At 46.8% G+C, this 71,590-nt stretch overlaps 1 protein-coding gene and 2 long non-coding RNA genes across 3 annotated transcripts; all 3 read left to right on the top strand.

Annotated features, from left to right (window-relative positions):
- Window positions 1–22,638: 22,638 nt before the first annotated feature.
- On the top strand, window positions 22,639–28,902 carry LOC128406324 (uncharacterized). Its single transcript, XR_008328464.1, has 2 exons — window positions 22,639–22,791; window positions 28,343–28,902. It is a non-coding gene; the product is annotated as an uncharacterized LOC128406324 (long non-coding RNA).
- Window positions 28,903–31,428: 2,526 nt separating this feature from the next.
- Window positions 31,429–34,878, top strand: LOC128406330 (uncharacterized). The gene is made up of 3 exons (XR_008328466.1): window positions 31,429–31,798; window positions 32,826–33,610; window positions 34,246–34,878. It is a non-coding gene; the product is annotated as an uncharacterized LOC128406330 (long non-coding RNA).
- Window positions 34,879–54,182: 19,304 nt separating this feature from the next.
- LOC128406229 (uncharacterized) lies at window positions 54,183–69,847 on the top strand. The gene is made up of 12 exons (XM_053373402.1): window positions 54,183–54,368; window positions 54,939–55,055; window positions 56,204–56,439; window positions 57,355–57,534; window positions 57,662–57,747; window positions 59,523–59,626; window positions 61,864–61,931; window positions 64,328–64,474; window positions 66,206–66,296; window positions 67,349–67,473; window positions 68,389–68,536; window positions 69,646–69,847. Exons 1-12 carry the CDS (start codon window positions 54,265–54,267, stop codon window positions 69,695–69,697), a joined length of 1,458 nt encoding a protein of 485 aa, XP_053229377.1. The 5' UTR covers window positions 54,183–54,264; the 3' UTR covers window positions 69,698–69,847.
- The last annotated feature ends 1,743 nt before the right edge of the window (window positions 69,848–71,590 follow it).

Here is a 71,590-nt window from a genome sequence, read left to right as displayed (position 1 = left end):
TCTCTACAAAAAATCAGTAGATAATCTTAGGGAGCACTGCCTTCTGTAAAAGCCAGGCCACTTATCAGGGTCCACGCAAAGCCTTGGCCACACATCCATCAGACTGAAGTGGAAGAACCAGTGTGTGACTTCAGATTACAGGTGAGGAATACCAATTCTGAATGCTCCCCCATGCAACAAAATCACTGAAAATACAATACTAACATAGCAGGGAGTTCAATCTCCTAACCAAGTCCTTTGCCTGTTACGCTGGTTTTTCTTTTTGCAGAGTTTCGTAATTGGCATAGGGAAGCCTCCAGAAATGGGATCTGACCTGCAGTCTGAAATGGCTCAGTCCAATCTACCACTTCATTCTTCTGTATCAGGCTTCCTCAAACTCGGCCCTCCAGATGTTTTTGGCCTACAACTCCCATGACCCCTAGTTAACAGGACCAGTGGTCAGGGATGATGGGAATTGTAGTCTCCAAATATCTGGAGGGCCGAGTTTGAAAAAAGCTGCTCTATATGAACAGACAAGGCAAAGGGCCGGCCCTAACATTAGACAGACCAAGGAAGCATTTGCTGGGCAAATGGAGGGGGGTGGCTGCACAAACATACACCCAGCTGTTCTTCACAAGCCCCTCAGCTGTACCAGTGCTGTGCGTGCCTCACAGCCCACCTTGAATCCCCTAAGGTAGCCTGCTGCCCTCAGGTGCAGCAGCAGAAGCCATCCCATCATACATTTAAAGCACATGACTTTCCCACAGAGAATCTAGGGAACTGCAGTTTACACACCTGCAGGAATACAACTCCCAGCACCCTTAACAAACTACAGTTCCTAGGATTCCTTGGCAGAGGAGACACGTGCGTTAAATGTATGGTGTGTACATGGCCAAAGAAAGATTTGGCTGCCACTCCCGTCAGCTCCTCTAAGTGGAATAGGGGTTGGGGATGGTGCCATTTGTCTGAAGCAAAGGACATCTCTTGGGCCAACCATAACCAAGCCCAAGTGAGGATCTGCTCTGTGTTCTGCCTCCTCAGGACTCTGAAAACCCAAACAATGGGTCGTTTCAAAGCAAGGATGGTGCTCCATCTCTAGATTTTCCTCTCTAGGGCAAACCTCATGAGGTTTTAATTAATTATTAAACTCCAGAAACTCCAGCGGGTGCAGAATGCCGCAGCAAGACTCCTTACGGGGTCCTCGCTGCGAGATCACATTCACCCAGTGCTATACCAGCTGCACTGGCTCCCGGTGGAGTACAGGATCAGGTTTAAGGTGCTGGTTTTAACCTTTAAAGCCCCATACGGGCTAGGACCCTCGTACCTACGGGACCGCCTCTCCTGGTATGTCCCACAGAGGATCTTACGATCTTCAAACAAAAACATCTTGGAGGTCCCAGGCCACAGAGAGGTTAGGCTGGCCTCAACCAGAGCCAGGGCTTTTTCAGCTGTGGCTCCGATCTGGTGGAACGCTCTGCCACAAGAGACTAGGGCCCTGCGGGACTTGACATCTTTCCGCAGGGCCTGCAAGACAGAGCTGTTCCGCCAGGCCTTTGGCCAGGGCACAGCCTGACTCCCTCCTTTGGCAATCTTCACAGAACTCTAGCCCAATGGTTGCCATCAATTTGATTTGAATTCATTTTATAATGATACGATTTTAGAATGTTGTTTTATTTTATTGTTGTTAGCTGCCCTGAGCCCGGTTTCAGCTGGGGAGGGCGGGATATGAATAAAATTTTATTATTATTATTATTATTTGATTGAAAAATGAATAAGCAAGCAAGCATCTCAAAAGCACTTTAGGATATTCAAAGCTCTACTCCTCCTACATTTGGAATACGTCCACAGAAGACCACCAAGCACCTAAGCCTTTTAAACCTCCTGAGCCTCTTAATGGCTTTTTGCATTTTCTAGCTTTTTGGCGTGCAGTTCTTGGGTTACTACTGGCCAGCTGTTGGGAACAGGATCTGATTTACAGTGTGGTCCGATGCTGGCTTATGCAGAGGTAAGGCAAATATGTCTATTTCAGTTTCTCATTTTCCAATCTTAAGTTCAGCTCTCCACATTTCCACATCAGTTTGTGATTTATTTAGAAAAACAAAAACACCTCATGAAATTCCAGCAGCATTTTTATCCAAATTTCTCTTACCACTCAAGTGCTTGTATGCAGTTTTGCATAATATGCATATTTTGGAAAGCTATTTCCCTATATATTTATGTTTTGCTTAACATAATGCATTATCGTATTTTATTGTCACTAATATATGTATTTTTATGCACGTTTTATTCTAGTACACATCACTCGGCTTCAACATTGCACTGCAAAATTCAGAAAAGAGCAAATTTTGAAGGATGCCAAAGTTTCAGTTTGCAGAGTGTTTTGGAAAGAGTGAATTATGTAGACTCACCTTTCAATGTGAACTGAATTTAACTTCTCTCCCCCCCCCCCAAACCACCAGTCCACCCAATGGGGCTTACTTCCAAGCAAGTATGCAAAAGATTACAACTTTACTATTGTAGAAAATCACAAGTTCCTCACAAAGGGGTCAACATGGGGCAACTAAGCATCACAATCGTGTGATAATATTTCTGTGCTTCAGCTGGATGCCTGAAGCTCTGCAAATGTGGAAACTAACAAAGGGTGAGGGGCAAAGAATAAACTTTCTAGTGAAGACATTCCAAAAGGAATTTACCCCAAGGGGCTGAGGCAGAGAGTGTGAACACCATACATTTAAAGCACACAGACACAACACAGATGCAGACAGAATCCTGGGAATTGTAGTTTAAGGGTGTTGGCGACTGTAGTTCTGTGAAGGGGTAAACTTACCGTTCCTGGGATTGGTCTTTTTCAGGGGGTGGGGGGCGTGCTTTAAATGTGCTATCTATGTTCCAAAAAACCTTTATGACTCACAACAGTTCTGTGTGTGCATGGGTGTACAGGCACACTACTTCACATACAAAAGTGATGTTTTAAAAAGCTGTGTGTGTGCATGGCAAGCACAAAATTTCACGCATGCAGATGAACACATGCTGATGAGCAAATATTTGTGGCAGACTTGTATTTAGCAACTTGTCTGATAGCGGGTGGCGCTGTGGGTTAAACCACAGAGCCTAGGATTTGCCGATCAGAAGGTCGGTGGTTCGAATCCCCATGACGGTGTGAGCTCCCGTTGCTCAGTCCCTGCTCCTGCCAACCTAGCAGTTCGAAAGCATGTCAAAGTGCAAGTAGATAAATAGGTACCGCTCCGGCGGGAAGGTAAACGGCATTTCCGTGCGCTGCTCTGGTTCGCCAGAAGTGGTTTAGTCATGCTGGCCACATGACCCGGAAGCTGTCTGCAGACAAATGCCGGCTCCCTCCGCCTATAGAGCGAGATGAGCGTGCAACCCCAGAGTTGGTCACGACTGGACCTAATGGTCAGGGGTCCCTTTACCTTTACCTGATAGCCATAGGCAACCTGGAATTTCATTCAGACAAGTGAGAAGATTGAACTTCCCTTCTTCCATGGTCACTGGTCAGCATGCAACCACAGGGTACTAACTTCATAGCAGGCTAGCTGTTTTTTCTTCTTCTTTTGGCAGGCTAGTAACTGATTTATATATACAAAAATAGATAACAGGCTATAAAATTGCTATTACCGGTGGACTTCCGGTGGAGCGCGAGCCCGACACAAGCGAGGGATTTCTCCAGGAGGGAAACCCTAGCTATTTCGGCCGAAAAAGGGGGTTTTTTGGGCAAAAAAACCCCCCGCTAAACCTCTGGTGGGTGTCCAGAGGTCCAGGTTCCCGGCGGTGCCTGAAAGCTGCCCGTCCGGCCATCAGGTAGCCCCCGAAAAGGAGGTGAAGAGTGCGGCGGAACGGGACAGCTGGCTATCGGGAAGCCATTGCTGCGGCTGAATAGTGAAGCCCCGAGCTTGTAGGAAACAGCGCTCCGCTCTCAAAACTAAGAATTTCGGACTTGCAACATATAATCTGGCTAGAAAATATAAGAGAAGTCCCGAATTAATAAAGAGAAGATTTCAAGTTCAGCGATCGTTTGGAATCAACAAAGACGCAGGACGGTATGCAGAGCCAGAAAGTGAAAGTGAGTTGCCGCTAGCGGCTATTGTTTCCGTTTCTCCCCAACTATAAGAAACTGTTTCAAACAAAGTTAAAGGATAAAAAGTAACTTTTTTATAAGAGGATAAGAAGGGAAACACTAAGGGGGAACAGAGGAGGACTGTGAGATAAAACAAAGGTCTTAGATGCAACTGAGGATATAGAGAGTTTGAGCTAATTTCCCGTTCATATTTCTGTGAATAAATTGTTACGCTAAAGAAGAGCCATCGACGCCATTTTAACCAGCTATACGGGGTATATTGGCAGAGAAAGAAGAATTAATTCAGTGTCTTTTTGGTGGACTTCGGCTATATTTCTCTTTTTTCCCCTTTCCCCCCCTTTGTTTTGGATTTAAAAAATTGGAAAAAGTTAAAGTGAGGATGATATGACTGTGAGACAATTTTTCCATAAAATTTAATATGAAGGTTTGATCCCCCCAGTGGATGGAATGTGACATTGCAATTTGTTTTTCGGAATTTTCTGTTGTTGATGGTATACTTTAGGACTTGAGGAATAACTGCTTCCTGTGAGACCTCCTTCCCCTGGATACGTTTTGAGTTGTCTTATTTCTAAGGGATGGCTTGTTGGAGTCTCCTATAAATAGTATGTCACTATAAATATTTTTTCTCAGGATTAACAATTATTTCCAGACAGTTTGGATTACAAAAATTGGATTACAATTTGGGATTTTAAATTGAGCCTCTGCATTACCCCTTGGATTACAACTGGGACTTTAAGCTGGATTACAATTTAATTACCTCTTTGGTTTGCTGAGGATTAGCCCGAGTGGGGGCAAGAAGATAAATAATTTATAGACAATTGGATTTCCTTAATTTTTTGCTGTGGAAGCGTCTCCGTTTATAAAGTTGGTCTTCACATCAAACTCCCCATACTGCCCTAAAAACTTTGGACTAATATTTGGAAATTGTATCTTGGTGTTTTTTCTGTATTTTGCTAATTGTTTTGTTTAGATAATATATGTTATTTTGATATTTAAGAAGATTTCACATTTGCCGAAAAAAGGGGCAGAGGGGGGACACCAACAGACAGGAGAGCCTCAAAGCAGGAAACAGAGTTTAGAACGGAAATATTGAAAATGTTCGCAGAAATAAAACAAAGTGAGAAAAATCTGGAGACAAAATTAGAACAGGTAGATAATAAAATTGGGAAAATGGACAAAAAAAATTGATGAGTTAATGAACTGAAAGGACAGATCAAAGAGGTATCAAAAAGAGTGGATGAGGGGCTAAAGAGGACAAAGCAGGAAATGAAGGAGATGAAGCGGGAGGAGGAGGAGATGAAGAGTGAGATGGTGGATCTAAACAAAGCGCAGGAAGAAATAAAAGATTCTATTGCTATGAATGAACTGAGACAGAGGGAAGTAAATCTGAGACTGAGACAAGTTCCGGAAGTACAAAATGAAAACATAAGAGAGAAACTAATAAAGGAAATCGCGCAGTGGTTGGAGCTATCAGAGGAAGAAGTTGCAAAAACAGTACAAAATGCATTTAGAATGAAAATAAGGACAAGTAAAACAAAGAAATTTCCGGGTGATTGTTTGATCACATTTAAAGACAGAGAGATGAGAAATTTGATTCTACAAAGAAATAGAGAGAAAAGGTTATACATAGATGGGAACTACATAATTATCTTTAAAGATATACCAATAAGACTGTTGAAACGAAGAGAAGCTTACAAATCACTGGTGCAAATTCTTAAGAAAAATAAGATTGACTTTAGATGTGAATTTCCGGAAGGAGTCTCGTTCTTTTACAAAGGTGTGAAAAGAAGACTGACAAGCCCCGAGGAAATAGGGAAATTTACGAGGAGATACAAAGAACTACAGGCGGGAGAGGAAGAGATCAAGGGAGCAGAGGGAGGAGCAAGATCAAAGGAGGAGTCTGAATTAGGAGAAGAAGAGGAACAGAATGGGAAAAAATTGGAAGAAGAAGAAGAGGAAGAGGAAGAAGAGGTAGATAGATTGTAAGGTAATAAATTAAATTTATTTAATTGGAAGAAGAATGGCGTTAAAATTGTGGAATTGGAACATTAATGGGATGAATGACAAGAAGAAACGAAATAAAATTGAACAATTTCTAAAAAAGAAAAATTTGGACATTATATGTTTACAAGAAACTCATGTGGCAAAAAGACACAGGAAAATTCTGATTAACAAAAGATTAGGGAATGAATTCATGTCTTCGGATAAAGAGAAAAAAAGGGGTGTTGTCTTATATATCAAAAATAAAATTGAATCTCACCAACTATTCAAAGATGAAGGGAGAATCATAGCTGTTCAAATCAATTGGCAAGGGGGAAAATTGATAGTTGTCGGGATCTACGCACCAAATGGAAATAAGACTGATTTCTATAGATCATTGGAGGAAAAATTATTCGAACACATGTATCAAAAAATTATAATAATGGGAGATATGAATGGTGTGGTATCATTGGAAATGGACAGATTAAGAGAAGTAAAGAACAAAGAAGGGAAATTGCCTAAGACATTTTTTACGATGACGAAGAACTGCAACCTGATTGATATCTGGAGACTTAGACACCCATTGGAGAAGCAATTCACACATTATTCAGAACCGAATCAGTCATGTCAAGAATAGATCAAATATGGGTATCGAATGAACTGACTCCAAGAATCCAACAAATTGAAATACAGGCCAAAGTGATTTCAGATCATAATCCTATAGAACTGGAGCTAAAAGGTTTTGAAGAAAGAACTTTTAGGTGGAGAATGAATAATAATCTGTGGGACGATCAGAAGATGGTTGAAAAATCACAAAAGAAACTATCTGAATATTTTACGGACAACATCAACAAAGGTACGAAAATGAGCATTGTTTGGGACTCAAGCAAAGCAGTAATGAGAGAATTCCTTATTCAGCAGAACTCATTGAAGAAAAATAACAAGGAAAAAAGGACAAAAGAGATTTTAAGTCAGATTATGGACAATGAGCAAAAATTGATCAAAAAACCTAATAACTTGAAAATAAAGCAGGAAATAAAGACTCTTCAAACTCAATTTGCAATGATAATAAATAAAGAAGTTGAGTGGGACATCAAAAGGTTAAGACAGAAAAACTTTGAGTTTGCAAATAAATCAGGAAAATGGCTTGCGTGGCAATTGAAAAAGAGAAAGGAGCAGAGCACAATTAACAAATTAAGATAAATGGAGAAGAGACAGTTGATCCGAAAGAAATAAGGAAAGGATTCTTGGATTTTTATAAGCAACTATAGAAAAATAAAGAAAGGAACAACAAGAAGAAAATAGAAAGATATCTAAGAGAGAAAATGGTGCGGAAGATCCCGACAGATCAAAAAGACCAGCTGAATGCCCCAATAGAAAAAGAAGAAGTAAAAGAAGTGATAAAGGAGTTGAAGAGAGGGAAAGCTCCGGGTCCTGACGGGTTTACATCTAGTTATTATAAAGAAATGAAAGATGTGTTGGTGACCCCGTTGACTGAAGTTATGAACAACATTTTAAAAGAAAGAGACATTCCAGAAACGTGGAAAGAAGCATACATTACATTAATCCCAAAACAAGATTCGGATCTAACCCAAGTTAAGAATTATAGGCCTATTTCATTACTGAACACAGACTACAAGATTTTTGCAGGAATTCTAGCGAAGAGACTGAAAAAGATATTAACAAAACTTATACATAAAGATCAAGCAGGCTTCCTACCAGGCAGACAAATGAGAGATAACATAAGAAATATAATTAATGTTATAGAATATCTGTCTGATAGGGGCGATAAACAAGCAACTTTAATGTTTGTGGATGCGGAAAAGGCCTTTGACAACGTAATTTGGGAATTTATGCTGAAAAACTTAGAACATATGGAGGTGGGACAAGAGTTTTTCAATGGCATAAAGGCAATCTATACAGAACAGAGAGCAAAACTGATAGTGAATAATGTTATTACTGAAGATATAAAAATATCTAAAGGAACAAGACAAGGTTGCCCACTATCGCCATTGTTATTTATAACGGTTCTGGAAGTCTTCTTAAATGCAATTAGACAAAATAAGCAAATAAAAGGGGTAACAGTAGGTCTAAATGAGTATAAAGTTAAAGCCTTTGCCGATGATTTGGTACTGACTATGGAAGAACCAATAGAAAGTGTAAAGGAGGTACTGGATGAGATGGAACAATTTGGAAGGGTGGCAGGATTCAGACTGAACAAGAGAAAGACTAAAATGATTGTAAAAAATATGGAACAAAATATGATCGAATTAATGCAGCAACGAACGGAGATAGAGGTGGTGAAAAAGCTTAAATATTTGGGAATTTGGTTATCACCTAAGAATATCGACTTGTATCAAAATAATTATATCCCGGTTTGGAAGGGAATAAAGAAAGATCTGGAGGTGTGGGCCAGAATGAAATTATCATTTTGGGGAAGAATATCTACGGTAAAGATGACGGTGCTACCAAAGATGTTATTCTTATTTCAGACCATACCCATATTAAAGGGTACAGGAATCTTCAAAGAATGGCAAAAAGTGATCTCAAGGTATATCTGGCAGGGGAAGAAGCCTAGAATAAAATTTAAGTTATTGACGGATGTAAAAGAAAGAGGAGGCTTCGCCCTGCCAGATATGAGACTGTATTATGAGGCAGCATGTCTATGCTGGTTAAAAGAATGGATAAAGTTAGAAAACAATGAATTATTAGACCTTGAAGGCTTTGATAACAGATTTGGGTGGCACGCGTACCTATGGTGTGATAAAAAGAGGGTTCACAAAGGATTTGGAAACCACATCTTCAGGGGTTCTTTAATAGAGGTTTGGGAAAGATATAAAAATATATTGGAACCAAAAGTCCCACATTGGTTGTCCCCGCTAGAGGTAATGAGTGTTAAGAAGACTCCCAGTACGTTTCCGAGCACAATTCAAAGTGTTGGTGCTGACCTTTAAAGCCCTAAACGGCTTCGGTCCAGTATACCTGAAGGAGCGTCTCTACCTCCATCATTCTGCCCAGACGCTGAGGTCCAGCGCCGAGGGCCTTCTGGCGGTTCCCTCATTGCGAGAAGCAAAGCTACAGGGAACCAGGCAGAGGGCCTTCTCGGTAGTGGCGCCCGCCCTGTGGAACGCCCTTCCAGCAGATGTCAAAGAGATAAACAACTACCTGACATTCAGAAGACATCTTAAGGCAGCCCTGTTCAGGGAAGTTTTTAACGTGTGATATTTTACTGTATTTTTGGTTTTTATGGAAGCCGCCCAGAGTGGCTGGGGAGGCCCAGCCAGATGGGCGGGGTATAAATAATAAATTATTATTATTATTATTATATGAGAGAAAAATGGGGTACATATGGTGAACTGGTAACCAATGAAGGAGGGAAATGGAAATTGAAGCCATATGAACAAGTTAAAGAGTATATATATGATTGGCTGCATTACTTCCAAGTAAATGAAATATTTAAAAAAGATTTGAAGGACAAAGGTTATGTAGAAAAAGAATCAATTTTCCAAAAAGACATAATAAATAACGAGTACAAAACTCTGTCAAAAATGTATAAGATATTGTTGGAATGGTATACAAAAGATGAAGAGGTTAAATCGGTAATGATACAGTGGGCAAAGGATTTTGGGTACAATATTCAATTTGAGGAATGGGAAAAATTGTGGAAAGAGAATATAAAATTTACGGCATGTACGTTACTGAAAGAGAATGTGATGAAAATGTTTTATAGATGGTACATGACACCTGTAAACAGTGGCGTAGCGTGGGGGGTGCCAGGGGTGCCGGCCGCACCGGGCGCAACATCTGGGGGGGGCGCGAGTCCAGAGGGAAGGGACAAGTTCCTTCCTCCGCCGGGCTCCCCGCCACCACCGCCAGCCTTGCGCCCTAGCGCGCGCGCCCCCCCCGCCGCCGCTGCGGCTGCGCTCCACTCACTGCTCGCAGGAGGAGCAGCCGCTGCAGCAGCGCCGACGCCGCCACCGACGCCGGGCCGGGCACGGGCAGCCTCCGCACCCCGACGCCTCCGCCATCCCCTCGGCCCAGCCACAGGCGGCGGCTGCTTCTGCCGACTGGGAGGGAGGAGAGCTCCGAGGGGCCTCGCCGCGCCCTGCGCTCCCCAAAACCCTCCGAGAGGAAGCCGGCGGACGAGGGTCTCCCGGCGGAAGGGGGCGCCGCTGCCTCCGGCTCTCTCAGCCGCGGGGGGGGGGGGAGGAGAGAGCGCAGCTGGAAGCCCCCGAACCCGGCCGGGAGGAGGAGAGGCGCTCGCCAAGCCCGGATCTGGAGCGCCTCGGAGCGCGGGCTCCGCCTGCAGCCCAAGGAGAGGAGGGGGCGGAGAGGCGCCCGAGGGGAGGGGGCTTCGGCTGCCTCGGCCCGCGGGGGCTCCGCAAATAATAAATTTAATAAATTCCTGCTGAGCCTTTGGGGGGGTCCTTGGCTCCTTCGCTCGCCCCCAGCCCCAGTGGTGTAGCGTGGGGGGATGCGGGGGGGGGGTCGGCCGCACCGGCGCAACATGGGGGGGGCGCACTCGCACTCGAGTGCTAAAATCCATGGGTTAGGGGGCGCAAATTACTTGCCTTGCCCCGGGTGCTGACAACCCACGCCACGCCACTGCCTGTAAAACTAGCAAAGATGTATAAGGTTGATAACAAATGTTGGAAATGCAAAGATAAAGAAGGGATGTTCTTTCATCAGTGGTGGGAATGTAAGAAAGTGAAAAGCTTTTGGGAAATGATATATAATGAGATGAAAAAAAAATGTTAAGATATACTTTTGTGAAAAAACCCGAAGCTTTTCTTTTAGGTATTGTAGGAAAGGACATAAGAAGAAAGGACTGTAAGCTTTTCCAATATGCTGTAACGGCAGCCAGAATCCTGTTGGCCCAGAAGTGGAAACAAGAGGAGATACCGACGATAGAAGAATGGAGATCAAAATTGATAGACTATGCGGAACTGGATAAATTAACTGGGAAAATTAGATATACTAAAGACCAAAAGTTCATCGAGGACTGGGGAAAATTTGTGGATTATCTGAAAAACATATGTGGTGTAAATACAACGCTAGTGGGATTTCAAGAGGCACTGTAAAAAATAAATAAGTATTGTTTATCAGAAATAATGGGAGTAAGGAGGAAAAATGGCAATACGAAAGAAGGGAATGTGTATTAAAGGTATAAATATGGATGATTGTCAGAGACGCTGAAGGAAGTCCAAAACAGTCATAATTTGTTGTATTCGGGATAAAATGTATAACTGGATGAAAACTAATAAAATTTATTATAAAAAAAAATTGCTATTACCCTCAGGAATAGCTATCTATATAGACAGGCAATGAAAACTCACACATTCTTGCAGAGATCATCTATCTGGTTAATATTTGGCCTCTGTTGGGATAACCAACATAAAATTGGCAGAGAGTTCCTGCGGCAAATTTGTTTCAGCTGCATTATCTATAATTTTGATCTCAGTTATAACAAGACAGCTGTTAGTGAACTCACCCTGTAATTACCAGGTAAGAGATGTTGACATAAGTAGGCTCTGTGCGTGGTTGGGTACACCCAAGATCTATTGTGCATATGCATTCAAGATGCTGATAGGGTAATAATGAACTTCTAAATGCAAGAGCCCTGATGGAGACTGAAGTGTCCTGGGCTGACCCTCACCTTATGGGAACGAAATATTTAAAAATTGGACTACCAAAATGTGAAAACAACATCATAAGCATTGTGCCAAAATCCCTTGAAAATGTCAGCCCTGATTGGCTACACACCTCACAACCATTGGCTTGTAAATAACTGTGCGAATTCACCACCACCCACACATCTAAGTTATTACTTATACTTAAGTAATATTATATTAAGTATATAATACTTAGTTATATACTTACAACTTATTCGCAGCGCCATAAACATCAGCAGGAATCAGCAGGCAAGACATTTCCTAGCATAAAGTCGTCCCCCGCCTCCCTTGCTAATTGCTACAGATCAGCTATTCAAGGTAAAACAACTACAGAGGCCACTTTTAAATTTGATAACCTATTAACATCTGAGTTTTTGCTGGAGTGTGGCACCAGGCACCAGATACATTTGTGTGCCATCAGCAGATTTTATTTGTAACACACTTTTCTACAAAAACACACACACACACATACAAAATCATGCTCAATGCAGCTTACAGCAAAGAAAACAGAGATGCATTTCAAACAAACACTACAAAAACAATTTCATAACAACATAGCAAAACGATGTAACATATTAACAATTTCATAACACAGCAAAACAGCTAAAAATAGAATAACGTATGAAAAGCCATACTTCGATACTATAAACATAACAATATCAGTATCACATGAACGACATGCAGCACACCAATAGCAAAATTAGCAAGGGAGCATCACTGTTTTACCTTAGTCCTAGAAACACCTGTCCCATGATGTTTCTCACAGTCATTTCTTGCAAGGCTTCAATAGGCCAAGGGGTGGGGTAGCTGGAAAACCCCCTCCCATAATGTTACATCCCCACAAGAGTTATGGGGCTGTGGACAGACTGAACACAGAGTGGCTGGGGACCAAGTGATCACACAAACTCAGGTTAAAATCCTTGCAGTGTATTATTATTGTTATTATCCCTTTCCATTGATACACACTCTGTTATTATGAGTGTACACAAATGGAAAGGGAATACAGTGGTACCTCAGGTTACATATGCTTCAGTTTACAAACTCTGCTAACCTAGAAATAGTACCTCGGCTTAAGAACTTTGTTTCAGGATGAGAACAGAAATCGCGCGGCGGCAGCGGGAGGCCCCATTAGCTAAAGTGGTGCTTCAGGTTAAGAACAGTTTCAGGTTAAGAAGAGACCTCTGGAATGAATTAAGTACGTAACCAGAGGTACCACTGTACAGTTCAGCGGCGGAGCATGTGCTTTACATTCAAAAAGTCCCAGGTTCATCCTGGATGTAGCGATGGCCACCAACTTTGGCAAAAACCAACTTTTCTGTCCGGATTTTCACTTTCTGCAATACGGCAACCTTAGACATGGACAAACGACCAGACTTGCTATAAGGCAGCTTCTTGTTTCCCTAACAAGTCAAAGCCCAATCTCTGCAGTGCCATTACATTCACAATGGGCTTTCTCCCTAGTAAACGTGCTCCAAGTTGGCTATTTTGCCAGTTTCTTCGGCACTGCCATGAATTTCTAGTTCAGCAGGATTTGCAAGAAACCCCTTATCTAATCACAATACTAATGTACTGAAATTTGGGGGGGGGATAGAAGCACATGCGCAAACACACACACCCACCCAAGCCAGGTGACCCTCCTAGCCCGGGCTTACAAAATATAGTAACTTCCTGTCCCAGTTAGTTCCTTTTCAGGCCAGGCGTATGCTGCCCCCTGCTGGACAGTCACGGGAACCACGGAGCACAGGGTCTCGCTTCCCACGTTTTTTGTACAGTGTTATAAAACCATGCCTCGATTATGCAAATGTCCGCCGTTGGTGGGGTTGGGTGTCGAGAATTCCCATCGCCTTTCGCATGCACTGCAACACGGAGAGCAGAATCACCCCCTGATTCGGATTGCAAAATTTCACATTGCTGAAATGCAGCCATTGGAAATTGAGGCGACTGGAGGAATTTCCCAGGGAAATGTTTGATTGCAAGCCTGAGTGAGCCCGGAAAGGAAACTTCACACAAGCAAAGAGGCCGTTGTCTCTCCCGTCCGGCCTCGCTCCCGACCCATAAACGGGCGTTTAGTGTCTCTCCATTATGGTTTATGGGACTGTAAAATTTAAGCAGCTCCCATTAGAGCCACTCTTGGCCCTACATCAAAGGGGCGGGCGGGGAAGCAGATCTCAGCAGTCAAAAGAGTGCGGCGACCCAGGCTGCTTTTGCACGATTACAATATTGAGATAGGGAGGCCTGGCGGGAGCAGCGCCAGGAGGCTTATCACCACCTGGGCCAGGGGTTGCTCCTATGATAAACTCCGCTTTTTGGAAGAGGATGGGGTTGCTGAAAAGTAGGCGCCTCGTTCCCCAAAATAATGATGATGCAATCCTACAAGTGCTTACCTGAGAGCAAGCAAGCCCCATTCTGAGCAGATCTCCTGTGAGACTGACAACCCAGTACCCATTTACTCGAGAGTGGGTGGCGCTGTGGGTTAAACCCCAGAGCCTAGGACTTGCCGATCAGAAGGTCGGCGGTTAGAATCCCCACGATGGGGTGAGCTCCCATTGCTCGGTCCCAGCTCCTGCCAACCTAGCAGTTCGAAAGCACGTCAAAGTGCAAGTAGATAAATAGGTACCACTCTGGCGGGAAGGTAAATGGCGTTTCCGTGCGCTGCTCTGGTTCGCCAGAAGTGGCTTAGTCATGCTGGCCACATGACCCGGAAGCTGTACGCCAGCTCCCTCGGCCAATAAAGCGAGATGAGCGCTGCAACCCCAGTCGTCCATGACTGGACCTAAGAGTCAGGGGTCCCTTTACCTTTACCTTTAAACATGCTCAGGATTGCACTTTTAACTTTACCATCACCCTTCGCACCTGATGAAGCTATTCAACAAGGTGTTCTGTCTGCTCTTCCTGCCTTGGACACAGTTTTTGCGTGTGTGTGTGTGTGTGTGGCTTGAGACTGGCTGGATTGTTGCATTAGCACAGTTTGTGTCTTTAGTTATTCACCCCAGTTGCAATTCCTCTGCTGGGTGTTTTGTAGAAAGGTAGGACATAAATCTGGGATCATAAATAAATGAACATTCAAATGAAAGATTAGTCAGGCTCAAGCAAGGATGTGTCGGATGTTGGCGGGGTTGTAATGGATTTCAAAACTCAAAGGCAACAGTTGCCTCCCCATTCACTTTTACCGCAGTCTAATTTTGCCTTCCGTAACAGAAGAGCCTGTACATTTGCAGCTGATGCCATCAGCTACTGCCGGTTAGTGCGCAAAGAGGCTCCAACATCAGGGAGCTGGCTCACACTTGTAGACGCGTGTCCTCCGCTAGCACAGGTTAGGAAGGGTGCAAAGCCTACCTGGGAAGATTGGGAAGGGCCTGGGATTTAAGTGCCCAGTCCTTTAGCAACTGGTGCTATAACTAAGAGAGGAGGAGATGATGTACAGATGGTTTATGACACCAGTGCAGTTAGGGAAAATGTATAAAACTAGTTCAAATATATGTTGGAAGTGTAAGGAAAGGGACGGGACCTTTTATCATATGTGGTGGGATTGTAATGTAATTAAACAATTTTGGGAAATGATATACAATGAATTGAAGAAAATGTTCCATCTAAAATTTGTTTTAAAACCTGAAGCATTTTTGTTAGGGATTGTAGGGAAAGACCTGCCAAAAAAGCTGAAAAACATCTTCATGTATGCGACAACGGCTGCGAGAGTCCTAAGAGCACAAGGATGGAAGACTGAAGAAATTCCAACTAAAGAATCATGGCAAGAAAAATTGATGGACTATGCAGAACTGGCAAAACTGACATACAAGCTACGGGACAAGGATAACTGTGACTTTCAAGATGAATGCGAACCCTTTACAAAGTATTTGAAGAGGCAACAAAGTGAATTGGACTCCTTGGCAGGTTTTGAACAAACTTTTTATTGACAATAATCAGTTAAATAATTTAAGGATTTATACAACTTTGTAACATGCAGACAATAGCATTCACAGGGAAACCAAAGACTGGAACTGAGGGAAGTCGGGGGTGGGGGGGTGGGGGTTATGTGGGAGGGTGGGGAAATGGGGGGGAAATTAAGGATGATATGTTTGTGGATAATATGTTTTGTTTAAATCTTCAATAAAAATTATTTTAATATATATATATAAATAAGAGAGGAGATTCCAACTTAACATCAGGAAGAACTTTCTGGACAGCGGAATGGTCTCCCTCCGGAGGTTGTTGACTCTCCGTTGCAGGCTTTTAAGCATAGGTTGGATGGCCTTCTGTCACTAAGATTCCTGCACTGCAGTGGGTGGACTAGAGAACCCTTGGGGTCCCTTGTTGTAATTCTACAGTTATGTGATTCTAGACTTGAACTTGTATGGACTAGGACAGGATGGGCTTCAAACTAGGCTGTCTTCCTGGGAAGACTTCGGTTCACTGCAAGCTTATCAGAGGTTCCTCAAAAGGAGATGAAGACAGCCTTTCCTGAATGACAGCTTTCTGCTTACCACTGAGGTGCAGCTGTGGTGTTGAGATCCCTGCATTGCAACGAGTTGGACTAGATCTCAGGGTCCCTTCCAAGTCTTTGTTGTTGTTTTTTGTTGTTTAGTCGTTCAGTCGTGTCCGACTCTTCGTGACCCCATGGACCAGAGCACCCCAGGCACTCCTGTCTTCCATTGCCTCCCGCAGTTTGGCCAAACTCATGCTGGTAGCTTCGAGAACACTGTCCAACCATCGTGTCCTCTGATGTCCCCTTCTCCTTGTGCCCTCAATCTTTCCCAGCATCAGGGTCTTTTCCAGGGAGTCTTCTCTTCTCACAAGGTGGCCAAAGTATTGGAGCCACAGCTTCAGGATCTGTCCTTCCAGTGAGCACACAGGGCTGATTTCCTTCAGAATGGATAGGTTTGCTGGCAGAATCCGAGACCAGGGAGAAGAGTTGGTGGAAGAAGATTGGAGGAAATTTAAAATTTATTTACAGAAGTATTGTAAAATGTATGAATGCTGATGACATTGAAATAAAATGAAGGGGTTCTAGTTATAAGAGATAAAAATTTGAAATTTGGGAGGTAAAATATATAAGGACAAAGTAGTAGGATATGAATTTGCTGAATTAATTGTTAAAAAGGGATATAAAAAAGGAAGGCGTGAGGAAGTCAGGAAAATAAGTCAATTGAAGATAAATAATTAGAAAAGAGTGATTTGTGTTTTTTCTTATTTTATTTTTTGTGTGTTGACTGTTTTTTTCTCTCCCATTAAATGTTTGTATTTTATGTATTGTGAAAATTTGTATTGTAGTGTTTGATATTGTTTTTCTGTGTTTTTTATTGTCTTATTTTTCTATTGTTAAACTTAATAAAATATTATTTTTTTAAAAAAACAGAATGGATAGGTTTGATCTTCTTGCAGTCCATGGGACTCTCAAGAGTCTCCTCCAGCACCATAATTCAAAAGCATCAATTCTTCGGCGATCAGCTTTCCAACTCTACAATGCTATTATTCTATGACTTCCAGGCAGGGCCGGCCTGCCCATGAGGTGAGCTGAGGAAGCTGCCTCAGGCTGTGGAATCCCACGGGGCAGCACTGGAGAACTGGTGGCCATGCAACCCCAGAGAGCGAGGCTTTGGTGGAGTGGGGAGCGCACCTTCCTGATTCACCTCTGGCGGTGGAACAGGATGAGCCGCCCCTGCTTGCAGGAAATGTTGGGTGTCTTCTAGACCCCAAATCCCCAGCGCTGTGACCAGAGCATGCTCTTGAGAAGATGCTCCAGAATCCTTTGCAGCACACAGGAGTCCCAAGGCTGACACGCAGAGGCTTCCTTAGCAAACAAGGGTCCCCTTGAGATACAATATTTGAAAAATCCTGGCTAGAGGAGCGATGCTGCCAAGGGAGAGGGTTGCCTGTGTCCTGCTGTGTGCCTCAGAGTTGTGCTATTTGAAGCTGTTTTGACTTGACATGTACCACACTCCCTCAAAAGACGGTCCACTGCTGCAAAATAATCACATTCACATCATAACAGAGTGGCTGTGCATCTCACTTTACAGAGGGCAATCTTCTGCTTGAAGGAATGTTGCAGGACAATCCTCTGTTTGACAAGCCTTCTTTTGAAGGGCAATCTAGAGACCAAGTCCTCTACTATTTGAAAGGCTACCTTATCCAAGTCCAACTTAAAGATAAATAAGTGCTTGCACTTCGTTAACAGCTGGAGAAAGCAGACTGAGCAATCACATAAGTTGCTTGGTCCCAGTCTTTCCCCACTGTGGTGAGATGTATTGTTTTTCTCTCTGAATTATAGTAATTACTTCTAATTTTGCACCTGTGTATATATATCAATTAGTATATGCAAATTTTATGCAAATCTGCATCCTGTGTAGTTTTGCAATTCGTAAGTGGTCACCCAAGAGCAGATCAGTGTAAAATGGTATCAACAGTGAATCTATAGATTTGAGAGAGCCATCAATACTGACCCTTTAACCAATGTTGCTTGATGGGGCCACTCACCCGTTCAATTTGGCACAATATGGAAGACAATGCAACACTGTTAGTGATAGTCACTGGAGTTTCCAACTTATCTGGGAGCAGAACAGCAAAATCCCTGTTTGTAGCATAGTCTTAACTACACTACAAGCCTAAATGGATTTAACTGTCATGGGCATGCCGTCTTAAAGCCCTGCCACAGTAAGCCAGGTCTCAAATATAATATTAAGCAGCTTCACAAAAGCACTGATTCCTGGTTGCTTACTGTTTTAACTAACAGTAGGTCAAACACTGCAAGATGAAAGCAGAGCAAAATGCACACTTCCTCCAGGCCATAATTAGAAAAAGTTTTGCAAGATGGAAGCAGAACTCCTCACAAAGCCCTTAACTCCTGTTCAAGCCAGATAAGGCCTTGCACATAATCAACTGTAAATTAAAGATTAAAATCTACAAACAAGACAGAGGAACCAAGATACAAACTGCTGTTCAGCCTTAAAACGTGGCAGAAATAAAGTGGGCATTCTTTTGCTTTAAGCATGCTCTTAGGAAATAACAATCTGAGCAAATACAACACGTTATATATTTTTGTTTCATTGACTTGCTTTCCAGTTGGGTCAAAGGATCATGGCAGAATAAAAATTCTAACAAAGCAATCCTGGGGAGATATTTTTTTGGGGGGAATGGTACTCAAATGCAGCCGTGGCATTTCAAGACAGAAAAAATAATTCCCGAATATTTTTTCCCATTCGAGTGAAAGACAACCGTTCACAAGCTCATCATTTCATAGAACACATGTGCCTATTTAGTGACACCATCAGAGCTTTGGGGGTGTTGCACAACAGTGTTGCCAACTGCAAACCACACACACCTCCAAAGACATGAATGGGAGCCAGTGACAACCAGGTGAACTCCTATCTGCATAGTCCCACTCCTGGTCAGGGCTGACCAAGACACTTATTTCAACAAACATTTGGAGGAGCTGGTTATACACTTATCACTGCTGATATGGCTCATGTGTTTTAGTCTGCGGCTTCTTTCAAATTGAGGCCTGTTGGTTGCATTCCATTTTTAAAAATATTTGACGTGAGTCACTTTGGAAATGTATTGGGTATGTGGAAAGGTGAGGCACGACTTTTAAAGATTAAATATTGCACTAGTGCCGAGGATTTCCAGATTGAATTCAAAGGGGATTATCGTGACTTCTCCCTTGTCCACATCTCATCTGCAGAGATGAACATCTGCCTGCTCGTCCTTCTGACTGACAGAGGGGCTCCACAGAGTGCCACATCTGTTTTGCAGGGAAGAGTCAACGCTTCCAGACCCAATGGCTGCCATCTATAGGGGGTTCCAGATGTCTGAGGACTTCTTTCTAGTTGCCAGGTGTTTTGTGGATGGGTTACCAGCTGTGTCATGGGACCCACAAAGTGTAGCCAGATGTTTTCTGGCACAGAATCTCCAGAGGTGTGTGTGTGTGTGTGTGTGTGTGTGTGTGTGTAGTCTAGCTAGAAACCTTAGTTTCAGGATTCACCTTCACAAGATAGGAGAGACTATAGGCTTTCACCAAATCCTCTAATCCGATCTACAAACTAAAGACTATTGAGTGGAACACATTATGTTGAGTATTGTGTACCATTGCCTATATATATATTTATGACAAAAAGGAAATATCTAAATCTGACAGTTGCTGGATATTATTATTATTATTATTATTATTATTATTATTATTATTACAAATCACCCAGTACGAAATAAAAAGGAAATTATATAAAGAGATATGTTTAAAGGCATATGGCTCATTTAAAGAATTGCCAGTAATTCCATCTCCTTTCTCAGCTGCTGTTCCAGAGCGGTTCCGGAGAATCCCAGCGAAATTGGAGCTGTTGCCAGAGTGACCAGATGCTAGGCATCTTTTTTTGCAAGTTGAAATGTGTAGGCTAGGCTGAAGGCAATTGAGGGACCTTTGTCTGACAGATATATGACCTGCAGGGAACCAACATCAAATTTTTACCAGCCTGGCAAAAAGACAGAAAGCGTCACATAATCCTGATCGCCCCCTACTGGCCTCTTTGGTGCACAGCACCTCAGTCAGAAGTATCTCACCTTTTCTACACAGACTCCACCTCTGTTTGATCACTGGCCCTTAGCCAAATCAAGACCTAAAATGCTGCAGTATCATATAACAACACTTCTCTATGGCAGCAGCTGATGCACTTATAGGGCACTGAGATGGGATGCTCCCTTCTTCTCAAGTGCATATGAAACCAGAAATTTCTGCAGACACACATTTATTTTGCCAATTAATTTTTATTCGTTTTTCAAACGTATAACACATCAACGCCAAATTAATACTGATTTAATATAATTCCACCCCCAAATAAAAACTGGCTTCCCAGTCTGCCTAGAAACCATGTGTCTTACCATTGCTCTGGCCCCTCTATTAAAAGCACATCATCTGTGATCTCCTTTGAATGTATCTTGTATGCATCTCATTATAAGAAGCAGACAGTGAGGAGCAGTGGTTAGAGGGTCTGCCTAGGACCTGGGAGACCAGGGTTCAGATCCCCATTCAGTCATGAAGCTCGCTGGGTGACCTGGGTGAACCAGTCACTGTCTCTCAGCCAAACCTACCTCACAGGATTGTTGTGATGATAAAATTGGCAGGGGGAGAACCACATACACATAGCTTCTTGGGGGAAAGCTGGGATACAAATGTAATAATAAATGGACAGAAATAGGCCAGATCTTGGTGGGCGTAAGACAAGGAGCAGGTGGTTGTGTAGACGTGTACAGTGGACACTCAGGTTGCAAACGTGATCCATGCGGGAAGCACGTCTGCAACCCGCAGCGCCGCATCTGCGCAGGCAAGGGTCACAATTTGGCGCTTCTGCGCAAGCGTAAAGCGCGATTTAGCACTTCTGTGCATGCGCAAGCGCCAAAACCCAGAAGTAACCCATCCCAGTACTTCTGGGTTCAGTGCAGTGTGCAACCTGAAATTACGCAACCCGAAGCGCCTGTAACCTGAGGTATGACTGTACACTTATCTTCCTTCACAGAGTTGAGTGTTCCCAGACAGATATGTCTTTTTTTTGCCATTTACCCAGCCATATGCTACATACAGCACCCAACTGGGAGTACCAGAAGCTGCAGTCTTTACCTGTGTCTGTATAATGACATGCCCCTTGGTCACAGAGCCCAAGAGCAAAACCTTTGTTCCACACTATGGGAAAACTGAGCCTGGCTACGTCCTGCTCAGCATAGGCACCCTGCACATACGGAATTAGCAAGGCAGTGTTGGTGGGACGCCGAGTTGCCAACGTTTTTTTCCTACGGCTCCTGTGCATTACCAGCCACGCATGAGCGAGACCAGTATGGCCAGTTCTTTGCACAGCTGACTTGCTGCAACACATGTAAGGGGGTGGCTGCCTGGAAGGAAACGTTCCCCAGGGATATTTCTTGCACTCTTGTTTGTGGGCTAATCGTCAACCAGACCGAGCACTAAGCCAGATATATCTGTGGCCTTATTTTTTTTATTTTTTTTAGGTTATGTATGATTGGCGCTGTGGGTTAAACCAGAGAGCCTAGGACTTGTCGATCAGAAGGTCAGCGGTTTGAATCCCCACGACGGGGTGAGCTCCCGTTGCTCGGTCCCTGCTCCTGCCAACCTAGCAGTTTGAAAGCACGTCAAAGTGCAAGTAGAAAAATAGGTACTGCTCGGGCAGGAAGGTAAACGGCGTTTCCGTGAGCTGCTCTGGTTCGCCAGAAGTGGCTTAGTCATGCTGGCCACATGACCCAGAAGCTGTACGCCGGCTCCCTCGGCCAATAAAGCGAGATGAGTGCCGCAACCCCAGAGTCGGTCACAACTGGACCTAATGGTCAGGGGTCCCTTTACCTTTATGATTGCAGGCCTAAGTCAGTTCCCTTGGCCCTGATAACACCTGAATCGGGTGGAGTGGCAATACTGTACAGTGGTACCTCGGGTTAAGTACTTAATTTCCGGAGGTCCGTTCTTAACCTGAAACTGTTCTTAACCTGAAGCACCACTTTAGCTAATGGGGCCTCCTGCTGCCGCCATGCCACCGGAGCACAATTTCTGTTCTCATCCTGAAGCAAATTTCTTAACCCAAGATACTATTTCTGGGTTAGCGGAGTCTGTAACCTGAAGCGTCTGTAACCTGAGGTGTGTGTAACCCGAAGTACCACTGTATTGTATTTTCTCCCCCAAGCTGGCGGGCCAGCCTTTCTCCCATGCGAGATGTGGCAAGGCCTCTTCCCTCCCTCGTTCCTGCCCATCCAACCTCCTCCCCAGAGTAGACCATAAACCCATCACGGTCTGCCTCGTAATTGCCTCATTTTCAAAGCTCCCCAGAGGCCCCCAAAGCCCAGTCACAGCAGATAAACATCTCCGGGCCTGCGCTTTGTTGTTGAAGAGCGAAGAGTAACAAAGTGTCTGGCCTCCCCCACGGCCTCCCCGACACCCAGCCACCCACCCAACGCCGGCTTCATCCATGCCTGGGCTGAGAGGCCCAGGAGATGGAGGGGAAATCCTGGTCGGCTGAGGCCTGCAGCGAGACGCAGCCTGCTCTGGAGTTGCATTCCGCCGCCAGGCCTCCTGCGAAGGTATTTATGGCTGCCTGCTGCCGGCCTTTTATTGCACTTGGTTGTGAGCCTGTTGTCTCGCTGAGCTCAGCCCCATCTGCAGCGGCGCTGTTCACACAGAATTGCCCCTCCTAGGCCTCACTGGAAGGGGACCCCACAGCCCCTTTGAACCAAGGCAATTATCCCATCTGCTTTCCCCACCCAGAGGGGTGCTCCTTTGTGACTTCCCCCCACCTTAGAATATCCTCCCGGGGAAGGATCCAGTTCTGACTTCCAGAAGTGACGGGTCTGATCCACCAAGGGGGTGAATGAGCACAATTTGTACAGCAAAAGAGGCATCTCCACCGTCAACCTGGTTTGCAAGCAGAGAGTAACGCAAACTGGGAACGACCCACAGATTTGCACACTGGCATGCTTTAAACAAAATGTACAATTCCGCCACGCAGGGGAAATTTTCACATGCACCCGTGTACTTGCACAACAGACGCCTTCCCAACTGCAGTCTGCCTCCTCATTGCGCTCCACAACCTGGTCTGAAAGATGGTGCCCTCTGGTGGGTTGAGCGAAGAGCTCGCCCAGCAAGGCCTTTTTTTTCGGCATCTGTGCCACGTTTAGGGCGAGTGGAAGTTGCTAACGTCCACAACATGTGAAAGCTGCAAGATGGAGGCAGGAGCATTTTAGTGCATTTGGCATTACAGTGGTACCTAGGGTTAAGTACTTAATTCGTTCCGGAGGTCCGTACTTAACCTGAAACTGTTCTTAACCTGAAGCACCACTTTAGCTAATGGAGCCTCCTGCTGCCGCCGCGTTGCCAAAGCACGATTTCTGTTCTCATCCTGAAGCAAAGTTCTTAACCTGAAGCACTATTTCTGGGTTAGCGGACTCTGTAACCTGAAGCGTATGTAACCTGAAGCGTATGTAACCTGAGGTACTACTGTATTTGATTCTGAACTGGCAAGTGACCCAAAGCTTAAGATTTGGTTGCTTATTTGAAATCATCATGGGATACTGGGGCCAGTGGGGGGCGGTTCGAAGAGACATTTCCTCACACATTTAAAGAGTGTGTGTGTGTGTGTGTGTGTGTGTGTGTGTGTAGGGCATCTTCATTCACTCACCAAATGCATGGTTAAAGGGGTTGGGTCTAGCCCACGTGGTCTCACAATTGCCTTACATTTCACGTGGGCGGGGGGGGGGGAGAGACTGCTAGCTTGCAGAATTCCAAAGATTTCTGATTGCTTTAGAGCAGGCATCCCCAAACTTGGCCCTCCAGATGTTTTGGGACTACAACTCCCATCATCCCTAGCTAACAGGACCAGTGGTCAGGGATGATGGGAGTTGTAGTCCCAAAACATCTGGAGGGCCAGGTTTGGGGATGCCTGCTTTAGAGTATCACTATTGGATATTTGTAACTGTGTCAGAGAAATAATGAGTGTATTGGGAGGTTAGTTGTGGAAATCTGTTCTAACCCCTAATAGACTTGTGTTATTGAAACATACTGAAACCTTAGGTATATGTTTTTAGGACCCACCCTATTATTATGACTGAAATTTGTTTTAACCGTTTTTAATATTGAATATTAAGTTATTGTAACCCACCCTGGGACCTGATGGTGAAGGGTGGGTAACACACTGAAATCATTGTTCTCATCAGTATATTTAATATAAGCCTGCTTCAAATTGTGCAGGGGCACAATTTATGTATCAGCTGCCCTTGTCTATAAAAAAAAATTACTTGAGGGAGGCTTTTCTATGCATCCTTGGGCCTACCCTGTGTGGATAGCATCCTATGGACATGTGGAGCCACATTTTGAAATGGGTGCTGCAACTGCAGTCCGAAGCACTCAGGAGTAAATTCTATTGAATGCAGCGAGATTTACTTCTAGGATTCACTTATGAATAAAGAACTCTATAAAGTCACATGGTAACCTCACCTCCCACCAAAGGTTACATCATGCAGCAAAGACAATTCTGTATTGGTGACCGTACCTTATACAAAAGGCAAAAAATATCTATCCAAGTTCAACACTGTATAAAATTTTGGGTGCCAGTAATCTACACCATAGGGACGCGGGTGGCGCTGTGGGTAAAAGCCTCAGCGCCTAGGGCTTGCCGATCGAAAGGTCGGCGGTTCGAATCCCCGCGGCGGGGTGCGCTCCCGTTGCTCGGTCCCAGCGCCTGCCAACCTAGCAGTTCGAAAGCACCCCCGGGTGCAAGTAGATAAATAGGGACCGCTTACCAGCGGGAAGGTAAACGGCGTTTCCGTGTGCGGCTCTGGCTTGCCAGATGCAGCTTTGTCACGCTGGCCACGTGACCCGGAAGTGTCTCCGGACAGCGCTGGCCAGCGGCCTCTTGAGTGAGATGGGCGCACAACCCTAGAGTCTGTCAAGACTGGCCCGTACGGGCAGGGGTACCTTTACCTTTACCTTTAATCTACACCATTGTTTCCTAAATTGTCCAGGGCAACCTCAGGCCCTTGGCATCCCTAGCCCTATCCCACGTGTTCCGATGGACACGCTGAGAGCTGAATTGTTTTCAGAAAAGATTGCAATCCTAATTTTGACCTAATTGGCACTGGTGAGGCTTCACTGAGAGTAATGGATACACATTTGGGTCCTGAAGCCTTTAAAAACTGGGCAGGGTTCAGAGGGCAGCAATGGAAGTGATAAAGAGTTCTGGGGGGCGGGAGAAGGATCTAGGAGAAAGGAAAGGGGAAGGGCCCAGGAGTGTTTACTCACAGTAAGAAAAGATTTATAATGGGCAGGATACATTAAAAGGGTGCTATTAAAAAAGAAGGCGGTCAACCGCTGAGGAGACTCCAAGTTTGGGAGTTTTGTAAACAGGCTAGATAAACATCTGTCAAGGGTGGTTTACGTTCCAGTAATCCTACCTCCGAATGAGAAGAGAGACGGTGCAAAAGATCATCTCAAGGTGACCCCCCAGATCAACATTTCTATCATTCCTAGATTCCGCCATTGAATGTGGTAATATGGCTACCATTGTGCGCAAGGAAGACCCATTCAGCTCAAGGGCATGTGTATTTTTGCCTGTGTATGCAACATAAGGTTAAAGGTAAAGGGACCCCTGACCATTAGGTCCAGTTGTGACTGACTCTGGGGTTGCGGCGCTCATCTCGCTTTATTGACTGAGGGAGCCGGCGTACAGCTTCCGGGTCATGTGGCCAGCATGACTAAGCCGCTTCTGGCGAACCAGAGCAGTGCATGGAAACGCCGTTTACCTTCCTGCCGGAGCGGTACCTATTTATCTACTTGCACTTTGACGTGCTTTCGAACTGCTAGGTTGGCAGGAGCAGGGACCGAGCAACGGGAGCTCACCCCATCGCGGGGATTCAAACCGCCGACCTTCTGATCGGCAAGTCCTAGGCTCTGTGGTTTAACCGACAGCGCCACCCACGTCCCTTGCAAAATAAATATGTGCATGCAAATTGAGCTTAGTTTTAATTTTTTATTGTGGCTGCAGAATTTTGAAGGAAGTCTGTTGCAGAGTATACATCCTTTCATGTTCAGTACAGTGGTACCTCGGGTTAAGTACTTAATTCGTTCTGGAGGTCCGTTCTTAACCTGAAACTGTTCTTAACCTGAAGCACCACTTTAGCTAATGGGGCCTCCTGCTGCTGCCACTGCGCCACTGCTGCACGATTTCTGTTCTCATCCTGAAGCAAAGTTCTTAACCCGAGGTACTATTTCTGGGTTAGCGGAGACTGTAACCTGAAGCATATGTAACCTGAAGCGTATGTAACCCGAGGTACCACTGTACTGTCATTTGTATGTGTGCATGAATGCATGTGCATGGGAGAAATCTTTCAGGCCTGTCTTTCTTTGCACATTTCTGTGCACTGAGGTACATTTAGCTGTCTACACAGGAAGACATTACAATCCTATACACACCTACCTAGAACTACATCCCACTGAGCTTATTGGGGTTACTGCCAGGTACCAGTAAGTGGATTTAGGTTGCAGCCTAATAGTGACATCAATTTCTTAAGCTGCATCAAAAACTAATGCCTATATATGTCTGCATAAGCACTATACATTTAAACCACACACACACAAACCAAGAACAGTTTTTTAAGGGTGCTGGGAATTGTAGATCTGTGATGGGTAAACTACAGTTCCCAGGATCCTTAGGGTGTGCTTTAAATGTATTGTGTGTATGCAACCCTTGCCTTATCGGATGTAATTACCATTGAGTTCTATGAGACTTGCTCCCCGCTAATCCTGTATAGGATGGCAGTCTTGATTTTTTGTATGCGTGACAAGAAGAGGGAGGAGAGAGGGAATATTTGACATTGGGGATCTAATTCTTTTTGCTGTCAGAGGTTTATCTGCTTTGTAAAAATAGCACTGCTATTTTTGGTTACTCATATAACCATTGTTAGGTAAAAAGGCCAGCAAACCATGAAATTTCTGCCTCATTATTTATAAATTAAAAAATGCCTTCTGTAACCACCATAACATGGTAACAGTGCTCAGAAAAATACCCTGGGGTGGAGGGATGTTGCTTGCGAATTAATATGTGTGTGTTGGGGGGTACTTTACGCTGAAAGCCCATCTTAGGCATAGAAAGTCCAATAGGAAAAACAGCTTTGGGAAGAGGCGGCTGGAGTTGTGAAAGGGGTGCTTCATCCTTTATATGCTTGCCATTTCTCCAGTCCAAAGCATTCCTTCCTCAAGCCATTGCAGACACACCACACCAAATGCATGTTTGGAACAGGTCTGGCTGGGACTGGGGGATGCTTCTGCAATTGCTCCTTGTTGGCTGCAGCAGAGGATGGTTCAAGGAACCCAAGTGCATCCTTACTCCTCCTCCAGAATGACAAAAATTGTTAATTACGGTCAGAAATAGGGGGAATCAATACTGCATCAGCCTTCCTGCCCTGAATGGGTGCTTCCTAGTTCAAGGCACAACTTAGCCCCACTCAGAAGTCAAGGCACATTAATGTGATGTGCTCTGATACACAGTATGGGAATCGCTATCTTAAGGTCTCAAGCTGTGGGCTAGGAAACACCCACACACACACACACACACATTTTTAAAAGCAATTAGGCCACAATTCTAAACCCACGTGCCTGGAGTACATCAATGAAATCAATAGGACTGACTTCTGGTTCCGAGTTGAAATGGATAGGATTGTGCTGCCAGTCAAATGTTTAGGAATCACACCTGTAGTCTCTTAAAAATATATATATATTGTGAGGTTCTGGTACCTAAATCCCTTTTTAGACATCGGTTTCCCCACCCACCCACCAAATCATGTATAAGTGTACTATTATATCTATAATGACTACTCCGGTCTGGTAAGAGACTGAAACTCATTGGCAAAGCACATACTTTGCAAGTAGAATATCTCATGTTCTTTCTATTTATTTTGCTTAGAATACTAATATCCCGCTTTAAAGCCCTGGGAGGCTCTTAAAATGACTTTCAAAGGACTCTCAGAATAAAATCACATATAAGTCTGGTTTCAGCAACAGGTTATCCCTTGGCTGGCAGGGTTATTCAGCGGGCATTTCCTGCCTTTATCCTGATATTTCTCTTTGGCCTCTACCCACTAGGCAGCAGAGCCCACTGATGACCTCAAGGGAAGAGAGTAAGGCCGAGTGCCTGAACCTCATGCAGCCCCTTGATAACAGCAAGACTTTCTTACATCGTCACTCAAAAGGACCTCGGGTATCGTGAGGTTGGAATGCTGGAGAGCTGTTGCCAGTCAGAGCAGACAGCACTGGGCTGCCTGGTTTCTTATTTTTATCTCTGAATGTAATTTTTGGATCATGTAATTGCTTGCTTGCTTTCTAGCTCACTCCATCCCCACAGGCTCCAGCAATATGTCAATCATAACCCCAGATTAGAATCCCTTATTATAGTCTCCTGCGGATATTTGGCCAAATAAAATGTGAAGATAACATCTTTTATGGCCTAATAATAGCTGCTGGGTGGGGCACTCACAGCGTACAGAGCAGCCCCAGTAGCAGGCAATCCCCATGTTATCATCAGCAGTCTGTATACAACTTGGTTATCACTTGACAGATAATCAGAAATGATGTGTGGGCGGTTATTCCGGTGATCACATTACCAACAGTGTTGTCTGCATCATTATCAAAGGGCTATAGCTACACACCTTCGTGGGCCCGTGACCTGGGGATAAATCCCATTGTACTTAGTGGGGCCAATTTCTAAGTTAACATTGCAGAAGATCACACTGCACAGAAGCAAGGCTAGTATTCACAAGGCTTTGCTTGCTCTCTGGTAGGTGTCTAGTGGTGGCTGGAGAGATACTGGAGCAGGCTGGCCCTGGGGGAATTGCCTGGTCCAGCCCAACAGGGGACCAAAGATGGCAGCAAAGGTTGTTTCTCTGGGAAAGGCAGCAGCACAATCATGCCTTTTGCACAGCAAGGGCAGCCATAAAACCGGGCTCTTGCAATGCCTCTTCCCCTCCCACCGTCTCGCTGGCGATTTATGGCTGACCCAAACACAGACAGACTGACTGATAGACATGGCGGTTGGTGCTTTCTCGCCTTCTGCCGGATGGCTGGCTGGGGGAGTCTGCCATCCCAATCTCTCGGGCCAGACACCTTCCCAGCAAAGCCTCCTGTGTAAACACCATCGCTGATCCCCTGCAGATGGCTCTCACCAGCCGGCCTCTGACCTCCTTGGATTCCAAATGCTCGTCCAGCATGAGTTAGTCTGGCAAGCTGGCTGGCTGCTGGTCGGCAGAACAGACAAGGCAGGACTAAGGCCTGATAGACGTTACAAATCCGTGCACATTTCTGGCCCTTCCAGAGCAGCTACCTGCGCGAGCGGCAAGACCAAGGTGGAAGCCAGACCTGCACTTGATTAAGAAGAAGGGTTTGATCTTGTGGACCAGAGGATTAGTGGAGCTCAGCCCCAAACTTCTTGCGAACGTCAGGGCTCGGAGCAGAAACCTGCGGCAATGATTAAGAACAACCTCTGACCCAGCTAGTGCCCTCTGGGTAGAAGGCAGAGAGGCCAATGTCAGGCAGGACCAAACTAATTCCAGTTTTGTCCCCATCCTCCTCCACGCTGGGTTCCACAAGGGCAAAACTGGAGGAGAGGAAGCTGACACAGTGCCGCCCCTTGGGCTGGTTGTAAGTAGGAAGGCAGGCAGGTAGGTAAGGGCTGGCAGAAGGCAAGCTGAGGTTGGTGGAGCAGGGCCCAGCTCACCCTGAAGGAACAGACTCCTCTGCTCTGATCATGCACAGGAAGCCTCTTTCTTGCAGCTCACCCAGCCAGTGCAGCACAGTATAGGGGTCAGGAAACCGGAATCAACACCTGAGGATAGGCAACAGGTCTTCCAGGCAAGCCTGAAATGCCACACCTCTCTGTAGGGATTAAGTGCTTTGTGGAAACAGGCTCAGCCTGGGCAGATCCACACCAAACATTTAAAGCACATCTAATGCACTTTTGGGACGCGGGTGGCACTGTGGGTTAAACCACAGAGCCTAGGACTTGCCAATCAGAAGGTCGGCGGTTCGAATCCCCACGAGCTCCGTCCCTGCTCCCTACCAACCTAGCAGTTCGAAAGCACATCAAAGTGCAAGTAGATAAATAGGTACCACTCCGGCGGGAAGGTAAACGGCGTTTCCGTGTGCTGCTCTGGTTCGCCAGAAGAGGCTTAGTCATGCTGGCCACATGACCCGGAAGCTGTACGCCGGCTCCCTCGGCCAGTAAAGCGAGATGAGCGCCGCAACCCCAGAGTCGGCCACGACTGGACCTAATGGTCAGGGGTCCCTTTACCTTTAATGCACTTTTAAAGCACATGTCCTGGTCACTCTAGTTGCTTGGAATTATCTCTGTGTGAGGGAAACTACAGTTCCCATAGTTCATTGGAGGAAGCCGTGTGTGCTTCAATTATGTGTCTGATGTGCTTTAAAAGTATGGTGTCGGCCTGCCTACGTTCTGTCTGCTGTCCCCAGCGAAGCTAAAAGTAGCTTTCAGGGAAGGGGATGAATTTAACTGTGTAAGAATTGAGGAGAAAGGATTAAAAATCCCCTCTCCATAATTACTCCTCTGATCAATACAGGAAACCTCCAGAACTATTTTTAAAAAACGGGGGGGGGGGGAGATCTTATCACAATTCTTCTGCACATTTTTTAAAAACAATATTTGGTATACTCGTATGGAAAAGCAGGCCACACGTTCCAAAACAAATAGATCAGAGAAGAAGACTTCGCTCCTCAGGCACCCAGAAGAGAAGGAAGACAACGCTCAGAAGTGCTCAAGGCGACGGTGCAATCTGGTGGCCTTACTGAGGCAAAAGTGGAGTTCTGTGGCTGTAGCACTTCAGATTGGCCTCCCTGATCCCACTTACTCCCAGGGAAAGAGACTTGATTTATGGCTGGAGGGACTGAGCAAAGCCGTCGCCTTTGGGAGAGAGGCTAAATGCATGGGCTGGGCCAGTTAGGAAGAATTGGCAATGCGGGGGAGAGGAGAAATGATGATGGAATGTGGCAGGATCAGCAGCACAGACAAGTTGGCTTCCCCTCCAAGATAAACACCTCTTGTTATCCTCCACAGAGGGTTAACAGGAGGACAAGCCCTCCCTTTACTCCTGGAGCCAGTTGGCTGGTCCATACATGCAGAGAGAGAGAGCTCCCTTGCTATTTTCAGAAGGGATGAGTAGAAGATTGGTCCTGTGGCACCACTGACCAGTTCCTGGTTGACTGCCAAGGAATGTGTGCTAATTGCTGGGATTCTTGCAAAGAATCCTGGACTCATCCAGACCCCCGCTGCAATCCAGCAAAGCTTACCAGACCTTTCCATGTATAAGACTAGGTTTTTTTCTTTAAAAATTATGCTAAAAAGTTGGGATCATCTTATACATGGATAGTGCATAGGGTGAACGTTTGATTGGTTGCAGCCGTGGCTGTCAGCAGCTATTGGGCGTGTTATTGGTTGCTGCATCAATGGCTGGTGTTGATTGGCTGATGTTGTGGCAATTAGGTGGGCGATTGCCGGTGAGCAGACAGAGACGGATGTTGCGACGCGTGCAGGTGAGCTCAGCAGCCATGGGTAATTCCCCCCCCCCCAAAAAAAGCTCAACAACTCAATCCTCTGCAAAAAAAAGTTCAATAATTCCGTGCCATCTCCCCCCACCCTTAAATTTGAGTTCCCAAAAATATATGGGGATGTCTTATACGCGGAAAAGTACGGTATGAATTTAGACATGTCCATTTATTTATTTAAATAATTACAAGCAACATTTGTAGAAACTGTAGCAAGATGGCATAACCACACCACCATAACACCTGTAGAAACAATAAAGGTAAAGGTGCCCCTGACCATTAGTCCAGTCGTGGACGACTCTGCGGTTGCACGCTCATCTCGCTCTATATAGGCCAAGGGAGCTGGCGTTTGTCCGCAGGCAGCTTCTGGGTCATGTGGCCAGCATGACTAAGCCGCTTCTGGCGAACCAGAGCAGTGCATGGAAACGCCGTTTACCTTCCAGCTGGAGCGGTACCTATTTATCTGCTTGCACTTGACATGCTTTCGAACTGCTAGGTGGGCAGGAGCTGGGACCGAACAACGGGAGCTCACCTCGTCACAGGGATTCGAACTGCCGACCTTCCGATCGGCAAGCCCTAGGCTCTGTGGTTTAGACCACAGCGCCATCTGCGTCCCCAACGTAGAAACAATAGCATATCCATAAACACAGGCTGTTTTTTTTAAAAAAAGCATCACATTCTAAATATTAATAATATTTCTAACAAATTAGAGAAAATAGGATAAGCTGATGGAAAAGAGGGATTGATAACAGAAACCAGGGTGGTGGGAAGTCAAGGGATTCTGATTTTCCTACATGAGAAGGTGAATGATACATTTAAACTGAAATTTGTTATGTAAAACCTAATAAAAAATACCAGTACTTATAGAAAGCAGGGGTGACTCCTGCCAAACTTCTGCTGGCAATGAGTTCCACAGGGAAGGGCTTGCCACATTAAAGGCTTGGTCCCTGGTAACGGATGACCAAACCTCAGGGGCTTTGGTGGGAAGAAGGGGCCACCAAAAAAGCTCTTTCAGAAGGTCTCAGTGGTCGAGGTGCAGCACAATTAAATCTGTAGCACTTCATCATGCTGTCTGAATTTAAACAAAGGATGGAGTGTGAGCAAGTGAGGGATATGCATGTACTTTGGTGATGCTTTGGTTGAGGACTAAGGGCCTGAGCCAAAGAGGGGCTTTGAAGAGCAATGCGAACGACAGGAGAGAGGAACCTGGGTCCTCCCCCCCATCCAACATCAGTTTGTAAGTGAACTAGAAGCAGTTTCCACTGCTCCCAAGTAACCCTTCCCCATTCAACACGCGTCCAGTCTCACAGTCTTCCTTTTACCTTTATCCGCTGTGCTGCATCTAGGGTTCATGGGAGCTAGGAAGGGGACAAGATTTTGAAAAATGTACTGAGCCTGGGAACAAGCAAGGAAACATGTCCTCTTAAGCATATCCAGAGCTTTCGGTCACTGCCCAAGAGTCGCATGCAAAATAAAGGCAGGAATGGGGAACCTCAGGCCCAGAAGCTGAATGTGGCCCTCCAGACCTCTCTACCTGGCCCTTGGAACTCTCCCAGGGCACACCTCCTCCCCAAGCCACACCCATATATTGCATTCTCCTTGAATGTTTTGCCTGCCTGGAATGTGCCCTTGAACTCTGATCATGCCTGGACAAAGAGAGGGGTGCACAGACATTATTAGCCTAATATTTGTTTTCATTGCCCCACCCACTTTTGACCCACCCAGGTCCCACCTACCACTGGTCTGTGGTCCCGGCAAGGTTGTGGTGTGGTTCTCATAATTCCCCGCCCTTGAGTTAAGGTCTGTTACGGCTAAAATCTGGGTGCGGGGCTACTCTGCCACCCAGCTCGTCGGACTAACTCCGCGGGTCCCTGCGGAAGAAAATGAGCTCAGCCGGGCACAGGAGCAAACTGCAGAAGATCCAAGTTTATTGCGCAACAGGTTCAAGACGAGATTGAACAGCGAGAAAGGGGTGACATGAACTTTTGAAACTCCCTCCATGTCCCAGAATACAGTGCAAAATACATCCCAGTTACATCATGAATACATTAAGGAGAGGTTGGGTTACACCGGATTAACATATGGAGGAGGGAGGGGGGAATATGCAGAGCTGGAGATATGCGCAGATAAGCGCTTCCTGAGTGCCGGTGATGGGAAGACAATGGTCCATGTATGCATAGTCTGCCACCTGGCATTGCCCGGAGGAAAGGCTTGGCAGAGTGATTTGACAGGATTAGGGTCTTGACACCTTACTTGAGGGATTATGGAGGACAGGGAGGTGTCATGGAGTCCTAGAGAAATTGAGCAAATTGGCACGTTGATTTTCTATGGATTTTATAGATTTTAGTCCCTTTTGACATTGACAATTGGGAATAAATGGATATATTGTAGCGAAGAAGAAGGTGAAGAAGACATGCCCCCCCCTTCCGTAACAGGTCTCCTGTGGCTTGATCAACCTTGATCCTCAGAACCTCTGCTTAAGCTTTGCAAAACATCCACTTCTTCCCAGTGAAATAAATAAAGATCTTACGTATATAATAAAGGTTCATAAATGTACCAAGCAAACACATACATAGACCTAGAGGCCACATGTCTGAAGCTGCACAGGAGAGCAGCCATGGAGCCATTCTGACTCCCAGGCTGACCAGGTGTTTTCTCTGCAAGGTCAAATGGAGGAGCCTCCCCATTGTCTTCTCCTTCACAAATCCTGTCTTAAGGGTATGTCTGTGTATGAATAGGGTGAGCGTGTCACTTGGCTCAGGAACTAAGTACTTATCATTACAAAAGACTAGCCAGGCTCCCCAGGGTATCAGTCCAGTAAACATTAACAGGTAACTTGCCAGACAGGAGGTAAACAACCAACTCAGATTTCTGCTGTAGACCACCCTTTCTGTGATGTAGGTATGATGTTTCTGGGGGTGGTCTTTGACTCCAAGGTGGGCAATTTAAAATGTCTATATAATGGTGGACACACCTTGGTTCTGGGTCCTCCTCCTGTGTGTGAAGGGTGCACCCTGTTGCAACAGTTCAATAAAGATCAGGCTTATAAGCTGCTTTGCTTCTCAATACAGTGGTACCTCGGGTTAAGTACTTAATTTGTTCCGGTAAGTCCGTTCTTAACCTGAAACTGTTCTTAACCTGAAGCACCACTTTAGCTAATGGGGCCTCCTGCTGCCGCCGCACCGCCGGAGCACGATTTCTGTCCTCATCCTGAAGCAAAGTTCTTAACCTGAAGCACTATTTCTGGATTAGCGGAGTCTGTAACCTGAAGCGTATGTAACCCGAGGTACCACTGTATTCTCTGGTTGGCCTCTGTTTTTTCCTCTGACCGATGGAGAACCTACAAAGGACTCTATAAGGGCTCTTGTGTCCCCCATAAGGGAATAAGGGCAGATTTTCGTTTATTACACCAGCATACAGTAACAGCTGTTTCCCCCCCAACTTACCCCCGACTTAAAAAAAAATGCTGCTTTAAACCACAGTGGTGAAAGTATGGGTTGCCAACTGATGGCTTGGGGAGAGAAACTCTGCTCTTGTGCTTTCAACAGCACAAGTGAGGAAGCAGCAAGTTAAGCATAGAGATTAAACGCCACTCACTAACGTCTGCACAGCAAAATGCAGCTGAGGGCACAGCAACAGGGACTTGTTAAAGAACCTAGTAAAGGAATTGCTGTGGGTTGTACATGAATTTGTAAATCTGTCTCTGCTTGGCTACCCAGAGCTTAAACACATGACCTTTCACACACCCTTTCAAACACATCCATTTGGAGAAGATCCCTAACTTGGCAGAGCGAGAGAGAGAGGACTTGAAATACAGGGCAAAACTAGATCAATACAGGACATAGCGTTTTGCATTGAGATACGGGACAATCCCATATTATACAGGACAGCTGATAACAAACGTACATTTTGTTCTCTCCCACCTAGGCCTCCTGTGCCTTTAGCAGCACCCGGCATGAAAAGCTTTCCTATATCTTCACCTGTTGAATTTCTGCCTTTCACGCAAGTGTTAGAAAATAAGGGAACCTGTCAAGTTGAAAGGTGGCAAGTCCAGATGGCACAGCCGTGAACTCCCCCTGGCCCTGGCCTATGGCACACACGTACACAGGAAAGCAGCAGACAGACAACTCACTGCCACCCCTCCTCCATGAGGGTGCCCTCTCTAAACTATGCCAATTATCCCCATTAATGAGCACATTATACGCAAAGTCCCATTCTTCGCTTATTTATTAGCCATTTTGGAGTCTGCCACTGCAAAGAGCCAGCAGTTCAGAGGCGAAGCCCTTCACTGCCCTCTAGTGTCCTGATGGTGAACAGCCTGGGTTGAGAAATTTAGTACCGTACACGGGTTTCTTTGTCAATACTGTACTAGAACGGAGTTTCTTATGCTCCAACCACCAACAGTGTTTGATTCAAGATGCTGTGATCAGTTCATAGTCTGGCTTTTAACTGGGCAATCAGTTCATGGATTGTATTTACATAATTTACAGGCTGCATCCCCTTCATCAAGGTTTTAAGGATCATGGCTGAAAATGGGAGCAACAAATTTTAAAAACCCAGAAAATCAGCCAGCACTCGCTATTTGGGTCCCCCACCCCAAAAATGTGCTTACTGTCTTACAAAAATATATTATTTTCAAATTATTTTGACACACGTCAATTACAGTGCAACCATAAGTTTTAAAGGGTTTTAAAATTCCATGGCTTCTGTCAGAGTCCTGGGAAGTGTAGTTTGTTAAGGCGGCTGGCAACCGTAGTTCTATGTTGGGAAACTACAGTTCCCATGACTCTTTGGGGAAACCCATGTGCTTTTAAATAGGGACGCGGGTGGCGCTGTGGGTTAAACCACAGAGCCTAGGACTTGCCGATCAGAAGGTCAGCGGTTCGAATCCCTGCAATGGGGTGAGCTCCTGTTGCTCAGTCCCTGCTCCTGCCAACCTAGTAGTTCAAAAGCACGTCAAAGTGCAAGTAGATAAATAGGTACCACTCTGGCGGTAAGGTAAACAGCGTTTCCGTGCACTGCTCTGGTTTGCCGGAAGCGGCTTAGTCATGCTGGCCACATGACCTGGAAGCTGTACGCCGGCTCCCTCGGCCAATAAAGCGAGATGAGCGCCGCAACCCCAGAGTCGGCCACGACTGGATCTAATGGTCAGGGGTCCCTTTACCTTTATGTGCTTTTAATGTGCGGTGTATGTATGGTGTGGATCTGCCCCAAGAGCCCCATTAAGTTTGATGGGGTTTATTTCCAGATAAGTATCAGATTGCAGCTTAACCCCCATCTTCATTTAATAGTCCATTCCCAGACTGGGGAACAATGAAATAAAACAACATGGAAAATTTACAGACACACACACACAAGCAATACAAGTGGTGGGTAAGAGAGCGGTGATACCACTTGCCCTGAACAAAGTGGTGAGTAGGGAGTGCCTGGGAGACTGGTAGAACTCTAGATTGGCTCTGCCAACATGCCCACACAGTGCCAATCTCCCTGCCGCCTTGCCCCTCTCCCAGCAATTCCACAACCGGGTGCTCAGTTCTGCCCCGCCTTACCGAACGCTCCCGGACACAGCAATATACGAAAATTACAGAATCCATAAAAAAACAAATCCAGGAAGTAATGACCAAATCAACAGCCTCCCATCAGGAAAGCTAAACAGCCACTAATACAGCAATGAGGATTTTCAATTTAACCAAATGCCTGCTTAAAAGCAACACAGGACACCCACCCCCAACTGAAACAAGCAAATGGCTTTAGCAAGCGTTGAAAGTGGAAAGTATTTCTTTGGCTGTGCAGACGTCCGCCCTCCTCCTACACCCACCCCATCTCTTCCCCTGGGCGAAGGTATCCACTCAGCCTGCTGCCTTCCAGGTCTATGGGGTTTTGGACAGAGGATTCTACCACCTCTGCAATCTGAGATATTTCAGCTGATGATAAAGGTAAAGGTAAAGGGACCCCTGACCATTAGATCCAGTCGTGGCCGACTCTGGGGTTGCGGCGCTCATCTCGCTTTATTGGCCGAGGGAGCCGGCGTACAGCTTCCAGGTCATGTGGCCAGCACGACTAAGCCAGTTCTGGTGAACCAGAGCAGCACACAGAAACGCCGTTTACCTTCCCACTGCAGTGGTACCTATTTATCTACTTGCACTTTGACATGCTTTCGAACTGCTAGGTGAGCAGGAGCTGGGACCAAGCAACGGGAGCTCACCCTGTTGTGGGGATTCGAACCTCCGACCTTCTGATTGGCAACTCCTAGGCTCTGTGGTTTAACCCACAGCACCACCCGCGTCTGTATCAGCTGATGATATAAGGGGCTGAATACCCACCAAACATTTAAAATACACCACCCCGCCCCGCCCCAAAAGCTTATACAAATAGATATATAAATCAGTATGAATTCATTTTCCTTCTGACACTCCCTCCCACTCAGCTTCTGGGTTCTCACCCAGGGTCCAATGAACTCTCAACTCATCCACAAAAGTTCCACAACAAGAAGAGTTCCTGGAAACACCCTGATCTCTCACTCTAGACTTGCTTTTTACGGGCAAACCCAAAGTGGACGCTGCTTCCTCTCCACACCCAGCTCCAGGTACAGCAAGGTTTGTGGAGTTTTTCAGGGGGTCCATAGGGCAGGGAAAGTGGGGGCCCTTCCACTCAGAGCTTTTTCTTCACCCCTTCCTCCTGCAGCTGGAAATGATGCAGTTCGGAATTCCCAGCAGTACTGTTAATTTGCTTGAGAGAATCAGAATTTTATATTTACTGTCGTTGTTGTTAGCAAAAAAATATATATATATATTTTTAAGTACATCCAGAGATACAGTGGTACCTTGGGTTACATACGCTTCAGATTACATATGCTTCAGGTTACAGACTCCGCTAACTCAGAAATATTACCTCAGGTTAAGAACTTTGCTTCAGGATGAGGACAGAAATCGTGCTCCGGCGGCGCAGCGGCAGCAGGAGGCCCCATTAGCTAAAGTGGTGCTTCAGGTTAAGAACAGTTTCAGGTTAAGAACAGACCTCCAGAATGAATTAAGTGCTTAACCTGAGGTACCACTGTACTGGGAACAGAGCAACTGCTTATTCCTCCACTGCTTTTCCTTGGGGCGATTTTATGGATACCAAGAAAGCGAGTCCATCTAGGTGGGGTGCAAAGTAGTGCCTGTGCAAATGATGGATGTGCACCTTGTTATATCCCCTAGGGTACAGGATGAGGGGTTTGCATTCCATGATCACTTTGGTCAAGTTCTAGTGGGGGAAGCAAGGAAACAATGAAACATTTTTGGTGGAAGGGGGCAGAAAGACACATGCAGGTCTAGGAATGGCTCTGAAGGCAGCAAGATGCTGAGAGCCAGCCCTGCATTTTATCATGGCACCCGTGTAGAATATAAATAAGCAGCCTGCTGGAAGAACAGGCCAGGCAGTGGCTAAAAGACCTCAGGCACCGAATGCCTCTGATCTCACCCAGCGCATGGGGTCAACCGAGAGGCCTCCCGAGAACACCTGAGTGCTGCTGCTGTGCGATCTGGGAAGCTCATAAAGGGGAACTCCCCTCTAGTGGTTTCATGCTATCTTAAATCTCAGCGGTGTGCCAAACCACAGGGGGGCGCTATGCTGCAGTAATGGGGCATTCTTTCCCCAAAAAACAGTGCTCCCTTTCCTCTGCCGTATCTGCAAAGCATCATCTGCTGGTTCCTTCAAACTCCTTTGTGAAGCCCTCTCTCTCTCTTTTTTTTTTTGCCCAGGCTTTTCCTGACCCATAAAATTTGGCCCTGCTATCTCCAAATTCCTGTTTTTACTCCTTAATCTTGTGCTGTGTTACTGGGTTGTTGTTTTTTTCTTTCCAAATGTTATTTTGCAAACCGCTTAGAGATTTTAAAGCACTAAGGGGATTAGAAATGCTATTAATTAATTAATTAATGCAATATCCCCCCCCACCCTCTCCAGTGCAACACCATACAGTGGTACCTCGGGTTAAGTACTTAATTCGTTCTGGAAGTCTGTTCTTAACCTGAAACTGATCTTAACCTGAAGCACCACTTTAGCTAAGGGGGCCTCCTGCTGCTGTTGTGCCGTTGGAGCACGATTTCTGTTCTCATCCTGAAGCAAAGTTCTTAACCCAAGGTACTATTTCTGGGTTAGCGGAGTCTGTAACCTGAAGCGTCTGTAACCAGAGGTACCACTGTACTAGGAAGAAAACTGCACACACAGTTAACTCAAAAGGGGTTGATTTGCCCCAGGGGATGAAACATCAGCCCCTTCTCTCACTCACCTCATGGCTCCAAAAAGCTCCATCGTCTTCCCAGCCCCAATCCACTGGCGAATAAAGATGTCAAGCTCTGAGGAAAGTAGTATCAATGAGGGGGAGTTAGGCTTGACATTTTTTTCTGGCGAGGCTTTGGGGCATTTAGCAGCTTGCACCTGGCAGAAGGGACGCGGGTGGCGCTGTGGGTAAAACCTCAGCGCCTAGGACTTGCCGATCGCATGGTCGGTGGTTCGAATCCCCGCGGCGGGGTGCGCTCCCATCGCTCGGTCCCAGCGCCTGCCAACCTAGCAGTTCGAAAGCACCTCCGGGTGCAAGTAGATAAAGAGGGACCGCTTACCAGCGGGAAGGTAAACAGCGTTTCCGTGTGCTGCGCTGGCTCGCCAGATGCAGCTTGTCACGCTGGCCACGTGACCCGGAAGTGTCTGCGGACAGCGCTGGCTCCCAGCCTATAGAGTGAGATGAGCGCACAACCCTAGAGTCTGGCAAGACTGGCCCGAACGGGCAGGGGTACCTTTACCTTTACCTTTTTACCTGGCAGAAATTCAGCTGGCGAAGCGTGACACAAACAGAAAGCCACATGGCTATGTAAAGTAAAGCATTTGCGGCAGGGGTGGGGAAGCTGCCCCCCAAATGTTGTTGGACTCTTCATCAGCCCCAGTGAACATGCCCAGTGGTTAGGAATGTTGAGAGCAGCAACCTGGGGACTGACCGTTTCCTTGTTGGCATAATCTCATGAGGTTGCACATGCAAGAAAATTCTGAAATAAACAGAGGTCTTTCATCAGTCGCTATCACTTCAGAGGGCAGGAGGAGAAACAACCGCAGAGAAACAAATTTCACTAGAAGCTTTTTCAGCAGTGCTCAACAGTGAGCACACACTGCCTTGGGATCTCTTTTTGCTGGAGGTGTTTCGATATAAGCTGGGTGGCCACCTGTCAGGGATGGCATAGTTGCATCCTGCTTTGCAGATTCTGCACTGCGCGGGGGTTGGACTGGATGACCCCCAGGGACCCTTCCAACTATATGATTCACATACGAGATCCTTCCTGACTGTGTACAATCCGGAGTGGCGGTGTGTGCCGGCTCACACATGGAGGGCAGGAATGAGGGGTGGTCTTCGCTATGGTGGGACCCCAGTTACGGAATCCTCTTCTTTCAAAGTTCGCCTGATGCCAACCTTGGCTTTGTAGCAGTTCCAGGTCAAGCCCTGGCTGTTTTCTCAGGTTTTTATGAATTATTTTGTGTGCAGCTTATTATTAAGGTAGGTCGCCGCTCTGCGCTTTTAAGAGGAGAGGTGTTATTTATGACTTCATCTGCTCCTTGTTTTATGAATCAGATAGTTGTTTTAAATTGAATTCAGTGTTGTTGCTACACAGGCAGACTATAAATATTTGGGAGGAACGAAAGAATGAACGAACGAACAAATGAATGAATGAATGAAAGCATTGCCTGCCCAAATTTTCATGCAAATATGGGCACAAATGAGAAACTTTGGGGTCATGCACTGAGGAAAAGACACAAGCAAACCAAAAATATGACACAGCACAAAATCCTCCGGTTCATTTTAAGCTGAGATCTGTGGTGGGTGGGTGTGTCGTTGCTTACCTAGCTTGAGATTTGTATTGCTTACAACGCCAGAATGAGTTAGAAAAAATGCTTCCCAGGGTATAAGCTTAGGCCAGGGTGTCATGCGGGACTCAGCACGAGACAAGCACCTCTGTGCATGTGCAAAGTTCATTTCACCCAGGGGCGACCGATCGTGTTTCACCGCCTGGGGCGAAACAGGAATGTGACGCCCTGCGCCTCTGCTACACTCACCACGGTTGCACGGCTGCAGCTTCTGGGTTCTGGCAAGATCTTGCAAGAGCTCCTACAAGATCTCACAAGAGCACTTGTGAAATCTCGTGGCAGTTCCACGAGATCTCGCAAGGCTGTTGGCAGAACCTGGAAGCCGCTGCCGCCACTTTTCCTTGCTTCTCCTGCATTGACGGCATCTCCTTTGATTCCCAGTCGGCTTTGTGGACAGGCCGGCTCTGATCTCACCCTACTAACTACAGTTCACATCTCTCTGGGATGAAAGGGCTTAAGGTATAGAAGAGTCGTGCTGGATAAACCCCAAACTGCCCCAATCTTTTGTCGCCAGTAGCAGCCAAGCAGATGTCCTTGAGAAGCTAGCATGCAAGGCACAGCCCCTGTTTCCAGCATCTGAGAATCAGAGGTATTATAGACTGCCCCTGAACATGGAAGGTCCATTCCTAGCCTTTATGGCCGAAACACCACGTCCTCCAGGAATGTATTTGCTGCGTGCTGATTATTTGTATTTATTCTTGGGCCGAAAGCAACATAGAAATATGTAAAAACATGAAATTAATAATAATAATAATTTATTTATACCCCGCCCACCTGGCTGAGTCTCCCCAGCCACTCTGGGCAGCTTCCAATCAAATGTTAAAAACAGTACAGCATTAAATATTAAAAACTTCCCTAAACAGGGCTGCCTTCAGATGTCTTTTAAAGATAGGATAGCTGCTTATTTCCTTCACATCTGAAGGGAGGGTGTTCCACAGGGCGGGCGCCACTACCAAGAAGGCCCTCTGTCTGGTTCCCTGTAACCTCACTTCTCGCAATGAGGGAACCGCCAGAAGGCCCTCGGTGCTGGACCTCAGTGTCCGGGTAGAACAATGGGGGTGGAGACGCTCCTTCAGGTATACAGGACCGAGGCCGTTTAGGGCCTTAAAGATCAGCACCAACACTTTGAATTGTGCTCAGAAACGTACTGGGAGCCAATGCAGATATCTCAGGACCGGTGTTATGCAGTCCCGGCGGCCACTCCCAGACACCAGTCTAGCTGCCGCATTCTGGATTAGTTGCAGTTTCCGGGTCACCTTCAGAGGTAGCCCCACGTAGAGTGCATTGCAGTAGTCCATTTACTGAGCAGGGAAGGTGTTGGGGAAGCAGGATTGAACTCTCTGCTCATCAGCTGATGAGTGGAATGTTCAATCCTGCTCTCTGCACCTCCCCAGACAACCAATACTCAGCAGGGTTGAGACACACCAATCTGCAATCACCCAGTGATTGACAGGTGGGCAACCTCATACCAAAAGAAAACCTCCGTACAGGTCCATGCAATCCACTGTACAGTGGTACCTCAGGTTACATATGGTTCAGGTTACAGATGCTTCAGGTTACAGACTCTGCTAACCCAGAAATAGTACCTCAGGTTAAGAACTTTGTTTCAGGATGAGAACAGAAATCGTGCTCTGGCGGCGCAACGGTAGCTAAAGTGGTGCTTCAGGTTAAGAACAGTTTCAGGTTAAGAACGGACGTCCGGAACGAATTAAGTTCTTAAACCGAGGTATCACTGTACTTCATTTTCCACCCTACCCTAGCGTCCCTTGTCTCTTTTCCAAAATAACCCCCAGATGTGCTTCACATCCCCCTGCCCTTTGCTGGGTGGCCAGTGTGATGGCTGGGCAGATCACGGTACCAACAGCAGTGCAGGCAGGCAGATGCTGGCAGCAGTGGCAAGCTCCTTTGGGGAGCCATTCCAAGCAGGGCTTCCCCCGGCATGCTTTCGTGCTCCCTCCTCCTCTCGGGCAAATTTTCCAGTGAATGAAAGCAGATCATTAGCAGTCAGGGAGCAATCAGTAACCGATGGATGAGCTGCGTCTAATGCCAAGCTCGTTAAATGCCATGAAATTAACCAGGGGAAATCACCTGCTGAGCCACTTCCCTCCACCATGGGGCCAGGGAGATTCCACTGCACCTGTGGCTGTCAAGAGACAGGGAAGGTTCCCGGAGCCATGCAGCCAAGGGAGTCCAGCATTGCCAGGTGTGCTGGTGCAGAGGCACTTACCCAGGGATGTGTGCACGGAAGCACAGAAAAACTGCAGGGTGCTTTCAAAGCATCTTAGCTTTCCTTTTTAACAAGAAGCAGGTTGGAAACCTCATGGTTGCAAATATATGCTTGAAAGCCAAGGCCTGCAGAAATCCTAAAAGCCAGAGATGGATTTTCGCTTTTTGTACACAGGAGCTAAGCAGCCTCAATCTCTCTGCCAACTGCGCAGACTGCAATAGCAAGCCTAAAATAGTCTACTTAAGAAATCTTGGCAGTATGCTATCAGAATTTCAGTGGATACATGCAAGCCTTTGTTCTGGCAGAAGGGCAGCAGACACGGAATCATCTTCCCAAGGTGAGACTCAAATATCAAGGGAAGAATGAGATGCAAATCTGATCTCCTCCCATGTCTGCTAGTAGCAGTAGCACCGACTTCACCCAGGGATTTGATCCTAGGTGAGTAGCAGCCCCACAGGCAATGAGGAATCTTATCAAAATTGGTAGCACAAAGAGGCCCCCCTGTGGCTAACTCAGGAAGCGCAAGCATGGTCTTTGTGTCTGTCCCCCCAAATCGATGATGATGGAAAAGAGAAACCAAACATAAAAAGAGGAAACCGATTTGTTTTACGAGAACCAAGGCGAATATGCTTTAAAATTGCATACAATTAATGTTGAACCACGGAGGGGTGGATCACTTTTTCCAAATTCAGACTACTAGAATCGAGCAAAGCCCAGGTTATGCTGCTGAAATCCGTCCATTAATGTTTTCGAAGTCCGGGAAAACATAAACACCCTAACATTCACAACTGATACATGCAATTCAAAACTCAAACTCTGCGTCAAAGCATGATGCTCAGTTGCCTTGGTCATCTAGTGAAAACAAATGCCACCTGGAACTCAAGTGTGGACTTGAAGAATGGCAGGGACTGAGATAAAGCCGTGTCTAACAACAGTCTTCTGTTTTACAAGCTTCCTTAATTTAAGAGATCACAGAACCTTTAGGGCTTTAAAGTTCCGCAGAATACTATTGGAAAACAGCTATTACAGAAACTGGTCCTCCCCCCCCCCCCCGTCTCTCCACTGTCACTGTCTTCAAATCCAGGGCATGTTACATATATATTTAATCTCTGGAGAATCCGTCCACTGCTGCAGATCTTTACTTTTGCTCTTTGAAGGCAATAGGCTGCTTGTCCTTTAGCCTTTCTGGGCTAGATATGGACCTCTGGGGACCTAGCGGGGTTCCTTTTACGTTCCTATGATGTATTGTTTGTTATGGCCCCTGCAGATATGTGCGCTCCATTTAAAAAATTTAAACATCACGGAGGCAAGGAGGCTGTTTCAGGCATAAGAAGAACGGCGTGGTCAAAGGCTTTGGGGAACAGGAGTGGGAAACATATATGAGGGCCGTGGAAAGGAACCTCGGGAAGAGGCTTAACTCTGCTCCTTGCTAATAGATCACACTTCCAGGTAGGAGCAAAAGCCGCAGAAACCCGGCACCATGTGAATGTCCACATAAATCTGAGCACGGAGGTGGGGAGCTTAGCAGGCACAGTTCAAGAGGCTCAGACTGAGCAGTGACAGATGCGAGGCTCTGGCCTCCGCTTCCCAAGCCAGCCCACCCATGTTCCAGACTAGGGATCAGTGGGGCAGGTGGGCTGTGGTTTTATGAGTCTCCAACTGCTGCAATATAAATCCCTTTGGCTCTTGTTCCCTTCAGGGTGGGGGGTCGCATCCTGAAATGCCTATACATGAGTGGGGGGGGGCAGCAGCAGCAGCTGCTCAAAGCTCTCCCATCCTCAAGGGATCAAACTGCACACTGGCAGCGCCCCCCCCCCCAAAAAAAAATATATATATCCAGAAGATGGCATTGGGGAGAAGGATGTGTGCATGTCGGAGATATAAGTGAGGAGGACAGACTGGGGCATTAGGAAAACTATGGAGAAATGACAGTGGTACCCACCCCAATTTTGCCATTGTAAAAGGCGATCTCAAAATTACGGGGGATGATTTTGAAAAAGAATTTTGAAGAAGGGCTGTTTCTTCATTTGTTTGACAGGAAGGTTCATGCAGTTTTGTTCTTTAAAATAAAATGGAAGGGGAAAAAGCGATGAAGGTCATGTTAAATGGGGCTGCCAATTCTTTTTAAAAAAAACTTTACCGCCCTGCTTTTAATAGTCTGCCATGCTACTATTAATATGTTGACATCTGTGCAACTGGTGCATCTTTTCTGAATTCTGCATTTCCATGCCAGAGAAAGATTTCCGTGTGTGGAAGCAAATGCACTAACAGGGACTAACTTACGTGAGTCAGGACTTGCTGATGAGTATATTCAGAGTAAGTTGCATTAATACTTGATTGTTAGAGCCAACTGCTCTCCCTCTCTAGTAAGGTTGCCAGCTTTTCTGTTTAACAGAGGCTCTTGGGCCTCTAATGTATGCTGGCCAGATGCAAAAGAGGGCAGGGGCTCCCGCCTGCACCTTTTCCTAACAGTGCTGGAATTTCAGCAGCTGTGGCCGGTGTGAGACGAACTCCACCTGCTGAAATCCGCTCCCCTATACAACAATTCAAGGAGTCATGAGGAGGAGAAGAACTGTCCTCTTTCCTTTCCTGTGCATTCAGGAAGCCGGGTGCTGTGTGCCAGCCTTAGGCATTCGCACAGACTATTGGTGAGGCCTGCCGAATGCCACACACATTTGTCCTGAGCATGCAGTCTCCAACGCAGGACAGCCAATGTTGCCCACAGCCTCCCTCCCACTGAGCACCGCAGGGAATCTCCTCAGCAGTGGGCGAACACTGGGAAGCTTTTCCGCCTGTACAGATCGTCTTATCAAGGGCTCCCCGGAACGCAGTTTGATAACCACCATCTTAAGACTGTCTCGCTGCAGAAGTGGCCCTGCTGCCAATCCCAGCCCTCCTCCCTCCTTCTGCCACCCAGGAAAATTGTCTTTAAATTACTCTCCACATGGCAGCTCCTTTACCCTGCGGCTGCACAGCAAAGGAAGCCGGGAATTACCTCCCTCATAAATCCAGCCGCCTCTGCCTGCTGAAATATTCCCTCCACCGCCTCCACCCACTTCCTGCTGCATCTGCTCCATATTAATTAGCGCAATTAGCGGCGCTCTGGGCTCCCCAAACGAACCTGCTAGGCAGCAGAGGGTAGCAGTGCTGTGTGGCTGCTGTTGCCGCCACGGATGGTGCCGGACGAGGGGGAGAGGAGGAGGGAAGGGTGAGTGTTGTTGAAGTAACTGGTTAGGCTCCTCAATGAGGCGGCACAGAATTCGGGGGCTTTGTGTGAGCACCAGAACCTGTGAAGTTGCAACACTGCCAGGCAGAAATATAAGACAGACAGACAGAGAGACGTGAGGATCCCTCACAGACATGTGACAAGCAAGGCCTGTTTTGAGGCTTTCTCTGTGGAAATCCAGGCTAGCTCCATCCACCACGAGTTTGGCTGGCAATTGTCTGTGGGCCAGTATCATACCCTCCAATATTTCTCCGATGAAAATAGGGACATCCTATTCCATCATCAACATCAACATCAATTTTTTTATTTGTACCCTGCCCACCTGACCGGGTGCCTCAGCCACTCGTGGTAGCTTCCAACATATAAAAACATAATAAAACATTAAACATTAAAAAGAATCTTCGCTATTATACAGGGCTACTTTCAGATGCCTTCTCTGGGGTCATATAAGGAAGGTGCTGTTTAAGGGACTTGGGTCCCAAACCATTTAAGGCTTTATATGACACTATTATGAACACCTTGCATTGGGTTTAGTAATTCAGTGGCAGCCAGCATGATGTTTTCAAGACCTGTGGCAGCACATGGCCCTATCAGGCCGCCTCACTTACCAGCCGCACTCTACCTGCAGAGTCTGGACCACGGATAGGCAACCTAAGGCCCGTGGGCCGGATGCGGCCCATTTGCCTTCTCAATCCGGCCCGCGGACAGTCCAGGAATCAGCATGTTTTTACATGAGTAGAATGTGTACTTTTATTTAAAATGCATCTCTGGGTTATTTGTGGGGCATAGGAATTCGATCATTATTATTTTTTCCAAAATATAGTCCGGCCCACCACGTGGTCTGAGGGACGGTGGACCTTCCCATGGCTGCTAAAGGTTGCTGACCCCTGGTCTGGACCATCTTCAAGAGCAGCCTCGCTTATTTTGCATTACAGTAGTCCAGTTTCTTGCTAGGTAAGACTCTACAAAGCTGGGCCTACCATGAGGCAGAGTGAGGCAGCTGCCTCTGGGTCAGGGAATGGAGTGAGGTGTTGAGAATGCATAGGAACCTACCACATGCTGAGACCACAAGCCTATCTGACTCAGTACTGTCTACACTGACTGGCAGCAGCTGTCCAGGTTTTCAAACAGAAGTGCCTCCCAGCGCAATCTGGAGATGCTGGGGGTTCAACTTGGGATGTCCAGCATGCAAGGCAAATGCTCTACCAGTGGGATAGCAGGCTGCCTTCAGGTGAGGGGCCAGACACTGTCTCCTTGCCAGTACTGAAGTCAGATTGAAGTGCCAGTCAAGGCAGCTTCTCTACATGAAACCGCATGGGAAAGGGCATCCTAGCATAGCTGTCAACTTACAGATTTGAAAATAAGGGATCAGCAGCCAAAATAAGGGATTTTAGTCAACCAGCTGAAATACAAAGTTAAAAGGGACCAGATAATTTGGGAGAGCAGCGCCGGTTTTTAGCCCTTCGTTTCCAGAAGTTGCTGCTCAAGACACCAGCCGATGAACCACTGCAATTAAATAACTACAAGCAGCAACCACTTTTCGCGCAAAACGAAGTCCAAGCTACGAAGATGCTGCTGCAGTTCTGTATCTTTTCTCTCGTGCTCCATCTGCAGCTCTCAGTTCCATAAGGTGGGGCAGGAGGAAGGGGGGGAAATAAACCCGCAGATCAGACCATCTATGCTAGTCTACCACTACAAATCTATGGGAGAAGCGCTTGCGGTCCTTCCTCCTCTTTCTCCCTCTATGGTTAGCCCTTGGAACACCTGCCCGCGCCTCCGCCGCCGCCGCCTCTCTCTGAACTGCTTTCTCTATGGCTGCCCTTGCTCTCCTCTCAAGGCTCCTCAGCAATTCATAGGCCGCGCCAGGTTGCCCATCTTATCTGGGTCCTTTGGTGGCGCAGCCGCAGTACGACCTAGCGGGAGCGGCAGCGGCAGGCAGAGGGGAGGCCCCAGGCAGAGACGCTCAGTTTGGTGGCCGCAAGGAGGATGGCGGCAGAAGGGCCTGAGGCTCCCGCCAGTCCCGGCGGGGAGGGGCTCCCGGGGCCGAGGCTGGTGAGAGGAGGCTGGAGGGGGGCAGGGCGGGCAGCCAAGCAACACAGTTGGAGCCTCCCTCCCTGGCCAGCAGGCAGGGAGGGAGAGGAGCTGCTTCCTTTGAAACCCGGGAAATTTAAGGGACATCATCAGTAAGGGACAGCAGCGGGACACGGCGCTGGGATAAGGGAGTTTCCCACCAAATAAGGGACTGTTGACAACTATGCATCCTAGTCTTAGCCTTAGGCAGTAGCATCTCTTGGTCCTGCCCTGTTCCTCCTTCACCAGCACCTCTCTCTCTTTCTCTCACACATATCAGCACCATTAACTATTTCACCTCAAGAATGTCTCGGGTGGAGCACAGCTACCACCTCAGTAATCAGTGACCCCTTCTAACCTCCAGCTGCACCCAAGATATACGCTGCACACCCCATACATTTAAAGCACATTTAATGTGCATGACTGTCCCCCAAATAATCCTGGGAACTGCAGTTTGTGAAGAGTGTTGGGCATTGGCGCTCAGTGAGGGGTAAACTACAGTTTCCTTGAGGAAAGTCATGTCTGTTAAATGTATGGCGTGTACACACAGCCCACCATCTCCCAAATGCAACCACAGGTTGCTCCACAATACGCCACTTTATCTGGAACTGTCTTCCTTTGTTCACACTTAACAACGATGTTGTTGTAGGAGATGTAGGGGACTGAAGTTTGTATGCAAACCACATGCTCTGCCCACTGAGCTACTGCCTTTCCCTGTTATTTGTGTTCATCTCCTCTGCATGCTTGCCCAAAATAATTTCCCCCGTGGTGATCCAACTCAAGACACAACCACAAATTCCCATTCAGGAATTTCTGGGGATTCCAGTCAGTTATTTCCTATTAGCTTGTTACATTCATTCATGCCCCCTGCAATTTCCCTGAACTCCGGCACAAACATACCACAAACATGCACACAAACCATGCACTCAGGAAACGGACTTCTTCTTTTAAAGAGCAGTCTGCTAGCAAGAAAATGCTTCCCACTTTTGCTGAAGCACGCTTTCCCCAGCCCCAGGCAATAAGCACTAATGAACTCAGCGGCTGAATGCGGAATTAACTAATGCATTGTCTCTCCAAATATCTAACCAGTGACCTCAAACCACAAAGCTTGGAAAGGAAAAGGAGTGCATTGCAAATTGTGGAAGAAGTAGTGGTGCAATGACAGAGGAGAGAGGAGGGTGGAGAGGGAAGCTGAAAAGCTTTTGCCCTGCAGTCCCTGCTTTGAATTAAGGCACTAGTCCATCTAACCCAGTATCATCTACTCTGGCAGGCAGCAGTTGTCCAAAGCCTCTCAGGCAAGGATCCTTCCCCAAGTGGCGCCCGGCCTTGCTACTCCTTCTCCTTGCTTTTGCTCCTTATTTGCCAGCCAAGGAAGCGAGCCATGAGAAGAGCGAGGAAGAGAAGGAAGGGGTGGGAGGACGAGGTGGAGGATCCCTGTGTTGTAAACAAAAATTGCCCTTTTCCCTTATCGGGTATCCAAGAGCCCATATAGAGTCCTTACATAGGTTCCCTGTTGGTGTGAGAAAATAACAGAGGCCAGCCAGAGAATATTGAGAAGCAAAGCAGCTAGTAAGCTTGATCTTTATTGATCTGTTGCAACAGGGTGCTCCCCTCACCCACAGGAGAGAAAGAGGAACCCAGAAAAATGGCGTGCAAGGCCTTATAAAGACTTTTGAAATTGCCACCCTGTAGATCAAGACCACCCCCAGAAACATCATACATACATCACAGAAGGGGTGTAACCTAAGACCACCCCTCAGATACATCATACCTACATCACAGAAAAGGCGGTCTTAAAACAGAAATTTGAATGTTGTTTTTCTCCTGTCGTTGTTTATCTCCTGTCTGGCAGGTTACTTGATATCTTAAATGTGCCCTTAAGACAGGATTTGTGAGGAAAGAGACAATGGGGAGGTTTGCCACTTTGACCTTGCAGAGAAAACATTTGGTCAGTTTAGGAATCAAAATGGTTCCAGGTTGGCCTTCCTTGCTGATCTATGCACGTGCTTGGTTGGTACACTTATGAACATTACCGTATCTCTAAGACCATAAATTCCTATCGCACCTGCATGCTATGTTCCCTCGCTGGCAGGTGGTTGTAGTTGGGACCCAGAGCGAGAGGCAAGGGGAAGAGTATCACCAAAGGTAAGGAGGAATCGCAGGGTTGACGGCTAACTCACCCAAACCTTCTCTTCAGTGCAGAATCTGCAATGCAGGAAGCAACCGCAGTTGACAGATGTCTCCGCACAGCCTCTGCTCTATTGCTTCCGCAAAACTAAGAGCGCAACCACCTTTCAACAATGCAGGCTATTTCTTACCACAATGAAGCCTCTCTGGATGTTCAGCTGAATTCTGCTTCAGTGCTGGTTCTAGCCCTGCCATCCAACCAACAGATTTGCAGTCTGCTCCATCTTCCGCACTGACAGCCTTTCAGGCTCTTGGAAGACCATGAGCACATCTTCCCCTATTATGTGCCCCACCAAGAGGCAGGCAGGCATGTTCCGCCTAATCCACGGAGAGCAACTTGACTGACACACCCACACCAAGGAGCTGTACAGAAGACCATCCTTGCTGGCAACAGGCCTTTTTAATGCAATTCTGCTCTGCTTTGTTATGGCAACGGGATAATTTGCCTTGCGTGTGTGTTTTGAAACTTGTCCTACTTTAGGCTTGCCCTATAATGAAGAGGTAGGGACGCGGGTGGCGCTGTGGGTTAAACCACAGAGCCTAGGGCTTGCCGATCAGAAGGTCAGCGGTTCGAATCCCCACAACGGGGTGAGCTCCTGTTGCTCGGTCCCTGCTCCTGCCAACCTAGCAGTTCAAAAGCACGTCAAAGTGCAAGTAGATAAATAGGTACTGTTCCGGCGGGAAGGTAAACGGCGTTTCCGTGCGCTGCTCTGGTTCGCCAGAAGTGGCTTAGTCATGCTGGCCACATGACCCGGAAGCTGTACGCTGGCTCCCTTGGCCAATAAAGTGAGATGAGCGCGCAACCCCAGAGTTGGCCACGACTGGACCTAATGGTCAGGGGTCCCTTTACCTTTATAATGAAGAGCCCTGTGGTGACTGGCAAAACCTCTCCTGATGTTCACCACAGCAAGCACCTGCTATAAGCATAAGCAGAGCCCTGGGATGACAAACAGAGCAGTTGTGCACATGGGCTCAAGATGAGCTGCTGGAATGGCCTATTGTGAACTGAGCAACCGCAGCATAGGCTACAGCATCACAATCCAGTTGCCCCACAATCCAGTTGCCGCATTGTGAGACTAGTCAGTCAAAGATGAGCCACTAAAATCTGGGCCACCCTAGATTGGGTATGGGGAACCTTTGGCCCTCCAGATGCTGCTGAACTACAACGCCCAAACACAAGTGAGTGAGAAGATTAGTGATTTTATTCTAAACAGCAAGCAATATATACATTACCAAGCAACCCTTCAATCTGCCACTGGGAAGCCCTCAAGAAGTGGTGAAGTGACTCCCCCAGGTAGTCTCAATTTTTCAACAGCCCCACGGCCAACAGTCTGTGCACGAGGTTCTCAGCACTCGGCCCAAAAACCATCTGATTTATAGATTATTGATAGCTAGCCTGTATGGCTTGCCCAACTGCCTATGTGCAGGTCATTCATTAATCACCCTCTTCCCAATGCTTCTACATCAAAGAAGGTCAGAAAGTACCCATCACTATTGCGTCTTCCTTCCAGCAGATTATACATTAAAGGCTGCTCTCAGCCATCAAAGAACTTTAACAAGAGATAGAGAGGGGAAGTAAACAGAGGCAGGAAGAGATGACCATGCTAGATCAACTAACTCCTGGAAATTACAATTACCGTATTTTTCGCCCCATAGGACGCACTGGCCCACAGGACGCACCTAGTTTTTTGGGGGGGAAATAAAGGGGGGGAAATTATTTCCCCCCCAGGTGCGGGGCTGGGGCGGGGGAAGCCCGAGCTTCCCCCGACCCCAGCCCCCAGAACAGGCTGCTATCCGCAAGCCGTGGGAGAGCTGCGCTACTTCGTGCAGCTCTTCCACGGCTAGCGGAGAGCTGCGCAAAGCCCGAAGCCTGGGGCGTGCTGAGCTCAGCGCGCCCCAAGCTTCTGGGTGCAGGCAAGCTCTCCGCTAGCCGTGGGAGAGCTGCGTCTCCCACGGCTAGCGGATAGCTTCCTGAAGCCTGGAGAGCAAGAAGGGTCTGTGCGCACCGACCCCCCTCACTCTCTAGGCTTCAGCAAAAGCCTGCATCTGCCCCAAGGACGCACACACATTTCCCCTTCATTTTTGGAGGGGAAAAGTGCATCCTATAGGGTGAAAAATACGGTATCTTCCAGAAAGATTGCCCATACACCATCATCCCTGGCCATTGGCCATACATGCTGGAGCTGATGTCGAGTTGTAGTTCAACATTTGGAAGGCCAGAGTTTCCTCACTCATGTCCTCACTCATGTCTCCCTGTTAGCCGATTCCCAGATCCCTCTTTGTCCCAGCGCACTCCAACCCTTCTTACCTCCTCCCTTTGCCTCCTTTTCATCTCCCTTTAAACAAAACAAGGGAGCAGCAAGCGAGAAGCCCGGTCAGGCGGCTATAAAACAGGGCAAGTGGAAAGGCTACAGAGGCTGGATCTAGACACATCAAATAAGTTTCCGTTAAATGCTCTGCAAACTTTGTATGGGAAATCGGGTTAGCAAAAATGGAACTACACAGCGCCATCTGGTGTCACAGCATTAGAATGCATAAACAACGCATATACTGTTATGCGCTTTTTCTTTGACAATATAGCTGAGTCCAGAGTCTAGCACAGTGATGGCCAAACTTGGCCCTCCAGCTGTTTTGGGACTATAGTTCCCATCACCACTGGTCCTGTTAGCTAGGGATGATGGGAGTTGTAGTCCCAAAACAGCTGGAGGGCCAAGTTTGGCCATCACTGGTCTAGCAGCACAAAGAGCCATTATGAGGTCACAGGGGTTCCACAATGCCGTCAGCAGGCAGAGGTGCCCAGGGAGGCAGGTAAACAGGCAAGGAGACCATCCTGGGCCATGTGCACCTGTATCCATGAATAGCCCCCATGCCTATGGCGCCGGGAGGCAGGGAATGAAGGTCGCAGAGCCCAAAGGTCTTGTGTCTCAGCTCCTCGGGAGCTGGTTACGAGCCATCCGGTAAGTTATAATGCCAGAAACTCAGAGTCAACCTCTGAAACTGGGAGACAAAAAAAGGTACTTTTATTTCTACTCATTGTGCTATTAACTTATGGAACTCAGTGCTACAAGATGTGTTGGCGGCGGCTGGTGGCCACCATCTGCAACGGCTTCAAAAGGGAGTTAGAGATATTAATGGAAGATATGGCTTTGCCATAAGAGCATAAGGAAAGCCTGTTGGATCAGGCCAAGGGCCCATGTGGTCCAGCATCCCAGTCTCACACAGTGGCCAACTGGGAAGCCTGCAAGCAGATAGCCAGGGCATTTGAGCCACCAACTTCAGATGCAATGTGCCTTCAACCACCAGTTACTGCTCTAATTACAGGAAAGCGTCGGGCTGGTGACTGTGGGTTACATACAGACCTTTGGTCCAAACTTGCAGGGCTCTTTTTATATTCCTATGCTGTCACCTCAAAACTTGCTCTCTGTCATCTAGCTTCTCTCATTCATGAATTGCTCCTACCAGCTTCCACATGGCTCCTTATCCCTGTCTCTGATGATCAGAGCTAACCAAATGTTTATGCCCCACAGAGAGACCATTGCAATCCTGTTGCAGTTTGCAGAAGATCAGACCCAATGGTTACTTCAAACGGCTGCTAGTTATCGTGTCCTGAAGGCCCTGTTCCCATGTCTGGAATCCTTTGCAAGGTCAGAGTTTCTGCAAGGAAGAAAATGGGGCGGGGGGGGGGGGGGAGAGGAGATAGGGAATCACAACTGTGATTGTATGGATGGTGTTCATATGGCAGGACACAACGAGGAGACACTGAGCAAATCCTAAGGCACTTTTGATAAAGTTCCAAGAATTTCAGCTTTTAAAATATATGTCTAGTCCTTGATGAGGCAGGAAGGAAATTTAAATGTGTTTCAGCAAAAAAAAAACACAAAAAAAACACAGGAGGGCACAAAAAAAGGAGTCTAGTTTCTTCGGTTCCTATCAAGGTACATGACAATTCAAGGTACAGAAAATAAATATACAGTCGTACCTTGGATCTTGAACACCTTGGCTCCTGAACAAATCGGCTCCCAAACGATCAAAACCCAGAAGTGAGTGTTCCGGTTTTTGAACGATTTTCAGAAGCCGAACGTCCGCGCAGCTTTCTATTGGCTGCAGGAGCTTCTTGCAGCCAATCAGAAGCCGCATTTTCGTTTCTGAACGTTTAGGAAGTCAAACGGACTTCCAGAATGGATTCCGTTCGCCTTCCAAGGTACAACTGTATAAGGAATTTTCAAACCTTACCGACTGAAATTTGGTTGCACATCTTATGATTTCTATTTCCCTTTATATATCACAAAATCCCCTCTTGTGGATGCAGTTTGATTTGTGAACTTTAGAGGCAGAAGAAAGTTGTCAAGCACCTCCCACACAACATTACCATTTGAGAAAATATTTAAATGTCACAACATTTCAGTCTGGAGAATGGGCTAGCCAGTTTTCAAATTTGCGTGATGTTTCAGTTCTTCATTTTGTACTACAGTGGTACCTCAGGTTAAGTACTTAATTCGTTCCGGAGGTCTGGTCTTAACCTGAAACTGTTCTTAACCTGAAGCACCACTTTAGCTAATGGGGCTTCCCACTGCCGCTGCGCAATTTCTGTTCTCGTCCTGAAGCAAAGTTCTTAACCTGAGGTACTATTTCTGGGTTAGCGGAGTCTGTAACCTGGTGTATGTAACCTGAAGCGTATGTAACCCGAGGTACCACTTTACAGCTAAGTTCATCCTAAGGACCAGCAGATCGCCTACAGAAATGAAGTCTAAAAAAATCTGACATGTTCTACTTTTCCTTTCCTGGTCTCAAGAAGCCAACACATAAGTTCTGCTGAGCTCACGGCAAACCCCAGCAAGAACCAAGAAGAGACAGCAGGCAGTAGCCAGAAAGATCCCACTAAAAACCACCGGAACGAAGATGGCACAGCATTTCCCTCCCGCTCCGCAAGAGAGAACACATCTCTGCCCTCTCAGTCAATCTACACCTTATTTGACAAAGATGGGCGGCTGGATGTCTTCCGCATGCGCAAGCTGGTCTACGAGAGAGGTAGCCACACAATCTACACTGCGGAGATGCTGGTGGGGGCAGGGAGTGGGAAGCCTGTTTCTGGCATCCTTTAGCCCCAGGGGTCGTGGGTGGCGCTGTGGTCTAAACCACAGAGCCTCTTGGGCTTGCTGATCAGAAGGTCGGCGGTTTGAATCCCCGCGATGGGGTGAGCTCCCGTTGCTCGGTCCCTGCTCCTGCCAACCTAGCAGTTCAAAAGCACGCCAAAAATGCAAGTAGATAAATAGGTATCACTCCGGCGGGAAGGAAAACGGCGTTTCCGTGCACTGCTCTGGTTTTGCCAGAAGCGGCTTAATCATGCTGGCCACATGACCCGGAAAAACTGTCTGCGGACAAACGCCGGCTCCCTTGGCCTGTAAAACGAGATGAAAGCCGCAAGTCGTCTGTGACTGGACTTAACTGTCAGGGGTCCTTTACCTTTACCATTTTAGCCCAGGGGTGAGGAACCTTTTTCAGCCCAAAACCACAGTTTATTCAAACACAGTGGAGAATTCTGGGAGGTCATTTGTGCACAGCACTGGGGTGGGGGAACCACACAGAGAATGTGGTGAAAGGACAATTCAGCTTCCCGGGTGTTTGATTAGTACTAAAGCCCTGGATTTTTGTGTAGGAAGTGGAGAAGAAAGCAGTTTTGAGCTGAAAAGCAGTATTGGGGAGGGATGCTTAACCCTTTCCCCCAGCGACTTTTTTCTGTGCTGCCTGCAAAGCTGCATCCTCTCCCTTCTCGGGTTTAGACACATGCTTGCAAGATTAACCCCAACTCTGATTCTGCCCCACCACTACTGCAGTGCTATCCATCAGGCATCTCAACTGGATGGGGACCCGTTTAAAACTGTGGTTTGGTGTTGCTACACTGGGAGGGGTGGTCAATGTAGGGTAATGTGTGTCTTTTCTTAGGCACACATCCCAGTGAGAGAAAGATCACCTGGAAGTTTCTCTTTGGGGTGTACCCGGAGAAATCCACAACTGAAGAGAGGAAGGAGCTGGACCAGCAAATGTCCTCTCAGTATCGGTGGATGAAGCGCTCGTGGAAACAGCGCTTCCCCTGGGCTGCCGTAATGAGGGTTCATTCCGACTGTAAGTACAACCAATGCCTGCTGGCTTTGTATCCTGCTACATCCCTCCCACTGGGTGGAGCAACAGGGCTCCACCTCTTAAAGGGACCACGCCTGGCAAATGATGCTTTGTTTACTTACTCCTATAGTGGAGCTTTCCTTGGCGATCCAGAGACATGACGAACAATGGAGGGAAGCTGAAACAGCCAGTCCTCCTACAGATATATTTGATGAGGTGAGATATGAAGTAGAAAATGACTTTCTTGAAGTGGACATTAATTAAGGATGTTGAGGCGGGTAGGGTAATGAGCTGGTGAGCAAGGCGTAATTTAACTCAAGCTCAGCAAAGCTTAGTCCTAAAATTTGTTTTCAGTACATTCCTGTTTAGGGAAGCTTTTAATGTTTAACAGACCACTGTATTTTAATATTTTGTTGGAAGCCGCCCAGAGTGGCTAGGGAAACCCAGCCAGATGGGCGGGGTATAAATAATAAATTATTATTACTATTATTATTATTATTATTATTATTATTATTATTATTATTATTATTATTATTATTACACAACCCTGGGAAGACTGTTTTTTTTAAAAAATAATAATAGTCAGGCTTTAAACACATGCAGCGTGAAGTTTTTCCAGTTACCACAAAGTGGCTGCTACCAGCCAGAAGACACCTAGAGTTAGTGTTTCCCAAATTTGGGTCTCCAGCTGTTTTCAGACTACAATCCCCATCATCCTTAGCTAGCAAGACCAGTGATGATGGGAATTGTAGTCCAAAAACAGCTGAAGACCCAAGTTTGAGAAACACTGAGTTAGAGGCTTCCACATCAGAAGACATTTCTTACAAGTGGTGTTGAGGCCCAACGTCCCTTCCTTCCTCCTTTTTTTTTAAAGGAAATTGTAATGACTTGGAAATCTCTGCCTTTTAACTCTCAACAAAGGGTGGTGTAAAAAAACAAACCACTCCTTGCACATTCGAAGCCAGCGCATCAGAGAAAAGACTTACTCCAAATCTTCTCCCAGACATTGTAATTCTTATATTCTTTGTGGAGAAAAACATTTAAACGCCTGGCTGCAGTTTGAAAAGGTGCAGCCCAGCAATGGGTGCTACATGTGGTGTTCCCCGTGCATGTTTTTAACTCTTAGGACCAAACCAGATGACAAGACAGTGTAAGATCCACAGAGTGGATATCCTGCAGGATTGGTTTTTGTTAGCTAAAAGCATCTGTAGGGAGAGGTGAACCACTTCAGAGCCATGACGCTGGGGGAGGAATGGAGTTGTGTGTGTTTTTGTCCCTTTACATTCTGTATGTTTCCCACATCTGAAAAATGGTGGCGGGTGGGAGGGTGGCAGTTAGATCAGGAAAACAACAGGAGGAATTAAGCCCCGCCTTACCCCAGAGTTCTTGTCCCAATCCACCTTCACCCTGCATGGCTGCTTTTCACTTTCAAGGAAATGGATCTTGACTCTTGAGAAGGGATTGATGGAAGGAAGAGATCTCCTGATGTCTTATCTCCTATTTTACAATGGCCATAGAGTACAGGGCTCCATCTTGAGAAGGTTTTCAGAAGCATCTACTGGCCAAAGAATCCTGGACCAGGCTGGCTCTTGGCCTAATCCAGCACACAATTACTCCATTCCCAGACATGGGGTGGAGCTGAGAACTCACGAAATATGCTTCCAAGCATCAGTGTGCTAACTAGCGCCCTTCCTTAATGTTAAGTTGTGGGTGAACATATCAGACGACACAGCAATTCTTCAAACAGCTCTTGTTTATTCACAGGCCAGAACAGAACTGAATTGAAGGGTTCAGTCAGCCTGCTTATATAGAGCTCCAGTACAACGTAACTGTAACAATTTTATAAAACTATCCAATCACTGAACGTCACTTTCAATCCCTTATTCGCATAACTATCTACTGTATCCCCCTGCTGGCCCAGGGTGAGAACTTCTGTACATAACACCTAACGTCTCCCACTCTAACGTCAATGCAATTCTGTCTTTCGTCAGCATAGCCTGCCCTTCTCGCACATTAACGAGCAACAGTTCCAAAAGGCGCTGCAAGACATTGATGCCGATGTACCCCAGACGGACAGACACCGGACATTCTTCCAGTGAGAAGTTGGCCCTTCCCAGCCGAGGCGAAACAAAAAGTTGGGACTTCCAGCAAATTTTGAAAATTCAGATTCTGAAAATTCAAAGGGGGGATTTCCTGAATGATGTACTATGACCACTGCTTCCCCCACAAGCTGGTATCAGCTCACCTGGCCCTGTCTTCACACATACATACATCCATTTTTGCAAACCCAGGCAGGCAGGAATCAAACCCACTGGAGGGTTGCTGCTCATACCTGGCAGTTTTCATTTAGTTTGGTAGGCATTGTGCAGGTCTGAAGTCAAATATTGTAATATCCCAACAGATTATACCCAAACATGGACAAATCTGCCCTCTCCTTCAGGAAGAAGTGCACAGAACATTTCTTCCTGGGAATATTTGGCTTGTAACAGCAGAGGAATTTGACATATAGGACTTCTCCAAAACTCAGATCACGTTACTAAGCTGTCAGCATTCGTCAAAAGCTGGAATGTGCCCTGCTCCCCACAATCTGGGGGGGGAGGGGGAACCCCACACCTCAAAATGGGAACTTTTGGCCAAGAAACATATTATCACCCGTCTCCAGTATCACATTTCTTTTTCATTTTTCATTTTATCTTAAAAGCAGCTCTGATTTTTGCTCAGAGAGCAATGGCGCTAGTGGAAGGGGTGTCTAAACCTTCCCACTCCTGGTCTAAATCTACCATGGTCTAAATCTACCATGACACTGCTGTTAGCACCAGTGGGTGGGTGGGATTTAGATCAGGAAAGGAGGGCAGGGCAAAGGGTTAAGCATTCCCTAATCTAGCATCACTCCTCCAGGCAAACTAGAATCCCCTCACACACAGAGAATGTTTCAAAGGGTGTTTTTTTAATTATTATTATTATTATAATTTTAAGTTGAAAAATCCAATCAGAAATTGTCACTCCTGTGTTGGACCTGAGATAATCAGGTTTCAGGTTATCCCCATGCAGAACCTGCTACACCTACATATATACCTGTTACGCAAATTGCCCTGTACTAGCTGACTTGCCAATCCTTTTGTAGTACCTACTGTTAGATTCCTCCCTGCTTCCCATTATCACACAGCCAGCCCTTTCCAGTTACATTCTTCTCCTGCCCTCTCTGGTCCTGAATATCTTATTTTGTAATTCCTGTACTACAGCAGAGCTTTGAGGCAGCAATTGGGGAATACTCTCTACCCTCCAAACCTCTATCGTTTATATACAGGTTTTAACGTAATCCCCAAAGAATGCTGGGGATTGTAGTTTGGTTAGTGTTGAGAATTCTCCCTTGGAAATCCCTATTCTCACTGCTACTGTCCACCAAGCCTCCTTGAAGAGCAGGAATAGTCGTTGACAGTGTCGATACATCCAGTAGTGCGGCAGGAGAGCTGAAAATAAGGCCAATATATTTCACCTCTGGTATCAGACAGTTTGGTCAGAACAAAGTATATACCTCCAGAATGAGCTCCCGTTGCTCAGTCCCTGCTCCTGCCAACCTAGCAACATCAAAGTACAAGTAGATAAATAGGTACCGCTCCGTCGGGAAGGTAAACGGCGTTTCCGTGAGCTGCTCTGGTTCACAGAAGCGGGTTAGTCATGCTGGTCACATGACCCGGAAGCTGTACGCCGGCTCCTCTGCCAATAAAGCAAAATGAGCGCCGCAACCCCAGAGTCATCCGCGACTGGACCTAACGGTCAGGGGTCCCTTTACCTTACTTCTGGTAAATGAGCCAACCAAACCGCTAGAGCAGGCATAGGCAAACTCGGCCCTCCGGATGTTTTGAGACTACAATTCCCATCATCCCTGACCACTGGGCCTGTTAGCTAGGGATGATGGGAGTTGAAGTCCCAAAACATCTGGAGGGCTAAGTTTGCCTATGCCTGCGCTAGAGAGCTGTGAACATTTGTGTCCTGGACTACCCATGTACTATCTGAAACCAAAGGGGTGCACTGGTTCCAGATATGATTCCCCCCCCCCGGCTCTCCTACTCCACTATTGAATTGACTTTAATTCTAGGGCTCTGACTGGGAACATGTGAAGGAATAGCGGGGGGGGGGCGCTCCTCTGAGTATGTACCAAGTGCCTTTCCCTTGCCAGTGAATAATCCCAGCTAATGGATCTAAGGAACTGGCCACTCAAAGCTGTCCCAGATGCCTTCACCTCTCTTTTTAGAACTAATTTGGGGTACACTCATGATCAGGGCCACCACCATAATACCTAGCGTATGGATTTATTCTCTCTCTCCCCAGACGCGAAGGACTAGTGAATCTGCTTTACCTCCGGGAAATTCTCGTCACGTACGTGGCCTTCCACCAAGGTGAGGAAACTGCTGTACTCGACCCACTTCCAGGAATCTTACTTGATGGCATCAGACGTCTGCCTGCCAGCTTCCCTGCTCCATTCACCTCCACCCCTCTATCCGTTCCTGACACTTTACAGGCCTGCCATTCATCATTTATATGGTGCTTTTAATTTGCCACGTCCTTTTCAACCCAAACTGTTTCTCAAAGAGGCGTAGGGCTTTTCTCAAGGCAGTTCAGGGGCGGAACAGACCTTCCCCTCAGGAGGTCTCTGCTAAACATCCCACAGCCAGCAGTGTAGACCGTGCTAGATATAGTGCGTACATTTTTGCACAAGAAGGAATGTGCAAAACTCCCTAGACCCACTCTGTATGCATCACACATGTCTAAGCCCACATGTGTGTCCACCGCTCATGTGTATTCATACACACGCTAGCAGGGTTCTTTGGGGCGGGGGGAGCCAGAGCTGTTAAAATGGTGCTTTAAATGTATGCCATGGATGTGACCTTAGCACCCTCGCTTTCTACAGAATCCCATCATGAAAATATAAAACCACAGACCCAAAGATGACATGCAGACCAATCTTGCCAATCCTATACTACTGTCATAGATCTATCGTACCAGAGTCTGTGAATTATAGAAATTAATAAAGGGTAGTATTTAGACAATGGGACGCGGGTGGCACTGTGGATTAAACCACAGAGCCTAGGACTTGCCAATCAGAAGGTCGGTGGTTCGAATCCCCACAACGGGGTGAGCTCCCATTGTTCAGTCCCGGCTCCTGCCAACCTAGCAGTTGAAAAGCGCGTCAAAGTGCAAGTAGATAAATAGGTACCGCTCCGGCGGGAAGGTAAACGGCGTTTCCGTGCGCTGCTCTGGTTCACCAGAAGCGGCTTAGTCATGCTGGCCACATGACCCGGAAGCTGTACGCTGGCTCCCTTGGCCAATAAAGTGAGATGAGCGCCACAACCCCAGAGTCAGCCACGACTGGACCTAATGGTCAGGGGTCCCTTTACCTTTAATGCACTTTTAAAGCACATGTCCTGGTCACTCTAGTTGCTCTATTAGCTCTGTGTGAGAGAAACTACAGTTCCCATAATTCATTGGAAGAAGCTGTGTGTGCTTCAATGGTCAGGGGTCCCTTTACCTTTACCTTTATTTAGACAATATTTGGAACATGGAGGGAGAATACAAGCTGCAGAACTGTGCCACGCAATAAATTCCTGAGCTAGGCGTATGCGAAACAGCTTGGCTGGGCTAGCTAAGTGCAGAGCCATGAAAAAAACAACAGGGAGCCAGGGACAAAACCATTAACAGCCCTTGGCAATGCAAAAAGCTATCCTTCCCCCCTGCTCTGAGGAGCGGACAGTGAAAGGAGATCTGGGAGGTAGCCAAGGTGGCAGCAGCATGTTGTCACAGGAAAAAGTGTCCTTTTGGAAATCTAAAGGTGCAGGAGGAAGCAGACAGGATTCCAGGCCACGAAGGGCAAAACCACCTTGGCTGGCTGGGACAGAGGCACGAAGGGGGATGCAGGAAGCCTTGAACTCCATGCTTGCTGGCTGGAGGAAGCAGCACCGAGAAACCAGGAGCCATGACTGACTGTTGCTTTGCACCCCAACTTGCTGAAGCTATGAGAGGAGCAATGAGAGACACTCTTGGGGTAGAATGTTCTGCACCCCTCCATTGAAGGCTTTAGGTGTAAATATGTGTAAAATAAACCCCATTTCCTTCATGACACTAGCCTCAATTTTCCCAACAGAAACACAATAGCTGGGCATGTGCCTGGACCCCCTGGAATCTTGCTACTGCTCGGCAGAGGTTGGGGTGGCTCACAACCTCTGTAACAATAGGTTCTTTCTCTGCTTTTAAAGCAGCGCAAGAGTAAAGAGGGTTGTTGCAGAGTAAAGGGATGCAAAGATGTAGTCTACCATGGGTAATTGCAGGAGTGGGCTCAGATTGTGATCTTTGGGGATTCCAACTACACAAGTACTGTGGTACCTCTGGATGCGAACAGGATCCGTTCCAGAGCCCCGTTCACATCCTGAAGTGAACGTAACACACGACTGCAGATCTACAGGTCGTGTTTCACCGCTTCTGCGCATGCACGTGACAACATTTTGAGAATCTGCGCATGCGCGAGTGGCGAAACCCAGAAGTAACGCGCTCCGTTACTTCCGGGTCACCGCAGAGTGCAACCCAAAAATGCTTAACCTGAAGCGTATTGATCCCGAGGTATGACTGTACAGTAGAGGAGCATGCTCTTCTGGATTCATGATTCTGTGATATTTTGAGCTATTGCTACTCCTTTTATTGCATGACACTTTGCACATGCCATGTTTCCCCCCCGAATGGCTGCAAGGTGGGCTGGCAATTCCGGGTGCCAACTGCTGCTGGTTTCTTTCCTCCTCTGCAGACATCGGATATTGCCAGGGCATGAATGACTTTGCCAGCCGCTTTCTGGAGACCCTGGAAAATGAGACTGAAGCCTTCTGGTGCTTTGTGGGCTACATGAGACGTTCAGCGTGGAGTTTCACCACCATGGGTGTTCGCCGCAAGACACGTGAGAAAGCAGGGAGGGAGAGGAAGAAACATCTCCCCACAGCACCTGACTCAAACATACATTATCCTCTCCAGGTTTAAGCACTAGGGAGGAATGGACTGTTCTGAAAATTTTCAGGGAATGTGGATTGTGGAAAGCGCCAACTGAATGCTGCCTGTGATGTCACTCCAAAAATTCCCATAGTCATTTTGCAACTGCCCCCCCTTTAAATGCCTTAGAATTAACATATGAATTGGTAAACATGCATGTGGCATAGGGGAAGAGGCACAACCATTGCTCACCCCATGTTCCATTTGCTAGAATGCAGATCTGCCATGCAAATTGCAAAATTAGGAAGAAACCTCGCTCACACCGTGCATGAAGAACCTAGCTGTGGCCTCTCTAGATATTTTAACTGTCTTCAGCCAGGGAAAAATAAATATGGGAGTGGGCAGTTAACTAAGCAGCAGAAATGGACATTGGGAGAGAGGAGGCAGTGGTGTAGCGTGGGTTGCTGGCATCTTGGGCAGGCAAGCTGAAGCTGACAATGGAGCAACCCCCCGCCAGAGCCAAGAAGGACCATGCTAAACCGCCTGCCTGCACGCACAGAGCGAGCCCGCCCAGCTGACATGGCTCTTGGCAGACGAATCATCCTGATGCCTGCGGAGAGGAGAGCCGAGCTAGGCCATGCTGAGGTTGCCCCCTGCCCGCCTCCCTCCATCAATGCCTGCTCACCATGGGCCTAGGCTGATCCCACCGCCAACAAAGAGAGGGAAGCATATGAACCCTCAATGCACCCAGGGCAACTGCCCCTCTCAACTCCCCCCCCCAACGCTATGCCACTGAGAGGAGGTATATGGTCTCCTGGCTTCTATTTGCTGGACCATGTGTATTAGGTCAGGCATAGGCAAACTCGGCCCTCCAGATGTTTTGGGACTAAAATTCCCATCATCTCTGACCACTGGTCCTGTTAGCCAGGGATCATGTATTAGGTCTTAGATTGAAGGAGAGAAGGTATTGATAGGCAGAGCTGTGTGCAATTTAAAAGAAAAAGACTATCCTGTGCTAAGAAAAGCTAAACTCTGCAACCTGAATAAAGCCAAAGGGCATACATTTGCTAAAGAATCTACTTTGTTCAGCTTTTGCAAGTCATGGGAAAGAACATTTTATCATGGCCTTGGACATTTTATCATGCATTGCTCATGATGTGCATGTAATGTTTTCTCCAGGTGAGAACACCTCTTTTGACATTTTGGCAACCTTCACACATCAGGATCTTTGTCACCACCTGTCCCAGTTTTGTCCCTCTCCAGAGAGCAGTTTGTTGAGGGCAAAGATAGCATGGGGACATGGAGTTGGTTGGTTGAGTGCATGATGTGAGGCATTCTTTTGGCGCTGTGGGTTAAACCACAGAGCCTAGGGCTTGCCAGTCTGAAGGTCGGCGGTTCAAATCCCTGCAACGGGGTGAGCTCCCGTTGCTAGGTCCCTGCTCCTGCCAACCTAGCAGTTCGAAAGCACGTCAAAGTGCAAGTAGATAAATAGGTACCACTCTGGCGGGAAGGTAAACGGCGTTTCCGTGCGCTGCTCTGGTTTGCCAGAAGCGGCTTAGTCATGCTGGCCACATGACCCGGAAGCTGTACGCCGGCTCCCTTGGCCAGTAAAGCGAGATGAGCGCTGCAACCCCAGATTCGGCCACAACTGGACCTAACAGTCAGGGGTCCCTTTACCTTTACCTTTCTCCTGCCTGCACAGAAATCTGTGAGGAGCTTCTGAAACACGTGGACCCAGAACTGTATGACCACATCGAGAGCGTGTCCAGTGACAAGCTGCTCTTTTGCCTCAGGTAAAAAAAACAACCCACCTCCCTACAAACCCTGGACAAGGAGGAGGGAGCAAACTGCAGAGATCCCCACAGAAGGGATGGCTCTCAGCCAGCATGCAGAGGTGACCAAATTCTGCAACAAGAGCTTGATTTTGTGACCTGCATAAATCATACAAATTAAGCCCATCCTGAATAATTGATTATGCAGACACAAGTTTTGCATAATCAGCATCTATGTCTCTAAGAGATGGAAGCTAGCACCCATGCAAAGACCTCTTTAAAATACAAAGCTTTATCTGTGTGTTTCTTTCCCTATATACTACACTAGGCCTTCCACTCTTGCTGTCAACTTGTCCAATACGTGCTTCTTAATTTCTAGCTCTGATAACTGGGGCTGGTGGGGAAAAAATACACACTGTGCATGCTCAGAGACATCACACATTAAGCGGGATGTAGTGTTCCAAGGGTGCTAGTGCTGAAACCCCAGGAGAGTGGCCTGCATCAGATTTGACCCAGGCCAAGGAAGGACCTAGAAATGGGCTAGAGGGGTCTGTAAAGAAGTGGTCTTTTGTCAGTGTAAGATGAAAGGCTGAGACCGTCAGTTTTCCTTATTCATCACCTCTTGCAACTCTTGCAGCTCAGGGGTAGGCAACCTAAGGCCCAGGGGCTGGATGCGGCCCAATCGCCTTCTCAATCCAGCCCATGGACGGTCTGGGAATGAGAGTGTTTTTACAAGAGTAGAATGTGTTTTGTTTGTTTAGTTGTTTAGTCATGACCGATTCTTCGTGACCCCATGGACCAGAGCATGCCAGGCACGTCTGTCTTCCACTGCCTCCAGCAGTTTGGTCAAACTCATGCTGGTAGCTTCGAGAACACTATCCAACCATCTCGTCCTCTGTAGAATGTGTACTTTTATTTAAAATGCATCTCTGGGTTATTTGTGGGGCATAGGAATTCATTAATTCCCCCCCAAAAAAAAATATAGTCCAGCCTCCCACAAGGTCTGAGGGACGGTGGACTGGCCCATGGCTGAAAAAGGTTGCTGACCCCTGCTCTATGTGCCTCTATGTCAGGTGGCTGCTGCTACTTTTCCAGAAGGACCTAGACCACTCTGATGCTGTGAGGGTCCTAGAGATCAGCGCCTTGGAATCTGAGAGGATGAATTTTGGAGCCTGGATCTGGCTGACTCGTAGGGAAGGTAAGCCCTGTGCAGGTCCCTGGAGGCACAGCAGTAGCATAAACTGTGATTCCTCCACCTGGGGACAAGAATGGTGCACTTCATTCTGCCATGTGAGCATTCTGCTGCCTCCTTTCACTGTGCATTTATACCAGGCCAGAAATGTCTTAGGGAGAAGGAAAAGGTGTTTCTGGGATCTTCTTCTTCTTTGGTGATCACTCATAGCAGAGTAAGATTGTCTTCCATAAACACGGTTTTAACAATGAGTCCGTAGGTGACTGTGGAGGCCAATTCTGAATCCACACATCCTTCCACAGTGGGGACATTGGTTTCCGGGCGGGAGTTAATCATGGTGTGGATTTGCCAATTTCCTCTTAGCACGTTTCTGGGATAAACTCTATTACAAAACAGGGAAGTAGGTTTCAGCGTACAATTTAAGGGCAGCAGGTGGTCAGTTAATTAATGTTTATTTATTTTTGCAAGCCATCGACTCACTCAAAAAAATATATGCTGATCTACAGTTTTTATTACTACAATTATCACCTTTTTGGCACCACTTTGATTTTCTTTCCTCAAATTGTCTTGGCAAGTGAAAGACATCCTTCAGTACAATTTCAGTGGCAATGTTAGAAAATGATCAAAATGGGAGTCAAATTCTAAGAGGGAGTCAAATTGTAAGGTGCTACGAAATTTTGAATCTGTGTGAATCTTTGCTTCAGCTCTAATGGGAGAGCAGGGAGTTGCTGGTTTCCTCAGAGGGGACTTTATCAAGGAAAAGCACCTTTACGCAACCTTGCTCCACAACTCATCCCCACCCCAAGGTCTCCCATCACTGAGTTCCCCTGGTGCCTCACTCCCAAACAACTCCCTGAATTGGTTTAGGTCCACAATCAAAAAGAAGTCTTGGAGAAAACATACAATATTCTCTGCCAATAGGTGAGGAGCCCCTGCCAGGCCCTTTCACATCTGTAGATCGGGAGGAAATCACGTTTGAAGTGCTGCTTTGCATTGCCGTCCTGATCAAGAACAGGAGGAAGCTGCTGCAATACCAGGACGTCAGTGACTTTTACGTGTTTGCACAGAGGTAAGCAACACAGCTACCTATAAAGTGGAGCTTTAAAGTTCTGGAGATGCATTTTGTACTAGTTAAGGGCAGTAGAGGCTGGTGTGCCCATTATTATGACTGGCTAGGGAGACAGACACTAGGTGGGGCCAGAGCCAGGAAACTACCGTATTTTTCGCCCCATAGGACACACCGGCCCACAGGACGCACCTAGTTTTTTGGGGGGGAAATAAAGAAAAAAAGTTATTTCCCCCCCAGGTGCGGGGCGGGGGCGGGGGAAGCCCGAGCTTCCCCTGACCCCAGCCCCCAGAACAGGCTGCTATCCGCTAGCCATGGGAGAGCCGCGAAGCCCAAAGCTTGGGGCGTGCTGAGCTCAGCGCGCCCCAAGCTTCTGGGTGCAGGCAAGCTCTCCGCTAGCCGTGGGAGAGCTGCGTCTCCCACGGCTAGCGGATAGCTTCCTGAAGCCTGGAGAGCAAGAAGGGTCGGTGCGCACCGACCCCCCTCGCTCTCCAGGCTTCAGCGAAAGCCTGCATTCGCCCCATAGGACGCACACACATTTCCCCTTCATTTTTGGAGGGGGAAAAGTGTGTCCTATAGGGCGAAAAATACAGTAATTCTGCTTATCTCCAGCTGAAGCAAAGAAAAAGCAGGCAGTGCTCCTCTGTCCCGTTCCTTCCTGGGTCTTTTCCTCACCTGCTGGGCAGCACACTTGGAGACCTTGGAGACACAGTAGGGCCAGACAACAGGACAATAGAAAGAAGCTGGTATTTTATGCCACTTCAGCTGGAGATGTGAAATGCAATGTCAGATGTCCGAAGCAAGAGATGACAACTTTGATATTGTCTACACAGATGCTTCTCTGCTGCTTCATCTGCCTGGTCTTTAAGTGTAAGGACTTAAGAAGAATATGGCTAGATCAGATTACAGGTGCATCTAGGCTAGCAACAGGGTCCAGCCAAATGCTTCATTGCTAAAGAATTGACCGCTTAGCTAGCTGGGTCATCATCCTGACCCAGCACTCCTACGCTTCCAAAAGAGGAGTCCAAGTGTGGTTCCTAGCAAGTCGTGTGATATGAGTTTGCTATCAAATGTGGGTAGCTGGGCTGATGATTTTGCCACTCTTGGCACAGGTTGCAGGGGAGACTTCAGCTGAACACACTGCACGGGGAAGAGCGGCGGTAATGAGTGACCTCTTGAGAGCAGGGATCTAAAGAGGACTACAAAGAACACCCCACCCCCCATGGACTTGAGTGGTCCCTGCAGGAAGAAATGAGATCACCATCTCTTTGGAAGCCAATCTCCAATGAAGCTATAAGCAATATCAACCTAGAATTTTGTCACAGCCTCTTAATAAGCAAACATAGAAACTAGGACACCTTCTCTACCTCAGACCTAAATATCCTACAATATTAGTTTCTGCCCATTTCAAACAAGATATGGCTCCCACTCAAGGGATGCTGTGAGTTGCAGTTCTGTTTAAAGTTGTTGGGCTTTCTAACAAAAGGCACATGTACACTACAGACTTAAAACTGATTTAACAGTCATTCCAGCTCCTCAGGACACACAGGGAACTACAGCTCTGTCTGTAGGAATCTCTCAGCACCTTCACCAAAATTACAGCTCCCAGGATTCTTCGAGAGAAAGCCAGGACAGTTAAAACTGCAATAAAACCAATATACAGGTTTGTAGTGTAGATTTGCCCTAAAACTTATCGGCACATTCACAAAACAAATGGCAATTACCAGTGTTCATTACCAATGAAAAACACCCAGGGCTAACCATTTCGCATGATGAACCAAGGAAAATGAGGAACGGTTTGGAGAGCAAAATTGTGCCTTGAACCCAGAGAGATGACAGACACACTGATATTTCTGCAAAATGTCTGTTTCGAGGCTGTGGCTGTTTGCGGGGAGGGTATTCAGGGACCGTACAGATGCTTAGAATTCTAAAGTCTAAATACTGAAAACTTTTCATAGATAGGGAACGGAACGTTCCCCTCTTTCTCTTCCCTCGCTTTTTCCCATAATCCATCATAAACTCCATAATCTAGAAGGTAGTTTTACTGCTGTACCCCTCGGCAGTTGCTGGGCCTGAAAGCACCATATTCGCTTGGTTTCCTTTAACCAGGAGTGAGAAACTTTTGTCCCTCCAGATGTTGTGGAACTACAACTCCTATCAATCCCAGTAAGCATGGGCAAATGGCCAGCAATGATGGGAGTTGTAGTTCAGCAAAATCTGGAGGACCAAAGGTTTTCTACCCCTGCCTTAAACCTTTATAACCCCTGAACTGGAGAGGGATGCAGAGAAAAACCCAACAGAAATTGTTTTAAAAGATTTGGGGCACGTGGTCTGTGGGGTGAGACAAGAACTGGAATGTTTCAGAGTTCATTTTACAGTGAACAGGAAGAGAAATATATGGAGTATCAGCAAAAGCAATGGCTTTTTCAGAAAGAAATATTTTGCCCCCATTCATTCCTGGCCTAAACAAACAGCTCAGTATCTGGTATTCTGTGCCTGCACTTTACCGCTATGGGTCAGGGAATCTGCTGGCTGAATGTTTTTCCCATATTAAAAAGCAAAACCTCCATGCACACAGAACAGTCCTGTTAGAGAAGAATATCCCCCTCCCCAATACACTCACACTGGAAGGTCATTCAAGCCTGCAATCCCCAACCTGTAGTCTCAAGTGGTTTATTGTCCATCAATAGCTTTATCATGTGATCTGCTGTTTGTCTAGCCTGGACATGAGCCCCAGTGATGGGGGAGGGGATCTGTAGTCCATTCTCACCTTTGGCCAGATTTCATAATGGGCATATAACAGTGCACAATGGGATAGAAGAATATACACAGAGAAAGACAACGGTTTTTTTTAGAATGCTTTGGAGGCAAATTCATTCCGTACAAAGAGACTTAAATGCAAGCGAAACCAGGCAACAGAAAGGGAGAGCTGGGAGATGGTTCAAAGTCTGCTCAAAACAGGCTACGGGAGAAAGGAAATAGCAAGAACTGAGAAAGAAATATTGCATAAGCGTTGTTGGGGAACATGGTGCCAACCTAGTGCAATGACAGCAACAC

The sequence above is a fragment of the Podarcis raffonei genome, chromosome 2 (genome assembly GCF_027172205.1).
Source record: "Podarcis raffonei isolate rPodRaf1 chromosome 2, rPodRaf1.pri, whole genome shotgun sequence".
NCBI lineage: Eukaryota > Metazoa > Chordata > Lepidosauria > Squamata > Lacertidae > Podarcis > Podarcis raffonei.
This window is presented reverse-complemented; position numbering and strand designations above follow the sequence as displayed.

Bases quoted from the DNA above. Each gene is read 5' to 3' on its own strand.
- LOC128406229 (XM_053373402.1), top strand. From the start codon at position 54,265: ATGAATAGCCCCCATGCCTATGGCGCCGGGAGGCAGGGAATGAAGGTC. The intron at 57,748-59,522 runs GTGAGATATGAA...GTCTTTCGTCAG, and splicing joins CTACAGATATATTTGATGAG to CATAGCCTGCCCTTCTCGCA. The intron at 67,474-68,388 runs GTAAGCCCTGTG...CTCTGCCAATAG, and splicing joins CTGGCTGACTCGTAGGGAAG to GTGAGGAGCCCCTGCCAGGC.